This window comes from Elephas maximus, chromosome 1 (assembly GCF_024166365.1).
Source record: "Elephas maximus indicus isolate mEleMax1 chromosome 1, mEleMax1 primary haplotype, whole genome shotgun sequence".
NCBI classification, from domain to species: Eukaryota; Metazoa; Chordata; class Mammalia; order Proboscidea; family Elephantidae; genus Elephas; species Elephas maximus.
In genome coordinates this window covers 101,041,172-101,105,746 of record NC_064819.1, presented here as the reverse complement: position 1 = coordinate 101,105,746, position 64,575 = coordinate 101,041,172, and the positions used below count along the sequence as shown (strand labels likewise).

Below are 64,575 nucleotides of genomic sequence, written 5' to 3'. Positions count from 1 at the left end.
TAATTAGCATGTATAGGAACTTTGTAACTACTCCATGCAATTTTCTTTTTGGTATCTTCAAACTCAACAATTCCAAAACAGAACTCGTCCTTGCACAACATCTTTCCCTCAAACATTTTCCTCTCTCTGAGTTATTTTAGTGAATGTTATCACTGAGTTCCTTGTCCCAGGCAGATACTCAGTGGTCACCCTTGACTCCAGACTCTCCCTCACCCCACATCCAATTAATCCTAAATCTTGCCCAATACACCTGCTAAGTATCTGTGAAATCCTCCACTGCCAGTGCCTTAATTCAGGTCACCTAACCTCATACCTGGATTATTGCAATTGCTTTAGTGGTCCCCTTGGGTCCTCTTATCCTCCCTGCAATGATCCATCCTCCACACAGTGGTCAGAGCAATCTTCCTAAAACAGGAAAATGTCACTTCCCTGATTACGACCTTCAATGGCTTCCCATTGTTCTTAGGATGAAGTCCTAACTCTATAATAGGGCCTGATCACTTCTTCAGCCTCTTTTTCTCACTTCTAATACCTTGTGTGGCCTCGGGCAAATTACTTAATCTCTCATTGCTTCCATTTTCTCATCTATAAAGTGGAGTTAGTAACGGGGTTGTTCTAAGAGTTAATCTAAAGTGCTGGTAACAATGCTCAATGAATGTTATTGGACTATGATTAGCTTTTCTTCAGGAACTCTACAACCCAGCCACACAAAACACCTTTTACTTCTTTAAAGAGGCCATGTTCTCTCTCTGACTTCCATGCTCTGTGGGAGAAGATGCCTGGTGATCTGCTCCTGAGAAACCCTATGGGGCACTTCTACTCGGTCCTATAGGGTTGCTAGCAGTTAGAATTGACTCAATGGCACACAACAACAACCTTGGCTTAAGTAGTGTCACTGGAACTCCCTCAACAGTGTCCTGGGTGCCTGCCTGCACAGGGCTGTGGGGTTCTTATGTAGTGTGGAGGGCATCTTCAGGGCCTATACTCCATGCTGGGGACCCAAACTTGCCTCAGAGCTGCCCTCAAAGGCTCCTGGCTAACACTGGGTAGAGGCCTCAGAGAGCTTCATCTCTAAAGTGATCACCACAGCCTGCGGGAAGGTGTAAGGAGAAGCAGACAGACAGCTCAGCACACCTAGCCAGGTTAGACCGGCTCTCCTGAGCCTAGAAGTGTGAAATGCCAGCTCTGAATCTTGGTGTAGGCCCAGAGTAGCCTGGAGTTTGAGGAATACTAAGAAACACCCTGGCAGCATAGTGGTTAAACACTATGGCTGCTAACCCAAATGTTGGCAGTTGGAATCCACCAGGCACTCCTTGGAAACCCTATGGGGCAGGACTACTCTGTCCTATAGGGTCGACTCATGGCAACACGTTTGGTTTTTTAAGAAACACCCAATATGCTAGCTCAGTAGGCAGCACTGTCTAAACCCCTCCCACAGAATCTGAAAAAACCTTTTTGGGAAGCTTTTGACTTTTTGACCCCTTAGGTTCACAAGTTTCTTTTGGTTTTGCCCATCCCCATGCCCCCCAACACCTAGAGCAGGACCTAATAAACAATGGGTATTCAAAAACGATTGCTGACAACTGGACTAAACTAAAAGCAAAGAAGTTTCTGGAATAAACTGAATGCTTCGAAGGCCAGTGTAGCAGGGATGGGGGTTTGCGGACCATGGTTTCAGGGGACATCTAAGTCAATCGGCATAATAAAATCTATTAAGAAAACATTCTGCATCCCACCTTAGAGAGAGACGTCTGGGTTCTTAAACACTAGCAAGCGGCCATCTAAGATGCATCAATTGGTCTCAATCCACCTGGATCAAAGCAAAATGAAGAATACCAAGGACACAAGGTGATTACAAGCCCAAGAGACAGAAAGGGCCACATAAACCAGAGACTACATCAGCCTGAGACCAGAAGAGCTAGATGGTGCCTGGCTACAACCGATGACTGCCCTGATAGGGAACATAACAGAGAACCCCTGAGGGAGCAGGAGAGCAGTGGGATGCAGACCCCAAATTCTCATAAAAAGACCAAACTTAATGGTCTGACTGAGACTAGAAGGACTCCGGTGGTCATGGCCCCCAGACCTTCTGTTGGCCCAGGACAGGAACCATTCCCAAAGCTAACTCTTCAGACAGGGATTGGACTGGACAATGGGATGGAGAGGGATGCTGGTGAGGAATAAGCTTCTTGGATCAGGTGGACACTTGAGACTATGTTGGCATCTCCTCCCTGGAGGGGAGATGAGAAGGTAGAGGGGATTAGAAGCTGACGAAATGGACACGAAAAGAGAGTGGAGGGAGGGAATGGACTGTCTTTAGAGGGAGAGCAACTGGGAGTATGTAGCAAGGTGTATGTAAGTTTTTGTGTGAGAGACTGAGTTGATTGTATACTTTCACCTAAAGCACAATAAAAATTAAAAAAAAAAACTATTGTTGAATTTATTAGAAACATTAAACGGCCATTGTATGACCAAAAAAGTCATACCAGATTAAAATATTCAGAGTCTGAAGGGGGGTAGATAGCAGAGACAATGGGTCTAGAAATTGGATCTGAGTTAGATTTGGGTAAAGCAGCAGCAAGCAGGAAATAGTTCATGGAGATAATAAAATCAATGAATTCAGGAAGCCCATGATGGGTACATTGTTTGGGGATGCTGCAGACAAAGGAATTATAGCATCTGAATACTTGTTGGACACATACTAGAGGCCTGGCCCTCATTAGGATTCAGATATTCTTCTAAACTGAAGAATCAGCTAAACAGGACACTTCACTATTTTTTACTAACACAAGGCTCCATCCTCTTCCCAGGAGCTCCTACTCCTAGTCCCACTGCCTCAAGTCCCACTTATAGAAAAAGCTGTAGAAGTTGAGCAGGTGGAAAGTTTTCTATCAATGAAGCTAGCTGGTGCCCTGAAGAGTAAGTCCTTGGCCTCCTTAGTACTGTTAATGGATGGCAGCAACGTGCTCAAATCAGGCCTGTACCTTTTAACAAGACTACATATCTGGGTGAGAAACGATTCTCCTGACTTTCTTAAGGACCGCAATGTAAGTTAAACATCCTTCTCTTAATTTCTGTCAGAACATTTGCCAGAGGCCCAGAGAAATGAGTTGTTGAGACAAACATACGTAGGGTGTCTCAGAGTTTCTGGATTATCCTTAGATATGAGGCAGAGAGATTCAACCCAGAGTCAGGCTGTAAAAATCAAATGGGCAGTTGGAGAGAGCTGCCCATCCCAGGCACTCCTGCAGCTGTGGTATTACTGCCTGGATGGTCCTTCACAGAGCAAGAAAAAGCAGTGTTGGGTGAAGAGCTGGAGATAACGAGGGAATTGAGGTCTTTCTATAAAAACAGCAGCCTCCAATCAGAGAAACAGATGATGGGTATCCAACTATCCAACCCACAAAGGCCAAAGTCCCCAGCCCTGGCACAGTGTGATTGCTGGGAGGAAGCATGCCAAGAGGTAGAGTGAGCCCTTTCTAGGTTAATGTAATCAGATGGATATAGGACACCTGCCACTCACTATAAAGGGCTTCACATAGCTGGCTGTGTTCATCTGCTTAATAATAAAGCCAGAAGCTGAAACAAACCCTCTTACTCAGTCTCTCAGAGCCCTGTTGTAGAGAACATGCCTTTAATTAGAGCCAGACTGCACAGCAGTGGGGCTCAGCTACACTGCAGTCTGGTGCTGCAAGGCAGAAAAGTTACCATGTATTTTTCAAGGCAAGCAAAATGCAGATGATGTTTAATATCAGATATCCTTCCAGGGAAAGAACATTCTGGAGCTCAGAGAAATTATGGGAAACTTTGGGTTAATTTTTGGGTTGTTTGTGTCTTTTAAAACAGAATATTCAGGTTTTCGCGAGCACTCCAATAATAAAGAGGATAATTATTTAGGCCTCACAATAGAACTTTGCAATACTTTTGAGATGAAGAAACTAAAGCTCAGAGAGAGTAACTAACTTGCCCAAGGTCACACAGCTACAAATGGCAAGGCTGGGATTGAAACCCAGGTAGTCTGACTTATAAATTTTAAGTTTTATTTACTTAGTATTCTTTTTAGTGTGTCTTTGAGAGCTCATTTTCTTAGCCTGTATGGCACACTTGAGAGGGATGTTGTGTTCTCAAAGGAGGGGCTGCCAGTCATTCCGTGTCCAGCAGCTACGGGAGGGAAAGGTCAGTGCATACAGCCAGTCTGTGTGGATGGTCTTCAGGCTCTTCGAGTTGAGCTATTTCTTCCTTGAGGATCTTTCCTCTAATGATGTATGTAAAAGGATGTTCACTGCAGCAGTAAGAGAAAAAGGTTGAAACAATCCAGACTTCCATCCAGAATAAGCCTGGGTAAATAAATTATGGTGCAAACACACAATGGGATACCAGGCAGCTGTGACAAAGAAATAGGAAGGTCTTTATGCACTGACATGGAACCGTTACCAAAATATATCTGGAAAAAAAAAAAAGGCATAAAATAGTGTATAATTTTTGCTATCATTTGTACAAAATAAAAGCACACATGTATGCATTTGCTTGTGGAAATACAGAAGATCTCTGGAAGGATACACAAGGAACTGGTAACGCTCATCTCTGTATAGAGGGGAAGCGGCCACGGGGCACCAGGGAGAAGGCTTTCCACTTTATGCTCTTCTGCATCTTTTGATTTCAAACCACATGAACATATTACCTATTCAAAAAGCATATATCTGCAATGTTCTAACTAATCTGTGAACTAGAACAGCAACAACAAAAAACACCCCAGAATATATAAAAATTTACATAAGCCTATGTAATTATATAAACAAAACACATGCATGGGAGGAAAAAAGAGGTTATTACATTAAGATAGTAACAACCTTTTCCTTCTTTTCTCTTTTTTTCCAGAATTTTTTAATGTGGTTAAAATAAATGTTTTTATTTATTCATTATTTTTTTATTTCTTCTTCCTTGATTCCACTGGTATTTCAATCAGTAGTCATGGTGAGAAAGATGGAAACAAAGACTAGGGAATCCAGGATCCCCAATATTCACAGTATTTTCTACAAAGAAAAAAAGCCCACCATCCCTAAAAAGTTAGCAACTCAACAATTACCAATCCTTTTTGAAAATACACAGGGTATAAATAAAGGCCTACAAAAGAATGGTTCTCCAGGTAGGCAGTAAAAAGGGAGAGGAAAATACCTTTCCATCTGGAAGGAAGTTATTGAATGACATAGCGCACAGTTTCGCAATCCTATTAGACGGTTCCCAGTTTGAAGCGACTACTCTTCAACTGCCTGTATGTTCCTTGATTCTCAAGCCTGGTAACCAAGGATACCACAGGCTGTCCTAAGCTTTTGTCTCTCAAGCATCAAAACTGGTTTTCTTTCTGTTTATAAAGCGGAGGCAGGTGAAAAAGAGATGGCTTTTAATTTAAAAAAAAGAGAAAGCATACCAAGTTCTCATAAAATCATTGGCCATATTTTCATGACATTGGGTGAAAGAGGTTTGAAAACAACTTCCAAACCTCAGCTAAAGGAAAGGAATTTACCTCACTCTGAAACCAGGTAAGCAGTGACCCACCGACAGAATGAAAAGGAAACGTGACCATCAGGGGTTTAACAGAGCCCATCTGCCATGGCTGTGATCTTGGGCTTGGCTTCTTAGGATGACATTCAATTTCAAGTCTATCATCTGATACAGTCACTTTCATGGTTGTAATCTATGAGCTGCCAGTATTTACTTGTGAGACTGTCTGGGAGCTGAAAGGGAAGAAAGATAAATACACCAAAGCCCAGCTGAGCAACCAACAGGTTTTACATTTTATTTCCAGGAAATGACATCTTGTTTTCACAAAGAGGTATTCCATCCTCTCAAAACAGAGGCCACCTTAGCTTTCGGGGGCAGCCATAAGGGTACAACCAACCTGTCCAAAATGGAGACGCTTCTGAGGTATCAAGGCAATAATAATAATAACAACAACAATAACAAATTTAAAAAACAGAACTAGAATAACCCATTCAACATGTAGTGAAACAGTCTATTAAGTGCCCTTAAGCAGCGGGCTTAAGTACGGGTGGGGCTTCAGACATGATGGCAGCAGGGCAGGCCAACATCAACGGCTTGTAACGGAGAACTTGCTAACTCAGCTCCTGTCCCACCTGGCTTCTCAAGATGACCTGCAGAATATCCCAAGTCCTGTCCAGAGTGAATCCTCCAGACCGATTCCAAGCTCCCATTGCCTGGAAGTCTTTCACATGCCCTGGAGCATGGTCTTCAGGACAGGCTCTTTGCTTTAGACAGAAAGAAAAGAGAAAGGAATGATAAGCCTGCATTTCCCTTCCCTGGCCTCCCTGCCTCCACCCTCACCACCCTCAGCCTCTTCTCCACACAGCAACCAAAGTGAACCTAGAAAATGTCAGTTAGATCATGTCACTCTCTACTCAAACCCCACTCCCCATTTTTGCCAGAGTAAGAGCTAAAGTCAAAGCCCTTTCAAAGACCTATCAGGCCCAACACAATCTGCCCCCCACCCCAGCCTCCTGACCTCCTCCCCTACTCTTCTCCCCATCACTCATGCACTCCAGCCACACTGGCCTCCTTACTGTTCCTGCAACACATTTAGCATGCTCCCCCTTACTATTCCCTTGTGTGGGACACTCCCAGATGGCAACATGAAAACTTCCTTCAGATCTTACTCAGGTATTACCTTCTCAGTGATCCTTCCTTGACTATCCTGTTAAAAATGCAGCCTCTCTCTGTCACTCCCTGTCCCCCTTTCCCACTTTAGTTTTCTCCATAGCACTGATCACACCTAACTTACTAGATTTTTACTTCTGTTTATATTTTCAGCACCTAGAGCAGCATGTAGCACAAAGCTGGCCCTCAATAAATACCTGCTCAAGAAAGCAATGAATTATATATACAGAAAGGGGCAAGGAGAGGTGAAGTTCTCTCTCTGTCCACCGAGGGGCGGGCTAAGAGGGGTTATTTACTGGCCTCCAGCCTTTTCTGATAACTTCTGCTTTCTTGACTCAGGAGGGTAGGGATCCTGGCCTACACCAAGGGCACAATAAAGCCACCAAGGAGATTGTCTCCTACCCTGAGACTGAGGCCTGGACCGCTTTGGTGGGAGGACCGAAGGGATTATAAAAGTTACTTTCTCCCACTTCTGTGCAGCCTCTGAAGTGGTGGGTCCTGGAGCTGGGCAAGCCTTCAGCCTTGGAGAGCTAAGTGAGAACCAAGCGGGCATCCCTTCCTCTCAGCCAATGGCTTCACCTAATAGCTCATGGAAAGATACAGAAGCCACAAGAAATTCCCTTGACTTCTCTCATGCAAATTCCCTTGCCTACTCTCCTACATTATAGTCTTCACTCTATAAAACAGAGGATGTACCCCCTCCTACTTTTTAAGGCTAATCCCTCCATCTGTGTTCTGCATTCCCTCTCCTCTCCGGCCTCCCAAGAATCTTGCCCTATCCACTACTATTTCAGCTTCCTAATCTCCTCTATAGGCTCTTTCCCGTCAGCAAGTAAACATATTCAAATCTCTCCTGTCTTTCAAAAACCAAAACCAAAACCTCCTTTTACCCTACTTCCTCCTCCAACTATAGCCTTCTATTGATGCTGGTCCCCACATCTTAGTCACAGACAAATTTCTCAAGGAACTTGTCTATTCTTCTCCACTCCTTCACCTCATACTCATTCTCCAATTCACTGTTAACTGGTTTCTGATGCCAGTAGTTCTCCAAACTTGTACTAGACCAAGTCACCAATGTCCCACACACTTGCTACAAAGGACAACTTTTCATCCCTATCTTAACTGCTCAGCATTTCACATTGCTGAATTCACACTTCGTAACCATTCAAAAACATGCATCTGTCAAAGACCTACCATGTGCCAAATATGAAGTACTGGGAATACCACAGGGAATAGGAAAAAAAAAAAAAAAAAAATCTCTGCCCTCAAGGAGTTTATAAACCTAGGTCCAAGAGCACACAAACAAATGTAATTTCAATTTGGTAAATGCTTTGAAAGAAATCATAGGGAGATGTCCACAGTGTAATGAGAGGAGGCGTGCCTCAGACAAGGGTGTGGTCAGGAAGGCTCAAAGCACACCATTCTAACATCTTTTTTGGCTACACATTTCCCTCTTTCTATCTCTCTCTTTGGCCATTCCTTATATCAGTCTACCCTGCACACTCCTCTTCCACTACCCATTCCTCAAATGTTGGTGTTTCTCAGGGCCAGGGAATTTACCCTCGGTTCTTACCACCCGTGGAGAGGGCACAAAGTGGCTTAACCACTTCCATGGCACATGGTTCTCAAATCTAGTATCTTAACCCAGTCCTGGCTTTCAGGGTCCAGATCCACATATCCAAATACCTACTGAATGGGCCACTGACGCCCTCAGGTGCTTTAAATTTACCTCCCCAAACTCCTTACTTTAGTGAATACACTACCATTCACCCGGGTGTCCCTGACAGAAATCTGGGCAAGATCCTTGAGCTCAGTTTTCTCTCACTCCCTGTAGTAAATCAGTCCCACAAACCTGTAGATTCTACCCCCTTAACTACCTCTGGAATCCATCTACTCTCCAACCCCACTGCTACTTCTGTAGCCCAGCCACCATCACCCTAGGCCTAGATTGCTGCCTCTAGTCTTGTCCCCCACTACCATTTATTTACCTCTTTGTGGCCACATTAAACCATCCAGAAAAATACAAACAGCAACACTCAGGTCTACACTTAAAATCTTCGGATAGTTTACCCACCACCTCTAGGCTAAATCTTTAACATGGCCCTTCATGATCCAGTCTTGCCACTTTATCCAGCTTCACTGGTCAACATTCTCTCTGGCCCTCTACAATCCAGTCATATCTCACTTCTTTCAGTCCTCAAAATTCCTTTGCTCTCTTGCTTCGGGCCCTTCTACTGTAACATGCACTTCTGCCTCGTCACTTCCTAAGAGTTTTCCCTTGGCCCCTACCTGGTACTGTTTTTCCCCCTTATGTAGCCCTTCACTAGAAGCGGCCTCAACCCTGCATCTAGACCAAAACCTCCATGGGGCAGGGGCTGCACATAACCCTGCTCACTTTTATCTCAGCACCTGGCACTGAGCAGGAGCTCAGAAGAAATGAAGCAAGAAAGAGAGAGTTCTCTGGGGTTAGTTCTGGTTCAGGCTTCATGGGACAAGGGCAAAAGAGGTCCAAACTCTTCAAGAAGGAAAGCAGAGAGCAATTTTAGAAGCCCTAGCCAGAAATAGCATGTCTGGTTATATCAGATTTCTCAAAAACCACAGCTGTATGCAGCTGGACAGAATATCTATCCAGCCGACCCACGGAGGCATCAATAGTGGCGTACCTAATTCTATGATATTGGGGGAGATGGTAGAAGAGGCATAATCAGTGACCCAAGCTACTCTCTATGATTAGTTTTTGGAAATCTGGAATACCAACTCACTTGAGCTTGCTCTAAAAATGCTCTGTGCTCATGCAGAGCTAAGCACAGAAAGCAAGAAATCCTCAAGGAAAAGCTGCTTTGGTTAATGATACTATTTTACATTTGCACAGGCAATATCCTATAACAAGAAATTCCTGGGAGAGTGTGCAAAAAGTGAATCAAAAGGTTACATGTTAGAGGGGAGGAAGAAACCAGTTTTCAGAGTTAAAATAACTTTGTTTTATAAATAATTTTTTAAAAAGGGGGGAGGGGCAGGAGGAACTTCTGCTGTGGAAAACAGGAACGAATTATCTTAAGTACCTCCTGCCCAGACCCCCAGAGTCAGCCAGAGCTACTCACACTTGCTTCTTTTTAAGCTCTAGCCCATATGCTCCTGCTCTACCTCTAGGTCCTTCCTTGCCAGCTTGGTGGGCAAGCTGGGGCTGATGGCATTCCCCTGGAGGCCTCTAGCAGCAATGGGATCCCCCCTTGGCCAGCAAGCACTGGTCCTCACCTTTAGTACAACATGGCCAGGTTCAGCAGAGTCCCTGACTCTCTTGGATCAGGCTCCTCAGGGCATCTTTAAAGATGAAGTGGCCAGGTAGTCAAGGTCAAGGTCACTGATCTCTCCATCCTGACACAACATGGCTCCCCCAGACCCAGCAATCTATGAGTTGGGGTGCACTGGAGGATCATTAGTTGCATCTTAGAAGGCCACTGTCCTAAACTGTGAAAGCTTTCCTGTGCCTGTGGTGAGGGGGTAGCTTTTGGTGAAGGGGAGAAGACATTCCACCAGAAAGTACTAAAGTCAGGGAACAGCCTTTTGACCTCCAGAAGGAAGGACCATTCAGAAAATCACAAGGACTACAGAGTCAGCAAGAAATTTGAAGTTCTGGAACTTCCTGCATTGTTACTCCTTCTATTCCAATTAATCCTAGAGCTGACCTCTACTAATATTACAGCCCTCTTCCCCACTGGGTGAACAGTTCCTATGCTGCCCTTGTCATCTCAAACTGTGTATTCTGAGAGACCAATAAGGGTGACAGGGAGAGAAATTCAACAGAGGAAAAACTCATCTTTTTTTTTTCCTTATTGTGCTTTAGGTGAAAGTTTACAGCGTAAGTTAGTTTCTCATATAAAAATTTATACACGCATTGTTATGTGACCCTAGTTGCTATCCCTGTAATGTGACCACACATTCCTCCTTTCCACCCCAGATTTCCCGTGTCCATTCAACCAGCTCCTGTCCCTTTCTACCTACTCATCTTGCCTCCGGACAGAAGCTGCCCATTTAGCCTCGTGTATCTACTTGAACTAAGAAGCACACTCTTCAAGAGTATTGGTTTATGTCTTATAGTCCAGTCTATTCTTTGTCTGAAGAGTTGACTTCAGGAATGGTTTTAGTTCTGCGTTAACAGAGAGCCTGGGGCCCATGTCTTCTGCAGTTCTTCCAGTCTCGGTCATACCATTAAGTCTGGTCTGTTTACTAGAATTTGAGTTCTACACCCTACTCGTCTCCTGCGCTGTCAGGGACTCCCTGGGAAAAACCCATCTTGATGACAAAGGAAGGACAATAGGAGACAAAAGAAGGGAAGGGAAAGAAAAAAAGGAGGGGCAAAAAACGGAGGGAGGAGTTGGAAAAATAAGAAAAAAGCTTCTAGTGACAAGCTAATTTCCTATACCATGACAATTTTGCAAAGGATAAATTTTTAAAAGTCAAAAATTATAAAGAGCACAGTGGTGTATACAATTCGAGTACATGTATGGGGACACCCCCACCCCATCCCAACTTTGCTGACAGCCATTTTCCCTTAGACATCGTCCTACACAAGGCAGGCAGGAAGGAATGTTAACTTCATGTACATGACCCTCTGGGTAGATTAAAAGTACTTGCAAACAAGTATTCTCTCTGGATGAGTTCAATTTGCTAGACATTGTTACCGTTGCTACACTCCTCTGCCTTCCAGCAAAGGAGAACAAACAGGTGCCATCAGGGAGAACCCTCCAGGTGGCAGGTGGATGCTCTCTTCAGAGGTTTCTCCTGCCCTGTGTCTAGACCACCCTCCTGGCCCACAGGAAGCTGACAAGAGTCACAGGCCACGTGGCCTGACTTGGGCCAATCTCCCCAGAGACCCCAACCTCTGAAGGAACCTCTGTCTCACAAATTCGCAAAAACTGTTGTTCACAAAACTTTCTCCTTACCCCCACTCTCCTGAAGTCCCCAGCACTCTCACTAGTACCCTCGGTTCAACGTTGTAGTAGCAAGGGAGGTAGGGAAGGCAGTTTGAAAAAGGCCCTGAGTTGAAAATCACTGTTCCAAAGGGCCAACAGGATTTCCTTTCTAGACCATTTGCTTTATTCTTTTCTGAGTGCAACCTAAAGCAAAAAATAAGAGTGTTTAACACTCTTGCCAACCAACCAACATCTAATGAGAACAGAACAAACGGGGGAGGTGGAAGCAGCTGACAGAAGACTCTGCTCCCTCACCTCACCAGCTCCAGAGGGGGATCCTCTATACAGGATGTCAAAGAAAACTCTTCCCTTCTGAAAAATCTCATGTCAATATTCCAGAGAGCCACAATTAATCATATGACAAGCATTTATCAAATGCTCCTTATCCGTCCCAGCTCCAGAGCATCCTTTCTCCAACACAGGATACAGCACCTACCATTCTCACCTCTGTCCTCTCCTCTGTGTTTATAAGACTTTATAAGAGATTAATGGCTTATCAGTCATGAGGCATTACTCCACCCACTAGGATGTGGAACTTTAAGACAACCACCAGCTGAGGGGGCCTGGGGGGGTGGGGGGGGGTGGGTTGCTCTACTGACATCAGAGCATAGGATTGTCTGGTTGGACAGCCTCATGCAGCCACAGATAGACAGGCCTCCCTCTCTGAACCAAAACTCATGATACGAGCAACCGCTGCCCAGGAGGAAAATGGCCCTTCCACAATTTCAAAATTTTGGCAACTACAGGCTTGCCAATCCTAGTTCCCAGATCCTAAATTTGGTCCTATTTAAAATTCCCACACACTTAGGATTAATAAACCAGCTTTCAATTGTCCATTGAATATGCAAGAAAGGTTGGTCTTTGAACTGAGAATTTTATGTAAACCCCACACTGCAGCCCAGTGAAGCTGCTGATGGCCCTGGCATGTCGTTCCCTAAATTGGGCCCCAGAACCATCTGTCTGTCTCTAGAGAAAACCTCAAAGCTGCACTCTCTGCGATAACCGCAGAAACTGAGACTGGTGCCAGAACTGCTCTCAGACAGTGCATGCAACAGGGAGGCCAACTGGTTCTCAAGTGTTGCCTCCCAGTGTTACCAAAAAGAGAGAGAGGCACCATCTCTACCCTTTGGAGAGGAATGGGGGGTTTGATGCTATTTACCCTACAGAATTAGCTGTGTGTTAGGGAACTCAGAGGTAAACTTAGGACATGGAGCTCTTCTTTCCCCTTCCAAGGCTTCATGAAGCCATCTACCATGCTTGGACCAGCTAGAAGGAACCTAGTCAGTGGGCTGGGTAAAGAAAGCACGTGGGTATCCCCACCCGGCAAGCAGACCTAGCACACTTCAGCTCACAGGCCATAACCTGACCTTGGGTCAAATCTGGGTACCCAGGCCACTACTCCTCTCAGAAAGGGAGAAGAAAAAAGGAGGCATTCACAAGGCCTCAAAAGACACTTCCTAAGCCTTGGCTGTCCTCATACTACCCTGACACCATGTGGACATTAAGTCTTATGTGGGCCACAAGGAGAGGGCATACTAGGAACAGGTCACTGTTTCTCATGCCTCTGTGCTTTGCTTGTGCCATTTCCTCTGTTGGGAAAGCTACCCGCCTAGGGAATTTTTAAGGCTTAGTTCTAAAGTCACTTCCTTTTTGAAACTTCCCCTCAGGAAAAAATTCATTTGGCCCAGGCCAAATGAAGGGCCCCTCCTCTGCATTTTCACCACCCTGTTATGGAACGCATCACACTATTTACTTGACTTTCTATCTCTTCCACTAGAACATGGGTACAAAGAGGGCTGAGACGATGTCTTATTTTTCTCTTTATCCTGATGCCTAGTTTAGTATTTCTGTAAATGCTTGTAGAGTAATGGGAGGTAGAGATGAAGAACAAGGAGATTTTGCCAGAATCAAGTGGCTCTTGGAGGGAAAAATCTGGCCGGGAGCTCAAAACTGGAACAAAATCCAACAGCACACAGCTGTCAGAAAAATGGAAAACACTTTGGCATCAAGGAATCAACTGCAGGCCACCCCACCTTCCCACAGGTCAGAATGTCTTCCTTGGGCATAACACATTCAAGCATACTTCCTGCTCCATGCCCACACCACCTGGCTCTGCAACAGGCTTGCTGTCTCAGCTCTGGTGGACCAAACAAGGGCCAGGCTCATCAGCATCAGATTCCTGGCCCTATTCAAAGTTGCTGACATCTGTTGAAGCGCTAGGAGAGAGAAAACTGTGGACAGAAGACTCTAAGCAGTGTGGCCTTTAAGTCTTCAAGCTTCTCTGGACTTAGAGAAAGGTATATCCAAAGACATACATGAACATAGGTTGCTAATGGCAGCACCTGGAAGGGCAGTGAGCTTCTGGTTCTTCTCCTGTGATTGACCTACTATGTAAAGCTAACTGACATCACAATTTGGCTCTGAAGCTTTCCCAGAAGGTGGCAGTTTATTGGACTATTAAAAGGACTGAACATAATAATATCTATCCTGCTTCTATGCCCAACAACCAAATCTTTCTACCCATTAGCTTCCTTGTGCTTTGCCCCAGGACACATTCTTTTGCCACAAGGACACTCAAACCTCACGTAGAGTAGCTCTCTGCAACCTTCAACACATCAGGCCCCAAATGTAACCAGATCACCTGATTAAATGAACAGATATTCACTATGGTGTGGCTCATTAGGGAGACTTACCTATCCCTTCCCTAATCCCTGCATCCCAACTCACTCCAACTGGGACACTTCTTGGTAAATACATATAATCCCCAATGATAACACGGCAGGATTATATTTATATCTTTTTGGCTTAATATTATGTCAATTTGTGTAACTAAGCTGTGACTGTTATAGATAGAACCTGTATCTGCGTTTTTTTCAGGCATTTTTCAAATTATACGTCTTTAACTTGTATAAACATTCCATTAATAATTCACTGTGTATCCAACCCAAGGTTTTTACAAGATCTGGTTGGCAACCAGAACCCTGATGGCACTGTGGTTAAGAGCTACAGGTCAGCAGCTTGAATCCAACAGTCGCTCCTTGGAAACCTCTATGGGGCAGTTCTATTCTGTCTTAAAGGGTCCCTATGAGTCAGAATCAACTTGATGGCAACAGGGTTGGTTTTTTGGACTGCAACCAAACTGTCTTGAGCAACAGCACCATCTAGTGATCAGCACAGCAAACTGACAGCGTGTCTCTAATCTTTTATCCCCGTCGCCCCCTCCACCAAGGCACACACACTTAAGCCCCACTTCCATGCTAATCAAATAAAAAAAAAAAAATAGCTTAGGTTAATTCCACCTCAATTTGTTCTCATACATTTCTTACCTTTAACGCTTTCTGATCTCTTCCACCTCTTCCTTAGCTCAAGAATCACTAATCTGACTCTTTTTTCCCTAAACTATCTGGATGTCAAAGGGCATCCCTTAAAACCTAGAAGCCATTAAAGGGAAATTTAAATGTGTGGAAGGGGAAAAAAACCCTTTGAAGTAAAAAACTAACCAACACTTGAGAGGAAAATAATTGCACCTCATGTCACAAGTGTTAGTTTTCTAAAGGACCCCTTAATAATAATAAGAAAAAGCCAATAACTAAATAGAGAAGTGATCAAAAATACTAACAGACAGTTCACAAAAGAAGAAATACTTTTAACATAAAAAAAGGTACTCAATCTAACTATGAGTTCAAAAAAAAAATCCTATTTTTACCATCAGATTGGAAAGATAAGAACGTTTGAGACTATAATATGTTGGTAAGGGTGTGGGAAACAGGCATGGGTATATACTGTGGCTGAGACTGTAAAACTGGTCCACTTCTCTGAAGAACAATTTGGCAATATCTATTAAAATTACCCACTGACCTAATAATTTCACTTCTAGAATTTATCCTACAGACATAACTCACAGGTTTGTAAAATGACATAGGTATAAAATACTTATTAAAGCATTTGTTTTTTTAATAACAAAAGATAAAAAGCAACTTAAAATTTTATTCAAAAGGTGACTGGCTAATTAAATTATGGTATATCCAAATAATGAAAAACTATGAGATTATTTAAAGCATGATGGTGCTCCTACACACTGATTTAGAAGAACTTCAAGAAACATCATCAAGTAAATAAGGTATAGAAGACGACATATAGGGTACTATCATCTGTACAAAACACACATGCACACACATTCCAGGGACTGTCCCTAGAAGGAAATACAAGAAACTGATAAAAAACAGTTGCTTTCAAGGAGGAGAACCAAGGGCCAGCGATAGGACAGAGACTGAATTTTCACTGTGTGCCACTTTGAACCTTTGGAATTTTATACCATATACATGTATTATCTCATCAGGAAAAAATATATGTATAAAGAAAAGTTATCCAGATCATGGTAAAGATGTGATCTTATCAAGAGAGCTAAGTGACAGCTATATCAAGAAAGGGAAGTCATACATATTGTGAGATGAAATTAACTACAAAAGTGCCAACCAACAGAAAGTCTTTTTTACCCCTTAGACTCTTCACGTAAGTCTCCATATACCTTATTTATTCGCCCTTAATTAAATCATTCTTTCTTCAGAAAACATTCAAGGTAAACAAAACATTTCATTTCACTCTACTTTTTCTCTTTTTAAAAAAATTACTACAGGGGAACCAGATTAATGGAAATGGAACAACCAGAATGGAAATACTGAGAATGTTCACGCATTGTGAAGAATGTAACCAACCAATGTCCCTGAACAACTTGTGTAGAAACTGTTGAATGGGAACATAAACTGCTGTGAAAAACATTCAGTGAAAACACAACATTATTTAAAAATAATAGATGCTCAGCAAATGTCTGCAGAACTGAATAAAGACAAAGTAGCTATGAAAAATTACTAATGCTCTGTTTTGTCTTTAATTATAAATACGTAACATCTAATCCACATCCATTCAGGAGTAGCCAGCCTGAAACATTCTATTAGAAAAAAAAAACGCTGTATCAGTGGATATCACTGATGAATAGAATTAAGGTCTGAAGAGTTAAGCCTTATATTTTTATTTTAATACTTTTGTATATTGTTTTGTATGTTTGGTAGAAAAGTATAAGAAGGACAGAAAAATAAGAAAGTACAGTTAAAAAAGATATATTGAATCTGCACATTTATCTCTGCTCCTTCCCAAATGCCACTCAATTAATGGTAAATAAAAAAGGCATAAATTATGAAGTACAGAACAAACAACAGAGAAGGCCACTGTAGACAGAGATATCTCAGCAGACTGGAAAAACTGAAACCCTAGCCTCCGTGGATGTGCATGTATGGGTTTGAGTGGGAGTAGGTAAGGGAGTGGCTGGAAACAGACCGGCTGAAAGTCCTTCTAAGAAGCACTTAAACCGCCTGACCCCCTTCCCACTTTATACAAACAACAGGAAAAACTGTGCCCTCCTCTATACCGATAGAAGACTAGGGGTTTCCTATCTGGAGATACTGAACCAGAAGCTCTAGACTCAGGAATACCAGGCATAGCTTAGATGGGAGAGAACAGGGAAGGAAGGTGAGGTGCCTCACTAAAGGTGAGGGAATAAAGTGAAAGCCCACATAGCAAAAGGTGGGAAAGAAAGACACACATATACACAGCCTATCCTCCTTCCCCTCCTCAGCCTTGCTACCTTGTCTTACCCTACCCTCTGCCATCCCCCTTATTCATAGGTCAGGAGACTGCAAGATTCAACTCTGAGGAAACTAATCAAATCAAGAGAAAAGACCTAAAAGCACTCTCAGTTGGATACTCCCCTCAACAAAACAGAAGTGTCTTGGCAGACTCTTATGCAGTAAAGCCCTATAGTTGGCAAGTGTTGCCCAAGCATACAGAGCTCCAACCAGCATTTAGTTTCTCCCTCCTAAATATGAACCACATGGCCAAAGATTGCCAGATATTTGAGGAATACCCCTAACATCAAAGAAATAAATCAAAATTAATGAAAAGGAACCCAGAAAAAAAGGACATTGCAAGAAATTAAATAAGCCTTAAACTAATATCTTTGAAAGATAAAATACTGCACCTAGGAAACAAGACCAGGATAAAAAAGAAACATATAGAGAATTTTAAAATGAGCTCTTGAAAATTAAAAATGAGAACAGAAATAAATTCCTTAGTAGGGCTAGAAATTAAAATTGAGGAAATCTCATAAGAAGTAGAAAAAAAGACATGAGCCCCAAAATTCAACTAACAGGAGTGGCAGAAGGAAAATTATCAGAGACGTTTCCCCAAACTGAAGAACATGAGTTTCCAGATTGAAAGGACATATAGAATGCCTAGCACAATGACTGAAAAGAGAACACACTAAGGCATATCATCATAAAATTTCAGAGTACTAAAGAAAAATCCTAAAAGTTCCCAGAGAGAAAAACTGGATTACATCAAAATGACTAGGAACAAGAATAGCATTAGATTTCTTGGTAGCAGCACTAGAATCTGTAAGACAGCTGCACAATGCTTTCAAAAATCTGAGGGAAAACAATTTCCTAGCATAAATTCTATACCCAGGTAAACTACCAAACAAATATGAGAGAACATAAAGATACTCCCAACATATCAGGATCTCGAAATTTTATATCTAATGCATGCCTTCTTGGGTAGTTAATGGTGGACGTATTCCACCACATCAACCCATCAAACCAAGAAAGAGGAAGAAAACAGGGGACCCAGCTCAAGAGAGAGACAAAGGGATGCTCAGCATCATTAATCATTAGGGAAATGCAAATCAAAATGAGATACAACTTCACACCCACCAGGATGGCTATTAAATAACAAGTGTTGCCAAGGGTCTGGGTTGCTGGTGGGAATTTAAAAGGAATGGTTTAGCCATTACTGAAAATAGTTTGGCAGTTCCTTAAAAAGTTAAACAGAATTACCTCATGATTCAGCCATTCCAGTCATAGGTATATACATACCCAAGAGACTTGAAAGCAGGGACTCAAACAGATACTTACACACCAATGATCATTGCAGCATTATTCACAATACCCAAAAGGTGGAAACAACCCAAGTGTCCACCAATAGATGAATGTATTAAAAAAAAAAAAAAAGTCCATATAATGGAATATTATTCAGCCACAAAGAGAAATGAAGTTCTGATACATGTGTGCCTTGGCTGACCCTTGGAAACATTACACTGAGTGAAATAAATGAGGCACAAAAGGACAAATATTGTATGATCCCACTCATATGAAATATCTACAATGGGCAAATGCAGAGAGAAAAAGGTTTAACAGTGGTTACCAGGGTCTGGTAAGAGGGTGAAGTGGACAATTATTGCTTAAGAGGTTATTGGTTTCTGTTTAGGGTGATAACAAATTTTGGAAATGGATAGTGATGAAGTTTGCAAAATATGTGGAATGTAATTAATGTCACTGAATTGTACACTTAAAAAATGGTTAAAATGGCAAACTTTTTGTTATATATATTTTACCACAATAATTTTTCTTTTAAGTAAGAGTAAGGAAGGAAGAAAGTCAACAAAAGAATACGACTAAATATTTTCTTTCTTTGGGAACATAATCCATTCATAAGTCTGGAGCTCCTATATACTAGGACCACTACAAGCCAAAAACATCCACTACAGCAAAGACAACTGAAGTATATAAGGTAGTAAATATTGGTGGTACGCTGCCTTCTGATTTGGAAAAGAAATGACTTGAGGTCAGGGACTTTTAACTTGTACTAGAGTGTATAATACAGTGATAACACACATGAATGCTTTCATGCTCACATTTCCAAAGAGTTAAGCAATGTATTGGAAGGGAAGGCAAATCCTACTTGGGTTTTAGTAGGGCTTGAATGTGATCTCACTGTGACTTCTGTGACCTCGGTCATTATAAAGCTAAAACGTCTAGACCAGATACATGATGCTTCAATGGATACCCAGCTGGCTACTGGTTCACACCCAAGGGCCCAACTGCTCACAGAGTAAAAGGGCCTATAGACAATTTCCTTAGTCTCTCCAGGTGCATTTGTATTTTTAAAGAGAAAATTATTAAATAAATTTCCAACTGGGAAAATTTAAGACAAAGTATAGGAGATATATTTTGGCAAAAAAAAAAAAATCAGCTGTCCAGAAATCCTAACATCTTTGAAAGGGCATGTGAGCAGTTTTCTACCTGCCCAATTCTCCCTTCCATTCCTGTTAGTGGTATATTCTTGGAATAGTCTTCTAATTTTGCTATCTTCAGTTCTCTCCACATACCCAGCCCAAGACTCTTCCTGTTCCTTCCCTAGATGATGAACTTGGTCCCACATCTTTGCCCACCAAGGGAGTAGGTAAAAAAAAAATTGGCAGTATGAGAAAAGGAAAGGGGAAACTGTCTGGGGCCCAGAAGAGAAGAGGGATATTAACTCTTCGTGATGTGATGAACTATAAACAAAGATGACCTTAACAGCCATCCTTGGTCTTTTTGAGAACATGGAACAATAGATAATGGCTAGACTACTGTTATGGGTTGAATTATGTCCCCCAAAAAGGTATGTTCAAGTCCAAACCCTCAGTACCTGTGAATGTGACTTTATTTGGAAATAAGGTCTTTGCAGATACAATCTCAAGATGAAGTCATAGTGGACTAGGGTGGGCCCTAAATTCAATATGACTGGTGTCTTTATCAGGAGAGAGAGATTTAGAGATAGACAGGTGCACAGAGAAGACCATGTGGTGATGGAGGCAGAGACTGGAGTGATGTGGCTACAAGCCAAGGTCTGCCAATAGCCACCAAAAGCTAGGAAGGATTCTCTTCTAGAGCCTTTAGAGGAGTATGACCCTGCCAACACCTTGATTTCAGAATTCTAGTTTCCAGAACTGGGACAGAATAAATTTTTGTTGTTTTAAGTCACCTAGTTTGTGGAACTTGGTTATGAAACGCTAGGAAACTAATGTAACTACCTTGCAGTGTAATACTGGGTAAGTTGCTTTATCTCCCTGGGCCTCAGTTTTCTTGAATGGTAATATCACCCACCACCTTTCTGACCACCTGATAAGACTGTGGGAATTAAGCAATATAATTATAGGTAAAAGTACGATGAAAAGTATACATCTCTTAAAGTCTAAAAGTAAATAAGTCCTTTGCTGAGGAGTTGGTATCCTCACAGCTACTCACCTTTTCGTTCCCTAATGAGGACAATTCGTCGATCTCTCACTTCCGAGCTCAGATTATCTACCATCTTACTAATGCAATTGTCTAGAACCAGGGAGTGAGTTTTCGATGTGATGTCCTTCCGACAAATGGGGCACTCGATCTTCCGCTTCATCCATTCACTGATACAGTACGAGCAGAAACTGTGGGCACAGTTCAAGGTGACAGCCTACAATGAGAATGTGAACACACACATCAGAACTGTCACACTTACTTTCCTGGGATGGTTGTCATCTCAAAGCTAGGATAGGAGCTAATTTCCAAGGCCCAAGAGAAAGTTAAATACAATCACACCTGGAGGGCTTACAAACGGCATTAGAATCATCTTTGGGGTTTGGAAATTTAAGCTTTCTATTAGAAGGTTTGTTTCCTCCTTTCTCAGAGTTAAGGTCATGCACGGGTTCAGGCAACAGGGAGGCTGATTTGTCCATTTTATTCCATCAACTCAGACCATATTACCAATGCAAACCAGCCACCTTGTAAACTAATGTCACCAGACACAAGGAGGATGAGTAAGTGTGACAATGTTGTGGTACAAATACCACAATTCTCTTATGAGAAACAAATTTATGCCCTGCTAATAATGGTGAATTAGAACCTCGAAGGGGAATATATACAGAACTGTGGGAGGCATTGTAATTGAAGAAACTAACTAAACAAATGTAAAAGGCTGGCGGAAGAGTAACTAAACAATGTGAAAAACCTAAAGGGTTCACTGACAGTGCCTGAATCCATAAGTAAATATGCCTAAGGAGAGGAAATGCAAAAGGAAGCCTGGACTCCAGGGGTCCTCTGCACAATCCCTCTGGTTAGATTTCTCCCAGAGTCCTTTCACTCAAGAAGAGAATATAAACCATTCGCGTCATTACTCATGTTTATGTACATCTCCTACAATACAACTTTCTCTGAGGCTCAAACATCCTCATTCCTGCTTTTAGGGTAACTGTGGAAAATAACACAGAAATTAAGAATTTTTCAAATGCCAAGTTGAGCTCAGAAAGCTAGAAAACTAGGAGACATGTTATTTACAAAATGAGATCAACTCTCATAAACATGACTAAAATCCTGCCTGATTAAAATGAAACATCTCTCCAACACTGACTTTTAAGAACAGACTGACTAGTCGTGAGGTTCACCTTTCAGCCAAAGATTAGACAGGCCCATAAAACAAACAATAATACACGTAGCTCAGTCATGTATGAGGCTAAATGAGCACAGCAGCCCAGGGGCAAGGACGAGAAGGCAGGAGGGCACAAGAAAGCTGGAGGAGTGGAAATGGGGAACCCAAGGTCGAGAAGGGGATAGTGTTGACATGTTATGGGGTTGGCAACCAATATCACAAAACAGTATGTATATTAATTGTTTAACGAGAAACTAATTTGCTCTGTAAACCTTCATCTAAAGTACAGTAAAAAAAAAAAAAAAAGGAGACTGGTACTATAGGTCAGGCAATATGCTGCAAACAAAACACAGGTCAAGTTGTTTACCCCTTCTGTATATGTGCCGACCCCCCCGCCCCCCCCAAGGCTGGCTAACCCATTCCAACCCCCTTTTCCGTGTCTCTCCCTACAGAGTCCATAGCCCTGTCAGACAACAGAATTTCTCTAAAGTAGGGAAGTAGGTCTGCCCAAGGGGGATTTTTCAGGAGGCTTTTACACCTAGCCTCTCTAAAGACCTTCTGAGAGAAGGAAGCAGTGTACGTGTGTTTCCCTTTTTAAAGGAGCCTGAAATGCAGTCATTTAACAACCTGAGTTTTAATACTTGTGGTCCAAGATGAACTGGTCACAAATGGCACAGTTTTATGAAAAACAGTCAGTGCAAAAACATGACAGGATAACAAACAGTAACTTAGGCAGAGTTTTTTTTTTTATTGTGCTTTAGGTGAAATTTTACAGCTCAAGTTAATTTCTCATACAAAAATTTATACACATATTGTTATGTGACCCTAGTTCCAATCCCTATAATGTGACAGCACATTCCCCTTTCTACCCCACGTTTCCTGTGCCCATTCAACCAGCTCCTGTCCCCTTCTGCCTTCTCATCTTGCCTCCAGACAGGAGCCACCCATTTAGTCTCGTGTTTTACCTACTTGAACTAAGATGCACACTCTTCATGAGTATTATTTTATGATTTATGGTTCAATCTAATCTTTGTCTGAGGAGTTGCCTTCGGGAATGGTTTTAGTTCTGGGTTAACAGAGCATCTGGGGGCCATGTCTTTGGGGTTCCTCTAGTCTCAGTCAGAGCATAAGTCTGGTCTTTTAACGTGAATGTGAGCTCAGCACCATGTTTCTTCTCCTGCTCCGTTAGGGTGGTTGAGATGTTTCACTTTCACAAGGAGCCTTACAATCCCTGAAATTATGTTCAACTTGGCCCCGAAATCCCAAAGTGACCATACATCAATCACATTTACTGCCTTGTTTAAAAAGCTATACTAAACACCTGGTCTCAGCACAGTGCCCGTTCAGAGTAAAGAAAGAGTCGCTTTACCGAGCAGCTTTATTCTGATACTGCAAAAATCTAATGCCATGTGGTCCTATTTTTTCCCCCAACAAAGAGATGAAGGCTTTATTGCAGCTAAATATATTAATTATACCAAATAAATGTTCAAGAACAAATAAAATAAGAAAAAGAACAGCAAGGAGAAAGAAGACTACAAAAACAAACGAGAAGTTGTTATCTCTAGGGGTCATTCTGATATCCCAGAGCTACAAAAAGGTTCTGGAAGAAAAATCTCTTCAGAATTTTTTCCTATTACAGATGCAGCAGGTGCAACCCAGGCTCCATTCAGAGTCGGGAGGGTGAGAAGGGGCGAGCTACTGTGTTCATAATTACCTCGATGAAGTATTCGGAGCAAATAATACACTGGAGCTCATTCTCTAGCACGTCATTCATGTGGTTAAGAACTTCCTCTTTCTGTGCTTGCACCTTTTCCTTCTCTTCCTGCAAAGACACACAACCCCACCTGTCATTCAGGAGAGCCAAGAGAATGCAAAACAGGACAGGGAGCAGGGTTAATTGTCTGGAATACGATTCGGAAGGAGTCTAAATTAAAAATTCATTGTGGCACAGCAAGATGAGACTAAAACTCTTTCCCTAAGGATTACTGTTTTTCAGAACTGCTTTCTAATACAGGGAACTGGCTTCCTTTCTTTCCTTTCCCCTCTTTTTTCAGTATTTGCATCATAGCTTCTGTCTCCTTCCCCAAAATTAATGAAATGAGAGAAACTGGAGGTGGCATACTAACCCCACCAACACCCAAGACCAGAAGAAGACATTAAGTACCCTACAGCAAGCTGCAGTTCAGAGATAACATAAAATCATCCTAAACAACTAAGAACGCACTGGACAAGGAAGAAGACATAAAGGTCACTCCATAGAGGCAGAAAGCTTGAATTAGTTGTAAAGTCCCTAGTGTTCTTTACAGCTGTCTTTTCTGTAAAATAGGGATAATCCCCATATTCCCTGGAGACAGGAGGCTGGAGGCTAGAGAGATAGCCTCTCAAAGCACCTGCAGGCCCCAAGCTCTACTTCCCACTCCTGCAGAAATCTGCAGTGTAATTCCCCTGTGTTTTCCCCAAGGGGTCAGGCTGCTTGTGGACACCTGACATTTTAGGGAGAATTCTAGATGTGTTCTCTAGAAGAACAGTTCTCAGGTATTTAAGTTAGCATTTCATCTCCAAAACAGAAGGCCTCAGGAGCCATTTTGAGTGGGAGGGAGAGAAAAAACTATTTAGGGTACATTTGAATGGTTGATTTTTCATCTTCTATTTTTGAATCGAAGCAAAGACTGTTGGCTGCTTAGGGCAATGAACATGGTCTGGGCCCATTTCTAACTATAGTCGAGTTCCCTGGAAACTTATGAATCACTGGGTTAAAAAAGATGTGTTGGTCACTTGGAGGTTGGGGGAGAAGGTACTACGTGATTTGAACAGAGGGTAAGGATATGTGAAAAAAGATATGAGCCAACCGAAAAAGTCTCCTCCTCCTGTCTGTACTTGGCTCTAGGTCTATAGGGTGGTAAGGATGAGAGATGCAGTCAGACTCAGGTATGACTTCCAGGTCAGAGGTTACAAACTGGTGACCTGTGGACTGTATCCAGCCTGCACACTTGTTTAGTTTGGCCCTCATGGTGTTAAAAAACAAAACAAAAACTGAACTTATTGCCAATATTTGAAAATTGAGATATTTTCAAATAAACATTTGGATTTCTATCTGGAAAAAAGAAGATCTGACAGTGCTGGGCCTGCATTTCTGGATGGCAACAACTGGCTGCTGCAGAGAAAGGCTGCCTCTGTGTGAGGGGATGAGGGGGTAAGCACCGCTTTCTAATGTGTCAGTCTTCAAGTTCCCCACGGTGTTCTTACACCCAGGCCACTTCACTCAATCCTATTTACCAGTCTGGTTCTGGTGGACATTTGAATTTATAAGCCTAATTTAAGAATTCCATTGATTTGATGTGGGAAGGAACTATAAGAATGCATCAGAATGAATTATTTTTTATTTTGACTACACCACTTCTTAGCCTGTGCCAGTGAAAACACTGAAGGGGCAGCTACCACAGACAAAGGACTAGGCCCCAGGATGTGAGTGACCTATTCCCAGCATTTCACTTCTGAACGAGGGAAAAAGATGTTGTCTTATTAGGCAGAACATTCTAGAGGCCTGAATAACTTTACAGATTATTTCCCCTGGGGCAAGGAGCAGCCATAATCTCTCTCTTCATTCACCATAGCAACCCTTGCACTGCTAAAAATGCTGAGTTGCACGTACTAACCAAATTCTAAACCTCCATCTTCCTTCCAGTACCTTGGTCTGCTCCAGTTCTTTGTTCTTGGCTTGAATGATTGCTTCAAAGTTCCTCCTGCTGCGATTCAGCTCTTCCATCAGAGACCGATGCTGCAGAAACATAGCAGATCCATGCTCAGGTGATCTACACTGCACCTGTCCTTTTAGCCACACGCACACTTGCTCCCTCCCTCTATCCAGTGGCTTTGGCTCAAGGGATCAATGAATTGGCATTTTCAAAATAATGCCTTTGCTCCTTCAGGACATCTTACCTATCTGCTTTTCTTCATAAAGGAAACAGGGAGGAAGGGAGGCCATCGAATCCATTAGTCCTTCTAGGACAGCTCTTTCCAATCCAGGTAGCCATCCGGATCAACTGAAGAACTTTTATTGCTTTCCAGAGTCTGATTCTATAGGTTTGGCTTGGGGCCGAGGGATGTGTATTTTTTTTTAAGAAGCTGCCCAAGTGATTCTGCGAACCAGTTCTCAAGAACTATTAAATAACTGTGAGATTGACTAGCACTGGGAGTGGCTTTTAAGAAATAATCAGAGGAAAATGGGATTCAGAAAAGCTAGGTAATCATTTTCATTGAAATAAAAAAAGATCTTTAACCAATTTATTCTACAGCTCACATATACATGCTCATAAGGTAATGCTGCCTGAATCCTACCAGTGTCTTCTGGAAGCTGGCACACCCAAGACCTAACAGCTCATTCACCATGACTCACTGCCTACACTGAAAATCAAGAGGTGCCACTTCTAGGAAACACTTTATGAGCTCCCTCATGCTTAAGTATAGCTTACACTTTAAAATCTCACCTCAAATCCTTTTTTTAAAGAAAAGAAAAGAAAAAAAAAAACACTGCCATCGAATTGATTTCAACTCAAAGCGACTCTAGAGGACAGAGTAGAACCGCCCCATAAGGTTTCCAAGGCTGTAATCCCCGTGGTACCAGATCGCCAGGTCTTTTCTCCCATGGAGCGTCTTGGTGGGCTGGTGGATTCCAATCACCAAAATCTTGGTTAGCAGACAAGCGCTTAACCACTGCGCCACCAGGGGTCCTTTTTTTTTTTTTTAAAGGAGGTGGAGCAAAAGTAAGTATTTTGAAATGATATTACTTTTAAGAGACAAATTTTAAAATGTGTGGTCTCAAAAAAAGCAGTTATGTCAGAAGACCTGGTTCCTCATCTGGACCACTAATTAGATCTACATGCCCTAACTTTCTCATCTATAAAATGGTAAGACAGGTGCCCTTCCTACCTCAGTGTCGATAAGAAAATAAAATAACAGGTATGAAAGCATTCAGGAAAGTTTTTTATGCTCTATTTAAATGCAAGATTTTATAATGGTCTGGTAAATAGAAGAAAATAGCTTCAGAGGACCAGCAGGGTGGACCAAAAGAGCAACCGCTGCTTCAGTTGAGAGAGTGACATTCCCCTCCTGTGTGTTGGAATAGAATCATGACCTTAAAATATCACATTATAGGCTACTGAATGTAGACTAGCCAAGTATTACATGCTAAATGATGGGTATGGTCTCTTGCCTGTCCAAGGAAAGGGTGAGGGATTGTGGGTACAGCCTACTCAATGACCCCTTAGAGATTTCCAAGTAGCAGAATCTTACTCTTTCCAATTTCAAAACAATGTCTGAATACTAATTTAATAATGTTTGAGAACTGTAAATAGGGCACACACCTACCCTCCCACCCTAGAAAATAAACAAGCTCGGAAAATAAAATTCAAAACAGATTAAATTTATTTTTACCTAATTCTTTCCCAAGGCTGTTTGTGTACCCTTCCAAGAAATCAAGGCAGGTACCCTCCCATGCTTATAATGATGTGTGACTGTGAGCACTGTAAGAGGGTGGAAGGTAGGCAGCAATAAAGGAACATGAAGATAAATTCCCCTGAGCAAATTCCAAGACTCTGCTCACTTTCTCAAGGAGATTTGAACCATCCCACTAACCTCCTGACTAAAATTGCTTCAAACCTCTAATCGTAATACATAAAGGATAGAAGACAAAAGCAAGTTTTAAAGATGCAAAAGAGCTTATGAAAAATAATCAAATGAAAGAAGTAGTAAAATTAAATGAAATAAATTACGGGCAATCTGTGAGCATTGCCCTTTCGATAAATTAATACGCTCTGCTAACTGTTAATCTGCACACTCTGAATCTGACCTCAAATGCTTAATTGTAACTTTCTCAGATGGTTTCTGGATGGCTACAGATCAGGAGCAGCGAGGTAATGGAGGCCCTGGCAGGCACTGGTGCCCAAGTCATAGCTCACATCTCCCCTGCGTTGCCCTCACCTTTGTGGAAGTGGAGCCACATTCCCAGAGAGCCTCCTAATTGTTACAGGCCTCATTCCGTCCTCACTAGAGCAATGTCTGCTCAGATGAAGATGTAAGTTTTCACGCTGTGGACTGGCATGTCTGTGAAGCTCTAAATCTCTGACCTGATGGTGTAAGCAGCTGCCATCTGCTCTGTTTACAGACTGGAGATGCCACAGAGATGTGGCCTAAGCAGCAGAGGCAGCCAGTGGCCATGAAATGCTTGGCTGCTCCCTACTCTGTAGCCCACTATTATCTTAGAACAGTGGCAAGAGATAAGTTACCTCCTGCAGAGCCTGGGCCAGCTGTTGCTTCAGGTCTTCTTCTCCTTGCTCTTTCTCCAAACCCTGCAAAACCAAAAACAAAATGGAAGGTTTCCCTGCAGGGAGGAGAGAAAAGGAACAAAATGCAGCAACGTGCAGAGCAGACCAGCTAGCATGACCATCTGGAAACAAGAGGGGGCAGGGAACAGGTGGAAAATCTCCTGTTTTACTTCAGGCTATTGGTAATAAGGGATTGGAGCAGAGCTACCTGCGCAAATACTGCATGCCTCAGGGTTGTCACCTTTAAGTCACCACTTGGGTTGTTCTGGGAAACCCTAGGCTAATAGTCCAAGTCTACTGGCTAATGCCATGACTCCAAAAGGATGTAAACTGAGAGCTTCTGAGCCACCAAATATCTAAACTTGTATATAATCCCCCAGGCTGGCACTCATGAGCTCCAGCATGTTTCTGCCCTCAATTCTAGCTACCCCATCTCTCATTCTGAGTCTCTCTACCACTTCTAGCCCATAAACTGCTCCTTCTCCCTCCTTTCCTGAACTTATGCTATAGTTCCCCATTTGCCCCTTCCAGAGTGCCTTCCACATCATCATTAACCAACAACCAGCACTGTTCCACAAGAATGTCTGGGTCCTGCCCTTCCTACTTTACCTAATCATAACACATTTAATATGCCAACCTGAAATTCTTCTCCAACTGAGTATACTGACTTGAAACTGTTCTCTGATGTGCAGCACATACCTTGTCTCCTCAACTAGATAAATTCCTTGATGGCAAAAATGATTTATTAAGCATTCTTAGAATTACCAGAACTCCAAGCATTGTGCCAGGTAACATAGGTGCTCAAAACAAATCTGTGCGAAGAAGCAAGAGTTTAATGAGTTTCTGAGCAAGTACCAGTGGTAGAATAAATCCCTATGGCTTGGTGGGCAGACGGAAATGCATCGAATAAACAATGGACTAGATAGATACACTCCACTATAAACAATTTACACATGACCTCCTGAAGAAATTCTCTAAACCAGTCCTTTTTGCCTTTGTTTAGCATTTTGGTACGGGAGAAAATGTTGTAGCTATACCTTGAAGCACACCCAGAGCAGCCACAAATACTAATTAACAGTTAACAGTTGTTCCTAAACAAATTAGCCTTTAAAGAGAGTTCTGCTCTGGTGAAGGCATGATACACTAAATATGGAAAGATAAACCACCCTCTATTAATTTCAAGAACTAGTCCAGGCTGAATAAGGGAAACAAAAATGTACACACGAGCAACCCATGTCTACTTAGAAAGACCTATTTAATCCATGACCTTTGCTAATACTACCAGTGCAAGGGGATAACAGAGATTAGAACCAAATTTACAAATTGTTTAGAAATGAGCCAACACCACTTCCGGCTGTTCCTTACCCTGAGCAGTCCAAACGAAAAGATAAAAGCTTATTCACTGCAGTTGTGATCTGGCCCTTCTTAGATCGAAGCCAACAATGGGGAATTCTTGACACTCAGTATTACCTGAGCAACTAAAAAATGCATGGTTCCTGCCAAACAGGAACTGACATTTTGAGCAGAGACCAGGATCAGCTCTGCCTAGAAGCTCTGTGAGAGTTTGTCATTTAAGCAAATGGCTCAGCCGCTGGGACACATTTGGTCTTATGTTGACATAGCTAAGACAGTAAATAGTTTACCTTTCTTCTAAACACACTTATTGCTCAACCCAACAACTGAGTCATGGTGTGCTGGTTCCCTCCCTGCTGGCTGCTCAGGACACAAACAAAAACATCTCTGCTTTTCTAGCATCGCACCTCCTAGGCTAGATACACAGTTAACTAACCCTCCTAGTTAACAAGCAGCCAGGTATAAGGAAGAGAGAGTAACCAGCTGACCTGTACCTGCCATGGGGCTAAGTGATTTGGCTCTGACCACAGAGCCAAACTTATGAGGAGAAATACTGGTTCATATGGGGTATACTGTGATTTCATGGCATCCTGACCTTCATCCAACTTCTCCCTGAATTTACCTTGGTCCTGAGTTGCCTCATTTTTGTATTCTAAGATCAGTTATGTCCTGGCTGGCTCACTGGTCACCTTACCCTATCTTGGTACCCCAATTCTGGCTCCTGATCTTATCTGTGTGCTGAAACCATAACCTTTTACTCAACCCTCTTATCTCAAACTTTTCTGGTCCCATGCCATCTCCTGCCACTGGCCCAGAAGCAGAAACCTCTGGCCAGAAGCTCACGGAGGGCCTGCCCATCCCTGAAGGGCATTTGTCTCTTCCTCCTGGGTGGTACCTGGAGATGCTGTTCTTCTTCCTGGAAAGTCTTCTCTAGCTGCTCCACTCTCGCCTGCTGCTGGGCCTGTTCTGCACACAGCTGGGACTGTAAATCCTGTAGTTCCTGCTCCATTTTCACAATGTTTTCTGAGTTCTCCTTTTGGTTCTGCTTTTTCACATTCAGAACAGCTATCTGTTTTTCCTGCATCTGGGTCTTCAGCTTCAGAATTCTAGACATGGTTACCTTAAACAGCTCTAAGCTGCTCTGAGACGCAGGACAGTTTGAGGCTTTCTGCTTCTTATGATGAAGCTCTACAACTTTTGGCGGGGTGGGGTAAATATGAGCTTCTGTGGTCTTCTCACTGGGCTCAACAGAAGTCAACTTAGGATCCAAATATTCAGAGCGCTGACTGGCCACTTCACCCTTCCCACGTGACTTCACTGGCTGACCAGGTTCACAAAATACTTTACTTATTTTGGGTTTTGAATTTGAGGGGCCTTGAGCTCCAGGACCATCCAATTCATCCAAACTCAATTTCCTTTTCGTTCTCAAGCCCTTGTTTTTTTCCATTATCTGGCCACTCTTTGGGGCAAGACAGGGATATATTCTCTCCCAGTCTTCTTCGGTAACTTCATATTCGTACTCTGCATTCTCCTTATTTTCCAGAGGCACCCCAAGCTGAATGTGGTCTCCCTTATGAATGGAACAGACCTTTAAAGGTTCCAGACGTTCTCTGTTCAGCCAAACACCATTCAGACTCTAGGGAGAGGGAAAGACAGATGAAATAAGCTTCATGATTTTCCTCCCCTTAATCAAATTTCTCTCTTGCTGCTGCAAAATATTCTGCCTTTTCAGAAGGAAAACCCTTGAGAACAAATAGAAAAGAAAGGTTCATAAACCACCATCCTTAGAAACAACATTCTTTAAACAGTGCTTTGGATTTTTACCTATATTTCACATTCATGCCTCCACAGAGAACTGCCTTTCTAACAGGCAGGAATCACCTCATTACTGGTGGATGAATTACTCAAACAAATGCAATAGTGCTACAGCAGAGCTGAAACGGAATAGCTCCTATTGGCCCAAACTGAGGGCAATGGCTCAAGCCTGAAAAACTGCTATTAGTCAAGGAAGCACCATCTAATGATGAGGTTAATGAGGAAGGCTTGGCCAGAAAATCACTCAAGTACCATCCTTGGATGTGCCCCTGGAACACACTGGTAAATGAGCAATGCGCTTCACAGTATATGTAAGCCAATAAAGACGGTACCAATACCTTGTACTGGGGTCAAACTATAGATGGGATCTGACCCAATTAATAGCTACAGGGCTCCATGGGCAATACAGCATAGTGGTTAAGCAGTTGTGCTCTGGAGTCAGACAGACTTGGGTTCACAGTCCAACTGTACCGCCTAGGGTTTGTTAGCTGCATGGTCTTAGGCAATGTACTTAACTTCTTTGTGCCTCAGTTAAATGTATAAAATAAGGATAGTACAGTACCTACCTCCGACTGTTCCTGAGGAATGAATGTGATAATGCATGTGAAACACTTAGCACAGGCAACATGGGTGCTTGATAAATGTTATTTTATGGTTTTAATTAAGTCATACTGTAAGGGTTAAGAATATGGATTCTGGAGTCAACTGCCTGGGTTTATAATCAGGTTCCATCACTTAATAGCTGTGTGACTTTGGATAAGTTTCTTAATCTCTCTATACCTGAGTTACCACATCTATAAAATGGAGGATAATAATAACAGTATCTCCCTAACGGTGTTTGTGTGGATTGAATGAGATAATATATGTAATGTACTTAGAACAGTAACTGGTATATGGTAATAAGCATTATATAAGTGTTCACTATTATTACCATGTTGTGGTTCAACTGGTTTATCAAGAGTTACTTCAACTCTATGCTCAGCATCTTGCAAGGTAAATATACTAACTGCAAAAACAGAAGATAAGGAAACTCAACTTTTAGCACCTGACTATGGCAAAGACAACAGGAAGGCACATATAAGCAAATTTAGGACTAGATGGCACTGACTATAAATGCAAACAAATACCACGTGGAGCTGAATTAGCTAAGGAGACTTCATGGAGATGATAGGTCCTAACTGGATTTGAAACAAATTAGAAGATACTGGTAGGCATTTTAACCCATTTCAAGGACTTAACTTTGGAAGGTAGGCCAGAGTTGAAGCTCACATCTGAAATGGAGCTAAGACTTACATTTATGTTGAAAATTATAGCTACCTACTTTCTCAGATAGAAAAAATATTTGGTCAGCCCAAATATGAGGAACAGGGTGGCTTGAATCCAAGCCTCAGAGGATGAATCTGCTCTCAGCTCTGGTTTGGTATTAGCCCTTGTTTTATCTTATATTATTCGGTTTGGAGGGAAGGGAGAGAAAAAACCCACTAAAACCAAACCCACTGCCGCCGAGTCGATTCCGACTCATAGCGACCCTATAGGACAGAGTAGAACTGCCCCATAGAGTTTCCAAGAAGTGCCTGGCAGATGTGTACAGCCAACCTGTTGGTTAGCAGCCGTAGCACTTAACCACTATGCTACCAGGGTTTCCAAGGGAGAGAAAGACTGGAATATATACATATGGAAAGACTGGCCTTAAGCCATTGCCTTGGGCCTAACCTGGCTGATTTGTCCAACCTTCTCCTACCCTCCCTGCTCAGCCTGAGAAACTATAGGAAGTGATCAGTTCTGCTGAATTCGGAAACAATCATGGGAAAATAAAAAAGAAGGGGGATGAAGGCAATGAAAAAAACTATCTGAAAGCAATTTTAGAGCAGTGGTCAATTTTAGGATTATACACAGGTAAAATGCTTCAGCAAAAGCAATGTGACATGGGAGGTGGGGCCAAGATGGCAGAGTAGTCAGATGCTTCCGGAGGTCCCTCATACAACAAAGACCCAAAACAGAAGTCAATCGATTATATATGACAATCTAGAAGCCCTGAACATCAAAGGCAAAGCTGAGCAATCAGACTGAGTGGCAGGGGGAGGGAGAAAACGGTTCGGAAGCAGTGAGGAGTTGCCAGACCTGACCTGGCAGGAACCAGCTGGTGTGCGCAGTGAGGCAAGCAGTGGTATTCAGGATGTGTTTTCCACATGGGGAGAGACCAAGCAGTGGACAGTCTACTCAAGCCTCCAGAACCAGCAAGCAGCAGCCCTCAATTGGCAAAATGTAAGTGCATGCATCTAACCTACCATGTGGATCAAAATACACCCTGTTTGGGAAGAAGTTCTCTCCCATTTATCTGCTCCCTCCCCACTCTGCACCAGTCCGGGCTGGATTCAGTGAATGCTGCTTCCCCTGGGCTGGAAATAGGACCCATCATGAGCCCTGAGCCATTCTCCCAGCCTGAGAGAGGGAACAAATTAACAAACAGGAAAAAATAATCTGCCAGGTCCTCTAAGCTGAGAACTCAGGGAAGTCACAGCTCTTTTACCTAGGCATAGGCATAAGGGGTCCACGAACTCTGAAAGCCTTTCACCCCTGCATAGACCTATATGAGCCCATTCCAAAGCATAGGCCCTTATTAGCACAGTACAACAAGGTATATATTTGAAGCCTAACTTCACTGTATCAGCTATATGGTAAAGCGGCAGGTCCATGACATTTGACACCAGTGTGTCCATTAAGCAGGGTCCTCACCTACCCACATCAAGGCCTGAGGACTGATGGCTCCAACCATGCCACCTAGCCACCTGTGACAGGGGTCCAAGAATAAGTGGGCCTCCCAGTCCTTACAGCCAACAGCATTGGGTGCCCATAGTCTGGTTGCAAAACCCACCCACCTACACACTCTAGGGAACAGGGACACGCTTTCCTCCGAATCAGGGGCAGCCATCAGCCCCCTGCCTTGTTCCGTGCATGACCCCATACTGCAGCCAGATACCTGTGCCTACTCCAATCACTGCTGCACCTCTAGGACTGTAGATAGGAGCCTGCACCCCACACTTGGTGACTGACTATCTGGACACTTGAGCTGAATTCATACAAGAAAAGTAAGTGGATTCCTGTGCTCACATACCTAGTAACAAATCTAACTACCTGGTGACAAGACGTTAGAGCTTCAAAGGTGCCAATAATCGAACTAGCTCACACGAGCAGCCTATTTAGGCACATCAAAACAAAACAAAAGAAGAAGCTAGCACACAGAAAGCAAACATAAAATAAATATAATAACTTACTGATGGCTCAGAGACAACAGTGAGTATCCAATCACATAAAGAGGCAGACCACGATGGCTTCCCAAAACAAAGATTCAAGAAATCTTCCGGAAGAGAACTTCGAAGAATTACTGGAGGTAGAACACAAAAGATTAATATACAGAACTCTTCAAAAGATCAGGAAGGAGAGGAGGCAAAAAGCAGAACAAGCTAAGGAACACACAGACAAAGCAACAGACAAACTTAAGAAGATTATACAAGAGCACAATGACAAATTTAACAGGCTGCAAGAATACACAGATGGACAACAAACAGAAATCCAGAAGATTAACAGTAAAATATCAGAATTAGACAACTCAATAGAAAGTCACAGGAGCAGAATTGAGGCAACGGAAGTCAGAATTGGTGAGACTGAAGATAAAGCACTTGACACCAACTTATTTGAGGAAAAATCGGATAAAAGAATTCTTAAAAAATGAAGAAAATCTAAGAATTATGTGGGACTCTATCAAGAAGAATAACCTATGAGTGATTGCAGTACCAGAACAGTGGTGGATAAAAGAAAATACAGAGAGAATTGTTGAAGATTTGTGGGCAGAAAACTTCCCTGATATCATGATGAGAAGGTATCTATACAAGATGCTCACTGATTCCCACACAAGGTAGATCCCAAAAGAAAGTCACCAAGACATATAATGAAACTCGCCAAAACCAAAGATAAAGAGGGGATTTTAACAGTGGCTAGGGATAAACAAAAAGTCATCTACAAAGGAGAGTCAATAAGACTAAGCTCGGACTACCCAGCAGAAACCACGCAGGCAAAAAGGCAATGGGATAACATATATAAAGCCTTGAGAGAAAAAAAAAACTGCCAGCCAAGAACTGTCTCTCAAATATGATGGTGAAGTTAGGGCATTTCCAGATAAACAGAAGTTTAGGGACTTTGCAAAAAAAAACAAACCAAAATTACAAGAAATACTAAAGGAGTCCTCCAGTTAGAAAATCAATACCATCAGATAACAACCCAAGACTAGAACACGGGACAGAGCAACCAGATATAAACCCAGATAGGAAAGTCACAAAAATAAATCAAAGCTAAAATGCAGAAAATAGGGAAACAGACATGTCAACATGTAAAAGATGACAACATTAAAAGAAAAAAGAGGGACTAAAATATATAGTCATAGATCTTTCATATGGAGAGGAAGTCAAGGTGACATAGAGGAATAAAACATTGGTTTAAACTTTAAAAAATAGGGGTAAATACTGAGGTAGCCACAAAGGAAACTAAGAATCCTACACATCAAAATAAAAAACAAGAAAAACATAAAGACTTGGTAAATACAAAATCAACAGCAATGAAAAAGATGAAAAGAAAATACATAAAGAAAAATGACTTAGCACAGAAAATTAAGTGGAACAAAGAAACTATCCACAACACACACACAAAAAGAAATCAAAATGACAGCACTAAACTCATAAAAAAAAAACCTCATAGCAATCAATAATTATGCTGAAGGTAAAAAGAATAAATACACCAATAAAGAGATGGAGTGGCAGAATGGATAAACACTTGTTTATATGCTGCCTACAAGAGACACACCTTAGACTTAAAGACACAAACTAAAACGCGAAGGGTGGAAAAATATATATATATCAAGCAAACAACAATCAAAAAAGAGCAGGAATGGCAATATTAATCTCTGACAAAATAGACTTCAAAGTTAAATCCACCACAAAGGATAAGGAAAGACACTATATAATGATTAAAGGGTCAATACACCAGAAGGACATAACCATAATAAATATTTACACACCCAACGACAGGGCTTCAAAATACATAAAACAAACTCTAACACCACTGTAAAGTGAGATAGTCAGCTCCACAATAATAGTAGGAGACTTCAACATACCACTTTCAGTGAAGGACAGAACATCCAGAAAGAACCTCAAGAGAGACACAGAAGATCTAAATGCCACAATCAACCAACTTGATCTCATAGACATATACAGAACACTCCACTTAACTGTAGCCAAGGATACTTTCTTATCCAACGCACATGGAATATTCTCTAGAATAGATCACACATCAGGCCATAAAGCAAGCTTTAACAGAATAAAGCATCAAAATATTACAAAGCATCTTTTCTGACCATAAAGCCATAAAACTAGAAATCAATAACTGAAAAAGCAAGGGAAAAAAATCAAACATCTGGAAACTGAACAACACCTAGCTCAAATACTACTGGGTTATAGAAGAAATTAAGGATGGAATAAAGAGATTCACAGAATCAAATGAGAATGAAAACACATCCCACCAGAACCTTTGGGACACAGCAAAAGCAGTGCTCAGAGGTCAATTTATAGCAATAAATGGACATATCCAAAAAGAAGAAAGGGCTGAAATAAAAACATTAACCCTACAACTCGAACAAATAGAAACAAAGTAGCCTTTGGGCACCAGAAGAAAGCAAATAATAAAAATCACAGAAGAATAAAATAAAACAGAAAAACAATTGAAGGAGTTAACAAGACTAAAAACTGGTTCTTTGAAAAGATCAACAAAATCAATAAACCATGGGCAAAACTGACAAAAGAAAAACAGGAGAGGAAGCAAATAACCAGAATAAGAAATGAGATGGGCAATATCACAACAGACCCAACTGAAATTAAAAGAATTATAACAATACTGTGAAAACTTGTACTGTAACAAATTTGAAAACCTAGAGGAAATGGAAGAATTTCTAGAAACACACTACTTACTCAAACTAACACAAACAGAGGTAGAACAACTAAATAAACCCATAACAAAAGAAGAGATTGAAAAGGTAATTAAAAAATTCCCAACACAAAAAAGCCCTGGTCTTGACAGTTTCACTGGAGAACTCTACCAAACTTTCAGAGAAGAGTTAATACCACTACGACCAAAGGTATGTCAGAACACAGAAAAGAATGGGATACTCCCAAACTTATTCTATGAAGACAGCATAACCCTGATACCAAAACCAGGTAAAGAGCCACAAAAAAAGAAAATTAGAGACCAATATCCCTCATGAACATAGACGCAAAAATGCTGAACAAAATTCTAGCCAACAGAATTCAACAGCATATCAAAAAATTAATTCACCATGACCAAGTGGGATTCATACCAGGTATGCAGAGATAGTTCAACGTTAGAAAAACAATCAATGTAATCCAACACATAAATAAATAAAAGACAAGAACCACATGATCTTATCAACTGACACACAAAAGGCATTTCACAAAGTCCAACACGCACTCATGATAAAAAAAACTCTCAGCAAAATAGGAATAGAAGGGAAATTCCTCAACATAATAAAGGGCATTTATACAATGCCAACAGCCAACATCATCCTAAATGGAGAACGTCTGAAAGCATCCCCCTTGAGAACGAGAACAAGACAAGGATGCCCTTTATCGTCGCTCTTATTCAACATTGTGCTGGAGGTCCTAGCCAGAGCAATTTGGCTAGAAAAAGAAATAAAGAGCATCCAAATTGGTAAGTGTCTTAGTTATCTAGTGCTGCTGTAACAGAAATACCACAAGTGGATGGCTCTAACAAAGAGAAGTTTATTTTCTCACAGTAAAGTAGGCTAAAAGTCCAAATTCACGGTGTCAGCTCCAGGGGAAGGCTTGCTCTCTCTGTCAGCTCTGGAGGAAGGTCTTTCTTGTCAATCTTCCACTGGACTAGGAGCTTCTCTGCGCAGGAACCTCAGGTCTAACGGATGCCCTCTGCTCCCAGTGCTTCTTTCTTGGTAGTACTGAAACAGGCTGCTCAGCCATATTGAAAACCCCAATCAGCACCCCCTCCCCCCTCTTTGTCTTGCTAACCACAAGCTTTTGAGCAGGAAGTTGCAGCAGGTAGTGGCTCCGTCCACTGACTAGCCCTAGTTACACCTTGAAGCACGCACAGATTGAAATCAGATCCTTCAACTGACCTCCCCCCGCCCCCCAAATATAGGTATGGGAGGGCTAAAGGCAGAAAGTTCTGGGTACTAAACTCAACCCCCTAACGCCATTGGAAACAAAAAGCTCCCCGGCCCCGTTAGTCAGGGAGCACGTGGCCTTGTGGTCACTAGACCCGTGTGCTCCTTGTATGTGCAGACAATAAACTTGCCACTTTCTGTTTCCGTTGCAATCAGTGTCTGTCTTATTTCAATCGGCTAATAAGACAGGACAAGAACCCAAGTGGCATTCGGTTACAGTACGAGGTCCCCCGTCTCTGTTTGCTTCTGTCTTTTATATCTCAAGAGATTGCCTGAAGACACAATTCAATCTTGTAGATTGAATCCTGCCTCACTAACACAACTGCCGCCCACCCTCATTAACATCACAGGGGCAGGATTTACAACACATAGGAAAATCATACAATACCAGGAATCATGGCCCAGCCAAACTGATACACATATTTTTGGGGGGACATAATCAACCCATGACAGTACGGAAGACGTAAAAGTATCTCTATTTGTAGATGATATGATCTTATACACCGAAAACCCTAAAGAATCCACAACGAAACTAATGGAACTAACAGAAGATTTCAGCAAAGTATCAGGATACAAGAAAAACATACAAAAATCAGTAGGATTCCTCTATACCAATAAAGAAAACTTCAAAGAGGAAATCACCAAATCAATACCGTTTACAATAGCCCCCAAGAAGATAAAATACTTAGGAATAAATCTAACCAGAAACATAAAAGACCTATACAAAGAAAACTACAAGACACTACTGCAAGAAACCAAAAGAGATCCACGTAAGTAGAAAAACATAACTTGCTTGTAGATAGGAAGACCCAACACTGTGAAAATGTCTATTCTACCCAAAGCAATCTACAGATACAATGCAATCCTGATCCAAATTCCAATGGCATTTTTTAGTGAGATGGAGAAAAAAATCACCAACTTCATATGAAAAGGTAAGAGGCCCCAGATAAGTAAAGTATTACTGAAGAAGAAAAACAAAATGGGAAGCCTCACACTACCTGATTTTAGAACCTACTATACCACCATGGTAGTCAAAACAGCCTGGTACTGGTTCGACAACAGATACATAGACCATGGAAAAGAACTGAGAACCCACACGTAAATTCATCCACCTATGAACAGCTGATATTTGACAAATGCCTGAAGTTCGCTAATTGGGGAAAAGACAGTTTCTTTAACAAATGGTGCTAGCGTAACTAGATATCCATCGCAAAAAAATGAAACGAGACCCATACGTCACACCATGCACAAAAACTAATTCAAAATGGATCAAAGACCTAAATATAGAACTTAAAGCCATAAAGATCATGGAAGAAAAAATAGGGACAATGCTAGGAGCCCTAATATGTGGCATAAACAGAATACAAAACATTACTAACAATGCACAAACACTGGAAGATAAACTAGACAACTGCGAGCTCCTAAAAATCAAACACTTATGCTCATCAAAAGACTTCACAAAAGAGTAAAAAGACAACCTATAGACTGGGAAGAAGTTTTGGCTACAACAAATCTGATCAGCATCTAACCTCTAAAATCTACAAGATACTGCAAAACCTCAATAACTGAAAGACAACCCAATTAAAAAACAGGCCAAGGACACGAACAGGCACTTCACCAAAGAAGACATTCAGTCGGCTACCGGGTACATGAGGAAATGCTCACACTCATTAGCCATTAGAGAAATGCAAATCAAAACTACAATGACATACTAACTCACCCCAAGGCTAGCGTTAATCCAAAAAGCACCAATATATGTTGGAGAAGTTGTGGAGAGACTGGAACACTTACACACTGCTGGTGGGAATGTAAAATGGTAAAATCACTTTGGAAATCGAATTGGTGCTTCCTTAAAAAGCTAGAAATAGAAGTACCATACGATCCAGCAATCCCACTCCTTGGAATGTAACCTAGAGAAATAAGAGCCATCACACGAATAGATATATGCACATCCATGTTCAGTGCAGCACTGTTCACAATTGCAAAAGGATGGTAACAACCTAGGTGCCCATCAAGAGATGAATGGATAAACAAATGATGGTATATTCACACAATGGAAAACAACAAAACGATATAGAACATGGATGAATCTGCAAAACATCTCATAATATGGATGGATGAATCTGCAAGGCATTAGGCTAAGTAAAATTTGTCAGTCGCAAAAGGACAAATATTGTATGAGACCATTATAAGAACTCAACAAATGGTTTAAACACAGAAGAAAACATTTTTTTGATGGTTACGAGGGTGTGGAGGCAGGGGGAGGGGTATTCACTAACTAGACAGTAGAGAGTAGACAAGAATTATCTTAAGTGAAGGGAAGGACAATACACAATACAGGGGAAGTAGGCACAACTGGACTAAACCAAAAGCTAAGAAGTTTCCTGAATACAACCAAATACTTCGAGGGACAGAGTAGCAGGGGCGGAGGTCTGGGGACCATGGTTTCAGGGGACACCTAGGTCAACTGGCATAATGAAGGTTATTAATAAAATGTTCTGCATCCCATTTTGGTGAGTGGTGTTTGGGGTCTTAAAAGCTAGCAAGCAGCCACCTAAGATACATTAACTGAGCCCAACCCACCTGGAGCAAAGGAGAAAGAAAATATTAGACCAAGAGACAGAGAAGGCCACATAAACCAGAGACTCCATCAGCCTGAGACCCGAACTAGATGGTGCCTGGCTACTACCAATGACCGCCCTGACAGGGAACACAACAGAGAGCCCCTGACGGTGCAGGAGAAAAGTGGGGTGCAGAACTCAAATTCTAGTAAAAAGACCAGACTTAATGGTCTGACTGAGGCTGGAGGGACCCCGGAAGACATGGCCCCCAGACTCCCTGTTAGCCCAGACCTGAAACCATTCCCGAAGCCAACTCTTCAAAGATTAGACAGGACTATAAGACATAGAATGATACTCGTGAAGAGAGTGCTTCTTAGCTCAAGTAGATACGTGAGACTAAATGGGCAGCTCCTGTCGGGAGGCGAGATGAGAAGGCAGAAAGGGACAGGAGCTGGCTGAATGAACACGGAAAATACAGGGTAGAAAGGAAAAGTGTGCTGTCACATGACAGGGAGAACAACTAGGGTCGCATAACAACATGTGTATAAATTTCTGTATGAGAAACTAACTTGAACTGTAAACTTTTATTTAAAGAAGAATTAAAGGAAAAAGTAATGTGACATGGGAGGGCACCTAATACCAAGGTATAGAAATTTAAGGAAGTCTCAAAGATAAGGTGAAATAAATAAATGATTAAATAGGGTTACAGAAGAACCCCAAGGCTAGAGAGAACAAGGAATCCCTAAGAAGCTGGAGTAAACCTTCAAGACACACTGCAGCCTTCCACTAGATCCTCTGCATTAACAATCCTCCCGCCAGAGCCCTTTTCATCTGGAAAATAAGCTCTCAAAATTTTCTCATCACAATTTTACCCTTGGATCCTGCCACATTTACCCATTCATCACTCCTCGGTGACACCTAGTGGTATAATCTGGACCATAACCCTTAGTAAAGTCTGCTCGCCAGGTGGTTGCAGAAAAAGGATGCCAATTCCATGGGTATGTAAGAACAATCAAGTACTTCCCAGGATACGCTGTCAAACACAATGGTTTCAATAAATCAAGCTCTGTTCAAATCTTTCTTAATGCTGGTTTTCATAATCACCAGCTTGAACAATCAGCCGCAGCAAAGTGGCACGCAGGGAAAAGCCTGCTCAGTCTCCTAGCCAACAATGGGAGAAAACTGGGATAACTCACACCCTCTTACACACTACTTGGCTCACCTGATAGCCAGTCTCTGTCCAGTTGTTTTTAAACAGTTGTTGAAGAAAGCAGGGAGCCAAAGCCAAAGGGCAATGTTTTCCAGATGATTTACCTAGCTCTGTGGCTCTGAACTTTGGCTGTATAGTAAAATTATTTGGGAAGGTTGAAAACAAATAGCAGTGCCTGGGCCCACCCCCCTACCCCCCGACTGGGTTAACTGGTCTGGGACAGTGCCTATCATCAATATTTTTAAAGTCAGGTTTATATACAAACACATACAGTTATGTGCTTGTATCAAGATATAAAGCCCCTTTGTAGTCAACCCTTTCCCATTCCCAGGCAACTACTGATGTGCTCTCTGCCCTAGTCTTGCCTTCTCCATAATGTAATACAAATGGAATCACACAGTATGTACGCTTTTGTGCCCGGCTTCTTTCATTCATTTAGCATAATATCTTTGCGATTCATTCATACTGTTGTATTACCAGTAGTCACTTTTTATTGCTGACTACTATTCCAGAGTGTGGGCATATGTCAGTTTGTTTATCCATGCCCCAGTTTGTTTGTTTTTCCAGTTTTTGGTAATTATGAACAAAGCCGCTATAAACAGTCACATATAGGTTTCTGTGTGAACGTAAGTTTTCATTTATCACGGGTTAAAAAAATTTTTTTTTTTTTAAATACTTAGATACGGGATTGCTGGGCACGCGCATGCTTAACTTCATAAGAAACTATTCAACTGTTTTTCAAAGCGATAGTACCATTTTGTATTCCTGCCTGCAATGTAACAGAGTTTCAACTGCTCTGTGTTCTCACCTCCCTTGGAATTGTGAGTTTTATTTCAGCAATTCTAACAGGTGTTTATCAGTTGGTACTTTATGTGAAAACTCTTTACCAAAGGGTAACATGCAAACAGAAAAGTATACAAAGCATAAATGTACAACTAGATAAATAATCACTAAGTGAACATCCCAGTGTAACTTCTACTAAGTTTAAAGAAAAAAAACACCCCACATTATCAGCACCCCAGAAACCCCTGTGCCTCCGTCAACCACGACTTCCCCCAAATAAGGTGACTACTGTACTGGCTTAATATCACACATTCATTTTGCCTGTTTTTGAACATTATATAAACAGTATCATGTAATATGTACTCTCTTGTGTCTGGCTTCTTTCACTTAATATTACCTTTGTGGGATTTATTCATGTTGTTGGATACAGCAGTAGTTTAGTCATGTTCATTACAATACAGTGTTTCATTGTAAGAATATTATAGTTTATTTATCCATTCTACTGTTGATGAACATTTCGGTTGCTTTCCTGGGAGTGAAAATACTTTCTCATGAGATATACGTATGTATCTTTAATAAATAATGCCAAATAATTTTCCAAAGTAGTTGCACCACTTATAATCCCACCAGAGGAGTAAGTTCCCCTTGCTCCGTGTCCTTGCCAATACTGAGCACTGTCACCCTTTAATTTCAGTCATTCTGGCATGGGAAACCCTGGTGGTGTAGTGGTTAAGTACTACAGCTGCTAACCAAAGGGTCGGCAGTTCAAATCTGCCAGGCACTTGGTGGAAACTCTATGGGGCAGTTCTACTCTGTCCTATAGGGTCGCTATGAGTCAGAATCGACTCAATGGCACGGGGTTTGGTTGGATTTGGTTTTGGTGGGCATGTAACAGTACTCCACTGTGGTTTTAATTTGCATTTCTCTTATCACTAATGAGGCTGAGAAACTTTCTATGGTTATTGAACACTTGGATATCATCTTTTATGAAGTACCTATCCCTTGCCCATCTTAAAAACTGGGTTACTCTCTTTTTCTTAGTGATTTGGAGTTCTGAATATATCAGAGTATAAGCCGTTTTTTGGTTATATGTGTAGCAAATGTCTTCCACACTGAGCTTTCCCTTCACTCTCTTAATGCTCTCTTTGGATTGAATGGAAGTTCTTAATTTTAATGTACTACCTTCAGTATTTTTAAAATCCCAAATAAGAGGCAAAAACCGGAAACAAGTGTAAAAATGGCATGACAGTGATATCTGACCTCCTTTAACATCACAAGTGAGAAGGAGAATCAAGATCAACAGCCCAAGGCCGACTGCTATGATGCAGACATTACACATGCCTCCTCTCTCTGTCATCTTTACCAATTCTGACACCAACCATCCCTCCCATGGCACCCTCTACTCCTCTGCCGGGTTTGATAATTCACTGCAATGGCCACACAGAACTCACAGACAATACTCATGATTATGGGTTTATTAGGGAAGTAACAGGTTACAATTCAGGATCAGAAATGTTCAGGATACAGTTCTTCCATCAGGACAGCTTCTTATCAGCTGTGCCAACAGGCATGCCACTCTCTGGCCCCCCACCTCAGCCCTATTCAGGGCAGGAGATGCAAAGCTCTTTCAGCTCTGCTGGTACGTGCTCAGAGGCACTCCACTCTGCCAGTAGGCCTCAGCTCTAGCTCCATGGGTCAGCAAACCTAGCTCCACCAAGCGTTCTCCTGCCACCATTTCTCTGCCACCGCTTCTGGCCATCCTCAGTGTTACAGCTCTCTCTCTCAGTCTCCTGGTTCAGGAGCTTCTCAGCACAGCGATCCCTGAGGTGAAGGACGCGCTCTGCTCGTGACTCTTCTTCCCTTGTAGTGGTGAGTTCCTCTCCGTCCTGCTTCTGGGATGGCTCATTTTAAGCCTAGTGGAATGGCAAAACTGACCAATCCATTTGGTGGGCCACAATTACCTTATCTGTACTTGGGTGGGAGTTACAAGACCGTGTTGAGAAAGGCCACACAAAAGTGATCCACTGCACTGAAACAGGGTTGAGAACCACTACTCAAACTGCTAGGAGACCAGAAGCTGAACGGTCCCAAGCAAGAAGGTTTGTTCACATAGAGTACACTCACCAGAGACTTCAAATACACAGAAAGACAAAGGTAGGAACCCCCAGGAAGCAGGTGAACAAGCAAACCCACCAAAGAATTTCAGATTGTGACTTCTTTAAAACAACAACTTTTCTAAAAGAGCTGGATATCAATACAAAGAATGGACCATCTGAAGAGCTTCTCAATTAACAGAAATCTGTAATACTAAACCATCCTCATATTTTGTGTGCAGAGTTAACTGTCTCTTACAAAGTTTAAAAAGTGTTTTTACTTTATTGTGGTAAAACATATATAACATAAAATTTGCCATTTTAATCATTTCTAAGTATACAATTCAATAGCATTAATTAGATTCACAATGTTGTGTAAACTTCACCACTATTTCCTCAAGTTTTTCATCACCCCAAACAGAAACCCTGCACCATTAAATAATAACTTCCCCTTCTCCTCTCCCCCCAGCCCCCAGTAACCTCTAATCTACTTTCTGTCTATTCTAGATATCTCATATAAGTGGAATCGCACAATATTTGTCCTCTTGTGACTGGCTTATTTCACTCCACATAATGTTTTCAAGGTTCCAGGTCACAGGGTGGATCAGAATTGCACTCCTTTTTACGGCTGAATAATAGTTCATTGTATGTACAGAGCTGGTGTTTATCCATTCATCTGTTGATGGACATTTGGGTTGTCACCAAAGTTATTGTTTTTTTAAGCCAATTTTAAACCAAAACTGCATTTGTTGCAATTTTTTTCAAATATTTTATTGTGTTTTAGGTGAAAGTTACACAGCAAATTAGGTTTCCATTTAACAATTTTTGAACAAATCATTCCATGACATTGGTTATAATGTTTACAACGTGTTAGGGTTCTCTTTATTTCTATTCTGTTTGTTCCGTTTCCATTTATTTAGCTTCCCTGTCCCTCCTTGCCCTCTCATCTTTCCTTCTAGGTAAATGTTGACCATGTGATCTCAAATAGCTGATTGCTTATGGGAGCACATTCCCTCATGGGTGGTACTGTTTATTTTATAGACCAATCTATTATTTGGCTGAAAGGAGACCTCTGGGAGTAGCTTCAATTCCAAGTTAATACGGTGTCTTAGGGCAATAGTCTCAGGGGTTCCTCTGGTCACTATCAGTCCAATAAATCTGGTCTTTTTTAGGAATTTGAATTTTGTTCCACATTTTCTCCCATTCTATCTGGGATCTTCTATTGTGTTCATTTACATTTTCTATTTAAAAATGAAAAGTTGAAAAAAAATTTTTTTTTTACATTTATGTTCTTAAAATGCCTGGAGTTGATTTTTACTTACAGTGTGAGGCAGGGATCCAATTTATTCTTTTTCTATATGGATTATATTTTTCCCAGTGAACAGTTACTACTTTACCCACTGATCTTGTCTACCATCTCTGTCATCTAACAACAATACATCAGTGTGCAGGTCATTTGTTGCAATTATCTATACTTAAGCTCTCATTTTCTGGCCATTCCAGCAGATAAGAAACCATTTTATAAAGATAGAACATAGATACGAATTTTGGAATTATCAGAAATATCTACCTCTTGAAACAGACTTGGCAAGTGACTTCAAACATGACCATAACAATAATATCCTGTGGCTGAAACTCAAGTCCCTAATGAACAGAAGAGGGCAGCCAAGGCACCACGCCAGGAAGAAGCAGACAGAAAGGAAGGGAATATCTGTTGAGTAAAAAAAGGGATAGGCTTGTACCTGTAAGAACAGTTGTACCATCAAAACACCCCAGTAATAGCTTCTCTCAAAAATCTGTTACCTCACAAACTGAATCAAAGCTAAGAGGCTTAATAAATTGTATAGAAAAGATGTGGAGGAACCAGGAACCTATCTCTCCTCTGCATTATCTGACTGTGACCCGAGAAGGAGTCACATAAGCCCTAGAAGAAAAAGTACAAGGCAAACACTGGAAGTAACTCCAGAAAGCGCTGTTGTGATCTTAGTTGGGAGAGGCTGCCTCTGTGCCCCTGTGGCTGACAGTCAAGGAACAAAGAAATCAGTCAGCTGGTGGCTTCCCAATCTCTCAAAATCTGCTAAACCCAGAAATGGAGCACAGCCATACTGCACATAATCAAGGGAAGAAGCAGCAGAGAACTCACCTCTTTAATGCCATAAAACCCTATTTCTCAGATTGCCAACTGTGAAAACATTTTTTCCTAAGGTGTTTTAATATAAGCTATTGCAGAGGCTTTAAAACCTTGCAGCTATTGAATTGGCAAATGTTGTGTTATATATTATTTTTGTAACAACAAAAATCTTACAGCTATATCTTAAATATACAGAATATTCATTCATTCATTCATTCATCCACCCAGCATAGCAAATTGCTTGTGTCTTTTACTGGTATTTGACAACAAGGCATAGTAGAGAGACCTACCTGTTCTTTGAGTCCTGTTCATTCACTGACTCACCAGTCAGTTATGTAGACAGACCTGGGCAAGTCAATTTATCTCTCCTGGCCTCAGATTCATCTGTCCACAGAGGTGGTAAAACTAATCTCTAAGGTCTCCTTTTCAGTGCCAATTTCTATTCTGCTCATAGTGCCTCGCTAAAAGTACTGAACCAATTTACTTAGCATTTACACCCTCTCCTTCAACACAGTGCCAACTCAACTTAATCCTAGCGCAGACGGGTATGTACTTTATGCATGCAAAATGAGGCTGCTAGGCAACGCTCCCTTCTAACAGGTGCCATTAAAATCCTCCCAACCAGAGCAGTGTAACAGTGTAAAATGGTGTCTGAAGACATTTCGTGTTTCCTAATCCTTAACTGTTTACATTAGAATTTCTCTTAAAACATACTCTATATTTTCATTGTATTCCCTAGGGCTTATATACCTACCCTTTAGGTACTTCCTAATTGCTGGACTATACACTATTTCACCTCCCTTAAACCAACCAAACTCCATTGCCGTTGAGTTGATTCCAACTCATAGCAACCCTACTGGACAGAGTAGAACTGCCCCATAGAGTTTCCAAGGAGCACCTGGTGGATTTGAACTGCCGACCATTTGGTTAGCAGCTGTAGCACTTAATCACTACGCCTCCAGGGTTTCCTCACCTTCCTCAACTCCCTTAGTATATTTATAATAGACTAGTGGTTTTCAAATTTGCTTAAAGATGAAAACCCTTTATTCAAAGAAAATTTTCCTTAGAACACCAATATATGATAAAACTGTATTATGGATTGAACTGCATCCCCCCAAAATATGCATGAATTTGGCTAGGCCATGACTCCCAGTATTGTGTGACTGTCCACCATTTTGTCATCTGATGTGATCTTCCTACGTGTTGTAAATCCTATCACTGTGATGTTAAGGAAATGGATTAGCGGCAGTTATGTTGATATGGTCTACAAGATTAGATTGTGTCTTAAGCTAATCTTCTTTGAGATATAAAAGACAGAAAGGAGCAGGAGACGTGGGGAACTCATACCATCATGAAACCAGCGCTAGGACCACAGCATGTCTGTTGGACCCGCAGTCCCCACACGGAGACGCTACTAGTCCAGGGGAAGACTGATGACAAGGACCTTCCTTTAATGCCATGAGAGAGAAAGCCTTCCCCTGGAACTGGCGCTGACACCCTAAATTTCGACTTGTAGCTTACTAGACTGTAAGAGAATACACTTCTCTTTGTTAAAGCCTTCTACTTGTGTTTTTTCTGTTATAGCAGCACTAGATGACTAAGACAAACAAGTTTTAAAAAAGGGGGGTTGTTCTGATTGAAAGAAGTGGGAAGGAGAGGGCGCTAAGTGCAGTAAGTTCAGCTTTCCCTACCCCTGGTATCCCCTGGGCCACAGATGTACTCCGGAAACTTCAGTGGGTAAGTGAAATCAGTCAGTCGCAAAAGGACAAATACTGTATGAGACCACTATTTTAAGAACTCAAGACAAGGCTTAAACACAGAAGAAAACATTCTTTGATGGTTATGAGGGTGAGGAGGGGGAGAAGGGGTATTCACTAATTAGACAGTAGACGAGAATTATTTTAGGTGAAGGGAAGGACAATACACAATGCAGAGGAAGTCAGCACAACTGGACTAATCCAAAAGCTAAAAAGTTTCCTGAATACAACTAAACCCTTCAAGGGACAGAGTAGCAGGGGCAGAGGTCTGGGGACCATGGTTTCAGGGGACATCTAGGTCAAATGGCATAACAAAGTGTATTAAGAAAATGTTCTAAGTTGGAGAAACAAATGACCAACTTCATATGGAAGGGAAAGAGGCCGGGGTAAGTAAAGCATTACTGAAAAAAGGAAAGCAAAGTGGGAGACCTCACTCTACCTGAATTTAAAACCTATTATACCACCACAGTAGTCAAAACAGCCTGGTACTGGTACAACAACAGATACATAGACCAATGGAACAGAATTGAGATTCCAGACATAAATCCATCCACATATGAGCAGCTGATATTTGACAAAGGCCCCAAAGCAGTTAAATGGGGAAAAGACAGTCTTTTTAACAAATGGTACTGGATATCCACCTGCAAAAAAATGAAACAAGACCCATACCTCACTCCATCCACAAAAACATGCTCGAAATGGATCAAAGACTTAAATATGAAATCTAAAACAATAAAGATCATGGAAGAAAAAATAGGGACAATGTTAGGAGCCCTAATACATGGCATAAAGAGTATACAAAACATTATTAACAATGCAGAAGATAAACTAGACAACTGCGAGCTCCTAAAAATCAAACACCTACGCTCATCCAAAGACTTCATCAAAAGAGTAAAAAGACTACCTACAGACTGGGAAAAAGTTTTTAGCAATGACATTTCTGATCAGCACCTGATCTCTAAAATCTACTTGATACTGCAAAAACTCAACTGTAAAAAGACAAATAACCCAATTAAAAAAATGGGCAAAAGATATGAACAGACACTTCACTAAAGAAGACATTCAGGTAACTAACAAATACATGAGGAAATGTTCACGATGATTAGCGAAATGCAAATCAAAACTACAATGAGATTTCATCTCACTCCAACAAGGCTGGCATTAATCCAAAAAACACAAAATAATAAATGCTGGAGAGGTTGTGGAGAGACTGGAAGACTTACACACTGCTGGTGGGAATGTAAGATGGTACAACCATTTTGGAAATCGATCTGGTGCCTTCTTAAAGAGCTAGAAATAGAACTACCATACTATCCAGCAATCCCATTCCTTGGAATATACCCTAGAGAAATAAGAGCATTTACACAAACAGATATATGCACACCCATGTTCACTGCAGCACTGTTTACAACAGCAAAAAGATGGAAGCAACCAAGGTGCCCATCAACGGATGAATGGATAAATAAATTATGGTATATTCACACAATGGAATAGGACGCATCGATAAAGAACAGTGAGGAATCTGTGAAACATTTCATAACATGGAGGAATCTGGAAGGCATTATGCTGAGTAAAATTAGTCAGTTGCAAAAGGACAAATATTGTATAAGACCACTATTATAAGAACTTGAGAAATAGTTTAAACAGAGAAGAAAATATTCTTTGATGGTTACGAGAGAGGGGAGGGAGGGTGGAAGAGGGGTATTCACTAACTAGACAGTAGAAAAGAACTGCTTTAGGTGACGGGAAAAACAACACACAATACAGGAGAGGTCAGCACAATTGGATTAAACAAAAATCAAAGAAGTTTCCTGAATAAACTGAATGCTTCGAAGGCCAGCGTAGTAGGGGCATGGGTTTGGGGACCATGGTTTCAGGGGACATCTAAGTCAATTGACATAATAAAATCTATTAAGAAAACATTCTGCATCCCACTTTGAAGAGTGACGTCTGGAGTCTTGAACGCTAGCAAGCAGCCATCTAAGATGCATCAATTGGTCTCAACCCACCTGGATCAAGAGAGAATGAAGAACACCAAGGACACAAGGTAATTACGAACCCAAGAGACAGAAAGGGCCACATAAACCAGAGACTACATCAGCCTGAGACCAGAAAAACTAGATGGTGCCCAGCTATAACTGATAACTGCCCTGACAGGAAACACAACAGAGGACCCCTGAGGAAGCAGGTGAGCAGTGGGATGCAGACCCCAAATTCCCATAAAAAGAGCAGACTTAATGGTCTGACTGAGACTAGAAGGACCCTGGTGGTCACGGCCCCCAGATCTTCTGCTGGCCCAGGACAGGAACCATTCCCAAAGCCAACTCTTCAGACAGAGATTGGACTGGACAATGGGATGGAAAGGGATGTAGGTGAGGAGTGAGCTTCTTGGGTCAGGTGGATACTTGAGACTATGTTGGCATCTCCTGCCCAGAGGGGAGATGAGAGCATAGAGGGGGTTAGAAGCTAGCAAAACAGACGTGGAGAGAGGGAGCAGACTGTGTCATTATGGGGAGAGCAACTGGGAGTATGTAGGAAGGTGTATATAAGTATTTGTGTGAGAGTCTGAGTTGATTTGTAAACTTTCATTTAAAGCACAATAAAAATAAAAATAAAATTGTTCTGCATTTAACTTTGGTGAGTGGCCTCTGGGGTCTTAAAAACGTTAGCAAGCAGCCATCTAAGATGCATCAATTGTTCTCAACCCACCTGAAGCAAAGGAGAATGAAGAACACCAAAGACACAAGGAAAATATGAGCCCGAGAGACAGAAAGGGTCATATAAACCAGAGACTCCATCAGCCTGAGACCGGAAGAACTAGATGGTGCCTGGCTACTACTGATGACTGCCCTGACAGGGAACACAACAGAGAATCCCTGATGGAGCAGGAGAAAAGTGGGATGCAGACCTCAAATTCTAGTAAAAAGACCAGACTTAATGTCCTGACTGAGACTAGTGGGAGCCCAGAGGTCATGGCCCCTGGTATCCCAAAACTAAAACCATTCTCAAAGCTTACTCTTCAGACAAAGATTAGACTGGACTATAAGATATAAAATGATACTGGTGAGGAGTGTGCTTCTTAGCTCAAGTAGACACATGAGGCTACGTGGGCAGCTCCTGTCTGGAGGCAAAATGAGAAGGCAGAGGGGGACAGGAGCTGGTTGAATGGACACAGGAAATACAGGGTGGACAGAAGGAGTGTGCTGTCACATTGCAGGGAGAGCAACTAGGGTCACATGGCAACGTGTATATAAGTTTTTACATGAAAAACAAACTTTGGCAGATTCCCGGGGACTTTGGAGTTTCCATTTACAGGAAGTTAATTCCCCCAGTAACTTAGTCTAGTTTCTGGAACGGGACCCACTGCCCCAATTCAGGTGTTTCCTTCAAAATAACTCCAATTTAAAAGTCATTACAAATTATTTAGGCATAATTTAATCTCTGGCAGTATACAGAAGCAATTGCCACTGAAGATGTAGGTAACTAGGGGAGAAAAAGACAAAGCTTTGATCTTCTGAATTTTGTACCACGTATTTATTACGTATGCAAATAAAAAGTAATTTAAAGATAAATAAAAATTCAATGAAAGTCATCAGGCTTTTGTGAATTCCTGTACCTTGTTGTCCATAATTGTCCACTGGCCTTCGGCATTCTGCTTCAAAACACAGTGGTTTCGGGAAATCATCAGAGGGCAGCTTTTTGATACCAGCTGGTATGTGACACCAAATCCTCGCCCTATAGTCACCTAGGAAGACAATAATAATGGAAGAGGCACAATCACCCACTGTGCTAACAAGGAGGTCCTTTACAATCTGGTCAGCCAAAGAAATCTGACTCCCATGGAACCGAAACAGCTCATCTGCAATCTCTTCCTTCAACTGCCTTGGAGACACCAACACAAACCTTTTAGAAAATGGGGATTCAGAAGCAGAACAAGGAAAGAAGTTGTGACAAGAAGAGACTGCTTGAAAGGAGTTAATTATGGAGTCTCAGGACTGGTAGAACCCTTAAAGGTCATCTGAGTGATCTGCTTCAGCTACCCACGAGATGGAGGAATTCCTTCTACACACTCTATCAACTAGTCTTAAATGCTACCAAGAACTACAGCCACTATATAAGATAGTTTCTCCAATTTTTTTAATTACTATTTTTATTTCTGGTGAAAACATACACAGCAAAACCAGTTCCTGTTCAAGTTTCTAGACAGTGATTAGTGACATTGGTTACATTCTTCACATTGTATCTACATTCCCCTTATTTCTCTTCTAGTTGTTTCATTCCCTTTAACGTAAACTCTGTGCCCCCAACATTCTCATCTATGCTTTAGAATAGCTATTGTCTACTTGGTCTTATATAGATAATTTATTATAAGAACGTAATACTCAAGGGTAACAATCTTTACTTTTTGAACTAAACCGTTATTTAGCTTAAAGGTAACTTCAAAGGATAGTTTTGATTCCAGGTGTGAAGAGTAACTCAGGGCAATAGTGTTGGGGACTCCTCCAACCTCAATAGGTCTAGTAAGTCTGGATTCTTCAAGAATGTAAAGTTCTGTTTCACATTTTTCTCCCTTTCTATCAGGATCCATCTATTGTATCCCTGATCAGAACTTTTAATAGAGGCAGCTGGGTACCATCTAGTTCTTCTGGTCTTGGGGTAGAGGAGGCAGTAGTTCATGGAGATAAATTAGTCCAGTAGTCTGATTCCTTCTCTGATTCTTGGGTTTCCTTCTTTCTCTTTTGTCAGATGACTAGAGACCAATAGCTGTATCTTAAATGGCCGCTCATTGCTTTTAAGACCCCAGATGCTACTCACCATTCTGGGAGGTAAAACATAAAGTTTAAGAACTATATTATGCTAATTGACTGGATTATCCCACAAGACCATGACCCTAAGCCTTCAAATCAAGAGAGCTAATCCTGTGAGATGACTGGTTATTTCTAATTTGTATCAGTTCGGTAGCCCCTCTCCCTTTTTGGTTCGTTATTGTTGCAAAATTATATATAAACCAGTATTTGCCAATTCATCCTTTTTTCTTGTATAGAGCTTATTGGCATCAATCAGTCAAGCTGTGCAAACTTCACCTATCAGTGGCACCTTTCTCGTCACCATAAACAAAAAGTGACTACTACCTAGGGAATACTCCCCCTACCCCCGCCTAGTAACCACCAATGAACATTAGTCTCTGTATCTCTGATTTTTTAAAAATTTATTTTATCTGTTGTTGAGAATACACCCAACAGAATGTATACCAATTCAACAATTTCTACGCGTACAATTCAGTGATACTGATTACTTTCTTCAAGTTGCAACCATTCTCACCTTCCTTTTCCAAATTGTTCTTCCTCCATTAACGTAAACTCACTGCCCCCTAAGTTTCCTGTGTAATCTTTTGAGTTGCTGTTGTCAGTTTGATCCCATAGAGATAGTTCTTAAAAGAGCATAACGCTCAAGGCTGACATTCATTACTGGTTAAGCTAAACTATTGGTTTGGTTTTAAGATTTCAGCGGGTACTTTTTAAGGTTCAAAGATTATGAACATCTGCTTCCTTTCCTAGGAGACCAGAAGAACCAGGCAGTGCCTGGCCCCTACTACTGAATGCCTTGATCAAGGATTCTGTAGAATTCTGGTCAAAGGAGGGAAGATGCAGAACAGAACCCCAAATTCTCATGGAATCCAGACTTTCTGGAGCCAGTGAGGCTGGATGAACCCCTGAAACCACTGCCCTGGGATAATCCTTTTTATTTCTTAAATAATATTTTATTGTTTTTCATGAAGGTTTACACAGCAGTTTAGATGGGTCGGTAAATATTTGTCAATGAGTGGAAGAATAAAGAGATCTCATTTATGAGCGCTCTCAGATTCTAGGATGGGCATTTTTTAGGCCAGAAGTTGGAAACTAGGTTATTACCACCAACAAATATAAAGAAACAGCAGCTAAGAGTTCTTACAATCTGACTTGTTCCCCCTTTAAAATGTGGTGACAACCTCCAACAATACCGAGTCTAAAGTTTTTCAATTCTTTGACAGATGTCAGAAATTCCATTCATTATTGAAATTCTCTGAGTTAATATGTGTATCTTTAAAAAATGCAATACTCAAAAAATAAATAAATAAAACCACTAACAACTTTAGAAAAAAAAAAGTAATACTCCCGCAATGTTTAAGAATTTACCTGTCATCCATATTAAGTGAGAATTTCCGTTTAGTGAGAGGAAGTATTCCATATGCCCCCTCCCTTTTTTTATTTTATTGTAATAAACTGTATGTAACACAAAGTTTGCCATTTTAACCATTTTTAAGCATACAATTCAGAGCATTGATTTAATGTTGTACAACCTTCACCACTATCTATTTCCAAAACTTTTTCATTACCCCAAAAGGAAACCCTACACCTATTAAGCAATAACTCCCCATTCAACCCTTTCCCCGCCCCCTCAATACCTCTGATCTTTCTGTCTCTATGAATTTGCCTATTCCAGATATTTCATATAAGCAGAATAATAGAATATTTGTCCCTTTGTGCCTGGCTTATTTCACTGGCACAATGTTTTCATGGTTCATCCAATCCATATTCCATTTTAATACTTGAGGGGAGACAGCCAGATCACTATTGTGGATAACCTGGGAAAAGTGGTACAGAAAAGGTAGAATAATGTAAAGAAACTCTACCTTGTTTTAAAATTGCTTCCTACAGGCTTTTTTCACAGAAAAAGAAGGAATCATCCTTTCTCATACTTGTCTGCACTATCTGGCCCTAGAAATTACCTTGGCAATATTGACTTTTTACCAACACCAAGGTTGAATTGTCTTCAGTGAGCTTATCTGAAAATTTCAGCACTGTTCATAACACAAAACTAAATTTCCCATGCAAACTGAGTGCCATCAAACGTTTCCGGGATCCATATGTTGGGGGTTGTCTCCATTTACAACAGCTTTGCAAGCCTTTGAGCTTACTGACATAATTGGTTTAGAAGATCATCTTGTCCTTGTCTACCCTCACCAATGTTATCCCTTTCCCTCCTGGGTATTATGATTCCTACTGTTTCCCAGATGACTAGCAAATACTCTAGAACCATCCTTGCCTTTTAGGAAGATACTATAGTTTTTTTATAGTTTTTCTTTAAGGTCTAGATACTCACAGAGCCCAGAAGCTAGCTAATTTGCAGTACATCTGTATTTTATTTGTTATCTGTGAAATCTGAGACCAAGGGAAACTGGAAAGGTAGGGAATGGACCTTACACTGCTATTATAGTTAAATGATGTCAGCATACCTCCTAAAACTTTGTGCATACCAGCCTATGCTATGATTTGGGGACCATTAAAATAAGACCTCATCTCTTGGCTTTGATTCAAGTCTTTCTTCATACACACTGCAGGCTATGCTCCAACTACTTCCTAAGACCCAGTCTTGCAGACAGCCAGGATAGGCCGGCCTCTGTTCTGCATAGGCCCCCTAGGCAAGCCACAGTCATTCCCACTAAGTCTTCAACATTCACTTAGATTTGCATAGGTCTCTCTCCAAAGAAGAGGCACCACACAAAACTAACCCATAGTTTAAAATATGTCTAGGAGAGTTTTAATAGTCCTCTCTCCCTTGGTTCAGGTGCTTTAATCTTTCTGCCCATGCCACTCCTAAGATACTCAGTGCTACCAAGGTATTCAGGAGAAGTAATAAATTAAACCATTGCAACTGAATCTGAAAAAATGAGTAAACACTTGACCACTACGCACCTCAAAGGGTTGTGTGTCAGAGTATAGTGCATAAGTAGTGATAAGATTAATTAATACATGTGAAAGCCCAAACCCTATACAAAATAATGTCAGTTATTATTAATTTATAATTATTAATTTGTTAAACTTCCCAAAGGTATATGGTTTGGAAAAAGCCATACAGGGAAGTGAATGAATGTCTAGTGTGGAATTCAAGGTACTGATACTTGGGTGGAAGGGATGTTTTGGGGCAGAAGCGTCTTTCTTCCTGGTGTTCCTGAAATAACCCTCTAATGTAGTCACTTTAAGACTGGACCTGAATCCCTCTTCTGACTTGAGGAGCCACTCCTCTAGAATAGTATTAAATAATCCATATATAAGCACTTGATCATACAGCCTGCATGGATGTTCTCAGACTACTTCACTGTATAAATCCTTCCCCACTCAAGCTACAAATACTTTGAGTACAGAGGTTGTTAAGATTTGTCCCTCTCATAGTACACCAAACAGCATAAAAATAAGTACTCAATAAATACGTGGGAGACTGAATTGAGACTATATGACTTATAGGGAAATCTAATCAAGCATACATAATAATCAAAAATCTTTAATTTAGAACATAATGATCAGCCACCTAGTTTTACTACAAAATGAACCTGTTTTACAAATTATTTCCCAAACCCAAACGGTTCCTGGTTACCACAAGCTGGTCCCTGACCCAGCTCTCCGTCCTAACCGGATTGCAATCTAATTCCTCCCTCCCCTCTCTTCCTTCACCTCCTCTCACCTTTTCTTTTTTGTTTTGTTTTGCTTTTATGACCGCATTAGCAAACATTATAAGCAAGCTCTGGAAAGGAGAATTCTTTAAAAATGTCTGAATTCCCACTCCCGGCCCATCTCAGGGTACCACTCGGTACGTGTCACGGCATAAAGGTGATCCATCCCAAAGCGCCAAGCTTTCTCCAAGAGTTAAAAAGGAGAAAAAGACCGTTACATTAAAGTTTGAGTATTTTGGAGGATATAACCCAAAACTCGCAATCGTTTTCAAAATAAAACTCGATAAAGTTCACGCTCGCGGTAGCCCTTCCTGGCCAGGCTCCGATCCTTGGCTGTTGGCGACTCGGGGTGGAAGTTGCGGCAGCTCCGCCCCACGGTTCCCCGGCCCCGGACTCGGTACTGCAGGGCTCCGAGTGACCCAAACAGGGGCTGTCTCAGTCCCTCCCTGCCCCTCACCCCAGCGTCTTCTCACCCTCTCTGCGTTCACTCTCACTATGCCCCCTCCACCTGGCTCTGTCCGCAACCACGACTCCCGCCCTAGCTCGCCCCCTGGGCCCAGGCCTCTGTCAACGGGGCCAGCTTCTCGTCCCAGTATCCTCGGACCAGGCCTCTGTCGCCACTCCGCTCCCTGTGGCCCTCCAGATTTCCCCCGAGCCCTCCTTTCTTCCTTTCTCCCACTTTGTCCCTGCTTCCTCCAATGCCCTGCCCCCTCAGATTCCCCCAACCGCTCGCACAAGAACCCCGGTGACCCAGCCTCACGCCTCTCTCCTCCTCCCCCTTCCCGGCCCGCCCGGACGCCTCCCCTCCGCTCTCCCCCTGCTTGCCCCAAACCCCTTCCCTCGCCCTCACCTCGCTCCCATCCTCCAGCAGCAGCCACTCGGCGGTCATCCCAACCCGCCGCAAGCACCAGCTCCGGCCACCGGCGCGGTCTCCCGTGACCAAAGAGTCGGGCTCCCCCATAGCCCACTCGGCCCAGGGCAGGCCCGGGTCGCGGTCAGCACACAGCGAGGCCCGGACCCCGGCTCCGGCGGCTTCTCCGCTTCCTCGCGGCCGCCATACCTAAACACCAGACAGAAGCAATCGCCAAGCGCTCGCGCTCAGTGCGAACCCACACTCGGGCTGCAAGCCCAGCCCAGACCCGGCCAGCGAGCGGAGTCACTGCGCCTGCGCGAGAGGGCGGGGCGGCCCGCGGGGTGGCTGTGTGGGGCGTTTACCCCCCGGTACGGCAGGTGTCGCCTGAGGCACGCTAATTCTCCCCCAGTCCCCTTCCTCGCTAGAACCGCTACCCCAGCCTGACTGCCCCAAATAGGAAGCTCTTCTCACCGTTCCTTTTTTTTTTTTTTTTAATTATTTATAACCGCATTGTTATGATAGGACACCTGGTGGTGCAGTGGTTAAGCGCTTGGCTACTAACTAATAGGTGGGCAATTCGAACCCACCTCCGCGGGAGGAAGATGTGGCAGTCTACTTTCACAAAGATTCACAGCCTTGGAAACCCTACAGGCAGTTGTATTCTGTCCTATAGGGTCGCTGTGAGTCGGAATCGCCTTGGTGGCAATGGGTTTGGTTTTAATTATGATGATGATATCCATATTATTTAAAACGATAACCCACTTTTAAACAACCTTTAAACTTGTGATAATGTTAAAATATGTTGTCTATTCTTAAATAGCATCTGTTTTGCAAGATGTCCTTTTATTCCCGGTTTAAAAAATTATACTGGGCAAATCTCTCGAGGCAGAAAGCAGATCAGTCGTTGCCTGGCGCGCTAGGTGTGGGAGCTGGGGATTGAATGCAAACCCGCTGGGCTTAGAGGGAATTTGGGGAGGGTAACAGAAATGTTCTAAAACTGGGTTGTGGTGACTGCACAACTGCATACATTTACTAAAAAATCGTTGAACTGCACACTTACAATGGGTGAATTTATGGAAAGTAAATTACTCTCAATAAAGTTAATTCTTCCCTTTGATTTTCCAGTATTGTGTGGTACCTGCTCCCTGTAGTGACTACCTCTGTGATAAATTCAATGCCCCATTTTGTCTTTTCAGTTTTCTGATACCTGGTTGACAATTTTCCTATATTAAATTCTGTCAGGAAAAAAATACATGTACACTAAATGAATTATACAGAGCACAATAGTAAATGACTAGTGTTTATTGAGAGCTAAGTGCCAGGTACAAGGTCAAGCATGCTACATACTTTATCTTATTTGTTGTTCACAAGTAATATGATGATGATGGCTTCCATTATAATTCTCACTTTAGGGATGATGAGAAAAGAGCTACAGAGAGATTAAATAATCTTCCCAAAGTAACGAACTAAGTGGTGGGGCAGGATGCTAACTTAGGTTTGTTGTTGTTGTTGTTAGCAAGTAACAACATAGCTTCCATCAAATGGAGACCACATACACAATGGAACTAAATGCTGCCTGGTCCTATATCATGTTGTTCTTGTTGTTAGGTGTGATTGAGTCAATTCCAACTCACTGCGACCTTATGTATAGCAGAACTAAACGTTGCCCACTCCTGTGCCATCCTCACAATCATTGCTGTGTTTGAGCCCATTGTTGCAGCCATTGTGTCAGTCCATCTCATCGAGAGTCTTTCTTTTTTTCACTGACCCTCTACTTCACCAAGTATGATGTCTTTCTCCAGGACCTGGTCCCTCCTGATAACATGCCCAAAGTGAGTGAGATGAAGTCTTTTGCCATCCTCACTCCCAAGGGGCATCGTGGCTGTACTTCTTCCAAATCAGATTTGTTCGTCCTTCTGGCAGTCCGTGGTATATTCAGTATTCTTCACCAACATCATAATTCAAATGCATCAGTTCTTCTTCATCTTCCTTCATATGGGCCAATTGGAAATACCATGGCTTGAGTCAGGTGCACCTTAGTCCTCAAAGTGACATCTTTGCTTTTCAACGCTTTAAAGAAGTCTTTTGCAGCAGATTTGCCCAATGCAATACATCATATGATTTCTTGACTGCTGTTTCCGTGAGCATTAATTGTGGATCCAAATAAAATGAAATCCTTGACAACTTCAATATTTTCTTCATTTATCATGATGTTGCTTACTGGTCCAGTCCTACATCATAGCAACACACAGTTCACCAGTGACAGACAAGTGGTGAGCTGTGCATGCGGTGCTTTGGCAGGGAATCAAACCTGGATCTCCCACATTTAAAGCAAGAACTCTACCACTGGACCACCAATGCCTCATAACTCAGGTCTGTTTAATTTCCCAACCATGGTTGCAATCCCAGCCTGGAGCATTTTACCTGTGTGGCACTGTCAGATCAAGAATTGTGGTCTGTGGTGGCACAGGGGACAAGAAAATTAGAGAGAGCCCATAGCTGCACTCATAAAGATGCTTCCTCAAACTAGGAATCAGCCCTCACTTCACCTAGTATTCTGTCCCAGGAACAGCAAGTGTACCTCGAGGCCGTTCTGACTCTGTTGGTGTAGTGGTTAAGAGCTCGTTTGCTAACCCAAAGGTCAGCAGTTCAAATCTACCAGCTGCTCCTTGGAAACCCTATGGGGCAGTTCTACTGTGTCCTAGATGGTCACTATTGGAATCAACTTGAGGGCTATGGGTTTGGTTTGGGGTTTTATCTCCTTAGGTTTCTTATGGCTGTGACAGTTTCTCAGACTTTTTCAATAACCTTGACAGTTTTGAAGTGTACTGGCCTGGTATTTTATAGCATGTCCCTAACTGGGATTTGTCTGATGTTTTTCTATTATTAGACTGGGGTTACGGGTTTGGGGGAGGAAGACCACAGAGGTAAAGTGCCATTCTCATCACATCATATCAAAGGAGCGTACTATCAACATGGTATCACTTTTCATGTTAAGCTTTATTACCTGGTTGAAGTAGTGTTTGCCAGTTTTCTCCACTGTTAACCTATTCTTTTTCCCCCTTTCCATAATGTATTGTTTGGAAGGAAGTTGTTATGTGCAGCCCACACTTAAGGAGTGGGGTATTAGGCTCCCCCTCCTGGAGGGCAGAGTATCTACCTTATTTAGAAGTCTACATGGGACATTTGCCTTTTCTCCTACATTTAGTTCTTTATTTAGTCATTTATTTATATCAGTGTGGATTCATGGATATTTATTTTAAACTTTAGGTTATAACCCCATACCACTTTATTTTGTTACTCAGATTGTTCCATCTGTAACCACTAATAGCTCGTTCAGTTGGTTACTAAATCCCTTTGACATAATCCCAAAATTGTGTTTTTTTTTTTAGCACTTCCTTAATTTCTGGCAAAAGATGGCCCAGTCCTAAAATCAGCCATTTCTCCAAGGAGTCCTGGTTCCTTTCATTAGAAAATAGTATTAGAAACCAAGATCTGGGTGCTAGGTATGCTCCTTGCTACTGAGATGTCATTGGTTCTAGGCCCTCTCAGTTGACAGAACAAGGAAATATATGTGTATACTGACCCATGTGTATACTCATATCTATATATATCCATCTGTAAGCTAAACATGAGTTTATGCTGATGTCTTCAACTCGAATCCATTACCATGTGGATCATTCTAGTCATCCCCCATTACTTATCTGTAACCTCCAACTCCAAAAGTGAGAAATTTGGCTCCCGCCATCCGTTTACCTAATTGTTCATTTCCAGTATACATGTATAATGGTTTCAGAATTGTTAATCCATACCCCTATGGGAAACAACTTTATAGACTAGAATACAGTGCTTATGTGCAGTTCCTTTTGTCTTTAGTTTTACAGACTCTACTCATTTCGAAATGCACATTTTCTCCCCCATCCCTTTCAGTGAGATTGTTTCATACGTTTGTAATACAGATATATTCTTTTGTCACAGTTTGGATTCCATCCTCAAATTCCCTCGATCTCCTAAACGATTTTTTTGAATTTGTAAATATTGTTTCACTCTTTCTGCTATAAAGTTCAATGGGTTTCGATGAGTGCATAGCATCATGTAGCCACCATTATAGTATCATACAGAATAATTTCATTACCCTGAAATATCCCCTGTGTTTTGCCTATTCAATCCTCTCCCTTGCATCTTTAATTTAACAATATATCCTGGAAATCACTCCATAGCAGTATATACATATATTCCTTCTTCCTCTTTATAGCTGTATATACTGCTCCATTGTGTGGATTACCATTTTTAATTCGACCAGTCCCTTATTGATACACAGATTCTTTCTAGTCTTTTGCTATTACAAATAGCCCTGCAATGAATTAGTAGTTGCCACTTTTTTTAATTATACACTTTGCGTATATTGTCTTACTTAATCCTCACTACCATCCTGCAAGATATCATTATCCCCATTTTATCCATGAGGAACATAAGACTGCTGGGTTTTCCAAGATCTTGTTGACATAAGCTCCTTGGGGGTTATGTTTTATTTTTCATTGTACTCCTGGCATTTTATTGAATGAATGAACGTGACTCAACTAGTAAGTGGCAGTGCAATGACCTGAAGCCAGGGCCATGAGCCTGGGTCTATCTAGCCCAAAAGGTTGCATCCATTGTAACCTAGCAATAGTCTCTAAGGTGGGATGGCCATACTCTAGAAACTGCACAAAATGACCCATTTGCTAATGGAAAGAAAATATCAGGATGCCTAATTATATTTTTATCCTGTCCTAAAAATATTCACTTTTGTTAATATTTTATAATTACATGAAATAACATCATAGGGGATATATATAGGTTTTGTAAGGGAATACAGAAATATGCATACATATATATATAAATATGCATACATACATTGTGGCTGTGTTCTCATTGTTTGGCTGCTAAGCATGCGTGATCAAAACAGTTTGAAAATCACTGCCTTCTAAGATTTGGGGATTTTATTAACTCTATTCCTTTATACCAGTGGTTTTCAACCAGGGGTGTTATTGCCCCCCCACCCCACCCTGAGGACATTTGTCAACATCTGGAGACATTTTTTAATTGTCATGACTGGGCTGGGGGTGCTACTGACATTTAGTGACTCAGAGGCTGTTACACTCCCTACAAATCACAAGACAGCCGCATAACATGAATTATCCAATCTAAAATGTCAGTGCCAAGATTGAGAATGCCCATTCCAAGAGTGAGAAATAGAGGGAGAGAGAGAGAGGGATGCAGAAGAGGAAGTAAGCTGTAATCTATATCTGTGGGTCTGACACCTGTCACATTATGTTTGCTCAATTGAACAGAACTGAGGAATGTTAGAGTTGGCTGTGAGAAACACTTGGGGAATGGAGAAGTGCAGTGTGATGGATCGTTTTTGTGTGGCCTTTCTCGCCACGGTCTTGTAAATCCCACCCAAGTGATTGGGTGGAACTGTGCAAATAAGGTAGTGTGGCCCACCAAGGTAATTGGGGAGCCCTGGTGGTGTAGTGGTTAAGCGTTCTTCTGCTAACCAAAAGGTCAGCAGTTTGAATCTACTAGCTGCTCCTTGGTAGTTCCACTCTGGGGAAGTTCCACTCTGTCCTATAAGGTTGATATGAGTCGGAATTGACTGAATAACAGGTTTTTGGGTTTAAGGGGATTGGTCAGTTTTGCCAGCCCGCTAGGCTTAAAAGAGAGCCAATTCCAGAGCAGAAAGAGGATCTCCTGAAATCAGGAGACAGAGAGAGAAAGCTGTAACTCTGAAGACAGCAAGAAGCAGTGGCAGTGAAACATGTCAGAGAAACAAGAGGCAAGAGATAGCATGGTGGGCTTCCTGGCCCACAGAGCAAGAAAGCAGAGTGCCTTCGGGCAGGAGGCTTGCTGGCGGAGTAGGGTGTCTCTGGGCACTTGGTGAAGCTAGGTTTGCCCACCCACTTAGCTAAAGCTGAGTGCCTTTAGGGTGAGACTTACTGGTGAATGGGGTGTCTTCACACACTTGGTGGAGCTAGGTTTGCC

General features: G+C 41.8%; 1 protein-coding gene across 2 annotated transcripts; it reads right to left on the bottom strand.

Annotated features, from left to right (window-relative positions):
• Positions 1–5,772: 5,772 nt before the first annotated feature.
• Positions 5,773–58,843, bottom strand: RNF8 (ring finger protein 8). 2 transcript variants are annotated; one of them, XM_049891062.1, is made up of 8 exons: positions 58,549–58,841; positions 52,824–52,952; positions 30,492–31,232; positions 28,205–28,267; positions 25,609–25,698; positions 23,635–23,742; positions 20,765–20,969; positions 5,773–6,266 (listed from the first exon to the last, which is right to left on the bottom strand). In XM_049891062.1, the coding sequence occupies exons 1-8, from the start codon at positions 58,657–58,659 to the stop codon at positions 6,250–6,252; spliced, it is 1,464 nt and encodes a 487-aa protein (XP_049747019.1). In that variant the 5' UTR covers positions 58,660–58,841; the 3' UTR covers positions 5,773–6,249. The 2 variants fall into 2 exon arrangements, 1 of the variants encoding a protein (XP_049747019.1); XR_007518249.1 differs by lacking the exon at positions 5,773–6,266 and having other exon boundaries at positions 20,880–20,969; positions 25,577–25,698; positions 58,549–58,843.
• Positions 58,844–64,575: the final 5,732 nt, after the last annotated feature.

Bases quoted from the DNA above. Each gene is read 5' to 3' on its own strand.
- RNF8 (XM_049891062.1), bottom strand. From the start codon at position 58,659: ATGGGGGAGCCCGACTCTTTGGTCACGGGAGACCGCGCCGGTGGCCGG. The intron at 52,953-58,548 runs GTGAGGGCGAGG...TTGTCTTCCTAG, and splicing joins TGCTGGAGGATGGGAGCGAG to GTGACTATAGGGCGAGGATT. The intron at 28,268-30,491 runs GTACCACCCAGG...TTGGTTTTGCAG, and splicing joins AAGAAGAACAGCATCTCCAG to GGTTTGGAGAAAGAGCAAGG.